The 55,535-nt window shown below is 41.3% G+C and overlaps 2 protein-coding genes across 3 annotated transcripts; both read right to left on the reverse strand.

Annotated features, from left to right (window-relative positions):
- Positions 1–16,940: 16,940 nt before the first annotated feature.
- arrdc2 (arrestin domain containing 2) lies at positions 16,941–24,293 on the reverse strand. Of its 2 annotated transcripts, XM_072660660.1 has the most exons (9): positions 24,275–24,293; positions 23,581–23,841; positions 20,222–20,291; positions 19,940–20,087; positions 19,726–19,828; positions 19,333–19,589; positions 18,899–19,061; positions 18,638–18,789; positions 16,941–18,356 (listed from the first exon to the last, which is right to left on the reverse strand). In XM_072660660.1, the coding sequence occupies exons 2-9, from the start codon at positions 23,837–23,839 to the stop codon at positions 18,303–18,305; spliced, it is 1,206 nt and encodes a 401-aa protein (XP_072516761.1). In that variant the 5' UTR covers positions 23,840–23,841; positions 24,275–24,293; the 3' UTR covers positions 16,941–18,302. The 2 variants fall into 2 exon arrangements, with proteins under 2 accessions (XP_072516761.1, XP_072516760.1); XM_072660659.1 differs by lacking the exons at positions 23,581–23,841; positions 24,275–24,293 and adding an exon at positions 20,715–22,388.
- A 13,442-nt stretch (positions 24,294–37,735) lies between these two features.
- On the reverse strand, positions 37,736–55,260 carry homer3b (homer scaffold protein 3b). The gene is made up of 11 exons (XM_072660718.1): positions 54,790–55,260; positions 54,503–54,625; positions 50,621–50,777; positions 50,196–50,327; positions 48,827–48,934; positions 47,094–47,102; positions 43,651–43,790; positions 41,697–41,853; positions 39,203–39,313; positions 38,686–38,766; positions 37,736–38,049 (listed from the first exon to the last, which is right to left on the reverse strand). Coding segments are annotated over exons 2-11 (1,098 nt in total). The 5' UTR covers positions 54,505–54,625; positions 54,790–55,260; the 3' UTR covers positions 37,736–37,848.
- Between the last annotated feature and the right edge of the window lie 275 nt (positions 55,261–55,535).

A 55,535-nucleotide genomic window follows, 5' to 3' on the forward strand; every position in this document is an offset into this window, starting at 1 on the left:
TAACTCATCTCATGGGCATTAGAAAAGTTACTGCTGTAAACAGAGCATTTACACTCTCTTTATAGGCAGAAGTTGTGTGTTATTGACACGGAGCTGCATGACACTAAACTGAACAGAGAATGAGAGCGGTCGACTGTAAATCCCGCCCACAGAGAACAACTGTGGTCGACTGAGCAAAACAAGAGTCACAGAATTCTGATTTCCAGGATATTGTATGTAATTTGTGGGCATCAGGGAGCCATTCTCAACATGCAGGAAATCCCACGAGTTGCTGGAGAGGTGGGAAGTCTGCTAACTACGCCTTCCAACCTGTTTTTTTTTTTTTAAGAAAAGTGACCCAAACCAGCCTATATAAAACAAGGGTAAAATTAAACTCCTGAGCTTCCGAGGGATGTACATGCGCTGGTGGGCCTTTGCACACGTTAACTTGTCATTAGTTGTGTTTAAATTCTTGTACTCTCTAACAACTTCAACAAAAGAAAGAATTGGGACCAAATTCATCCACCATGTGACCATGGTCATTAGACACGAATGGAAGTAACAGTAACAGTAGTCTGAACTACAGCTGACACAGACGACACAATGTGAATTTCTCTGGAAGGCTTCAGCACGTTAAGCACGTTGCATAAGCACATCTAGGAACGTCTGTGTGAAACGAGCAGAGTCTACCTGGAAATCACAAGTCTGTTGGGTGTGGACGTAGAGGGGGAATTGTGGGAAAGTCCTGTGTGTATGTGTGTGAGTGGTGATACTGCATGGTGCAACAGTGTTGTAATCCTGCAAGTCTGCGGCTAAACGAGGTGAATGCTGACAGCACTGTAGGTAGGCACACTGCCAGGAGGAAACATCACATGGTCCACACAAAGGCCAACATCAGCCGTGCGGCTCCAAGATGTTGCAATTGTCTCACTGCTAAAGCACAAAAACACACCAGCGAAAACATGGTGACTAAACATGGTGGTTTTCTTTCTTTTCTTTCTTTAAACACAAAACGACCAGTGGTTTTCTTGCTTGTTGTACAGAGGATGACTAATTGCTCTGTACACAGTTTCACAACACAGTTGAAATTGGATCATTTTAAACCTGCAGATTCCTCCTTTTAGATGTGATTTTGGTGAACCTTAGCTGTAATTCTATGATTCGCTTCAGTTTGGCCTTCATACAATGGTACACTTTTCTGTGTGGCCACTACAAAGTGTTAAATCACTGATTATCAGATAAAAAATCAATACTTTCTAGCTTTTGACGGAATAATGCAAAAAAATAAAAAATAAAAAAATTTCTGGCCACTGTGTCTCCACTTTGAGGAGGGCTTTACCAACTAGCACATCGACCCTTCTCCTAATGCAGTGTAACAGCAAGCTTGGCTCGATTGGCTCAATTTGCTGAATGGCAAGACCTTATCTGTAAACAGAAGCCATGATGAGCATTACTTTAACTTTTGATACTTTTCTGAATTTGATACTTTTTGAACAGTTCTGTGGTTCTAGCCGTACCACAAAAGTTGAGCCTTATAGTATTTGTAGTTACCTCCACTTCATAGGTCTTGGTGTTATGCAATTGCTACTGTTGCATAGCCAATAAACTTTTTTTTTTTGCCATAATTCCGGGCTTCTTTGACTTCACCACACTGCTTCTCCTGATCTATTGCTGCAATATAGTGTTGCTCCTCACTGGTAAACCTTGATGGTAACTTCAGTTAAGCATTTACCATCACTTACAGCTTTCTGTAAGCCAAGACCCTCTTGCAAGGTGTGGACACCATCAAAACCTTCCTCTGGACCCTGTGGACACAAAAACATCAGAGGTTTCGGGTTCTCAGCGCAGGCGACGAAGACAAACATGGCACAGGAAAAATATGGCCAAGCCCAGGGAGCTCTGGAAGGCCACGGCGCTCAAGGAAACAACACTGAGGTTCTGTTTGGTGACCTCTGCCAGGCTTTCGCAGAAGTGGCAGTTTGCTGTGAGAGCAGCTAGCTAGGGTTGATGTCCTGTCTCCAGTGCTCCAGGAAGCAGCACAGGATCACATGCTCACTCTACATTCGCTGCTGCTTCGCAGCTGAAGGGTGGCTCTGTTATTCATTTCAAACGTGACCTTTTCACCTCAGAAAAGCTCAGACTGAAGGGAGGTGAAATCAGTGCCGCCCCCACCACAGCTACATTTGAAGACGAAAACAAAGGAGCTTAGCAGACACATCATGGATGTGTTATGCTATACAGGATGTATTCTGATCTTTTGAAATAGGGTGTCATTCTGAAGCAGACCAAGTGCAAGAATTAGCACAGAAGTTCAAGTTTGAGGGTGTTGCTCCCATTTTCTAGTAGAACGTGGCAGCTTAACTGTGAGATGTTTGACCTCTTTAAAATAAAGGTGCAGAAAAAAAAGAGTTATCTGCAGTGGGTGCTCTCTAGTTTCGTCAGTATGTCCATCACAAGCTCCTCAGCTATCTGTAGCTGGGAGTCCAAGACAGCGTGTTTGGCCTCTCTACGATGGCCCTCCTTCTTGAAGCTGGCCAGTGCATATGACTGTTAGCTGACATATACATTCTTCTATAAGCATGTTGAGATGTCTAATGATGTTGCTTGCTTCTAAATGATACAATAATGGTTTGTGTGACTTGGAGGAAGCATGGTAGCATTGTGTAATGGGGAGACCTAACTAGCAGGTGGATTTGGCCAACACTGAATTGTGAAAAAAAAATGGGCGTGTAAGGGTAGAAATACATCAGGGGTTGCATAGACTATTTGACTAGTAAATACACTGGTTGGTTCCCTGCTTCAGACTAAACTCAGGAGCAGAAAACAGGATAATATGAATGCTTTTTGGGACCGTATTTCTTAAAAGGTGCATTTTGTTTACAAAATTTACAAAAATGCTTCAGTTTTTACTCTGAAAATATTCTTAGCTAGTTGGTATCGGCTAGGATCCAAAAGATTCCTCCAAGCTTAGAAACTACTAAACACAAAAGTCAGTATGGAGACCACAATACCTGGACGCTTGTCTTTCGTGGATCTTAAAGGATAGCGCTTCAAGCCGAACCGTACTTAAAGCTCGAAGGGCTCTTGGTACCAATCAGGTTTTGACCAGCGCCATCAGGTATGGAGGGACTGGTCCGTTCCAAGCCTTGTAGGCCAACATCAGACCTACAAAGATGACCATTACTAGCCTTTAGCTTAATAAACGATTATTTGTTTTTCTAATAAAAAGTGATGCACAGGTGTATGGATAGCCAGAGCCAGTTTACATTTTCAGTGACAAGCAAGATTCTGAGAGCATTTTCTTGACAGCTGTAGTGCAGTGTACTTCCCACCTCAAACCACAGCGTCTGCCACTACTAACAGTAAACCTTTCACTGACGTCAGTGTTTTTACTGAAGTTGTGCAATTGTGATCCTGTGAACAGCAAGATTAAAAAAAGCAAGATTAGCTTGAGTCTGGAGAAGAAAAGAAAAGGTTCATGATCTGAAGCAATACCATATCATCTGTCAAACATGGTGGAGGTACTGTAATGACATGGGTATGTATGGCTGCCAGAGGAACTGGGTCACTAGTGTTTATTGATAGATGTAGGAGGATGAATTCTGAAGTGTATGGAGATATACTTTCATAATCATTTAAATGCTGCAAAACCGATAAGGTGACTCTTCACAGTACAGATGGATAATAACCCAATACAAATCGTGAAAGCAACCTAACCTAAGAGTCAAAAACTCATTTAGGAACTTTTCTTTGCTTGGTGCAAAGGTAGGAAATAAAGACTATGCATCAAACGTGCTGCCTCCCCAGCTGTTTTCCCACATGACTCAGATCTGGACACCAGAATTCGAGCAAGTCAGCAAAAGTGGACATAATCAAGCAGTCAGCAACTTGTGACACTTGATGTCATAAATCTGTCTGGTAGATCACATGATTCACAAAAACCACACTTCACTGTCAATTACTGACAATGACCTTTTTACATTGACCACGAATGCATGATTAGGGTGTGCTCGTTCAACTGCGGGAACATAGATTCAGAAAAACCTGCATTAAGAAATTGTGGGAAAGTGAGTGTCGAGAGCTTGGCTTGTCTTGAATGGTTCTTCAGGAGTTGTCTTAGAGCAGAGCGCTGAACTGAGATCAGTTTTTGTCCTTATAATTGGCAGAAGCAAGGTCAAAATCTGGCTCTAAATCAGTGTTCTTCTGAGACGCTTTGTGAACACTGGCCTTGGCAGCTGGCCCTCTCAGTCTTTTCTGAATGAAGGGAGGCCCCTCACCCCTTACCACTGGCCAAGTCCTCGCTGTGCACTGTCCCACAGTTCCTCCTCATCTTCTCATGACCATTCATCGAAAAACAAATGGACCAATGTTCTGTTTTCCAGTGTCTTTCACTGGGCATTCACTTTTAACCACATCATTTCCTTGAGTGTGGTTAAGGAGTGGACCGTAAGCAACAACTTTATGTGGACAATGGGTCAATCAAACATTCTGTTTTCCAAGAAAAGCTAACAAAGACGACGGCCTAAAGCTTTGCTAAGAAAAGATGTCCCTTTCAGCAGCCATGTCCTGAAGAAGGAAACAAACAAAAGTGCTATTCTTCTTATCAACGGAAGATCTCAGACTAAGCATGAACATTATGTTCCAAAAGAAGTGCTCTATATAACAATTTTCATGTCTTGTTATGGAGGTCTGTTTATAGCTTACTTCTTCAGAAATGCTGTTTTTCGGTCACAAATTTCACAACATAACTTACAATGGCTATCAATTTTCCCTATGAACACAATGACTGAGTCAGCAACAGCTTAACAGCTTTTCGTACCTTGCCCCTTTAAGGTCTGAGGACACAGACTTTTCTGTTGCCCATCTGAATCTCTGCATACTTTATTAGCCTCCTTTCACCCTGTTCTTCAATGGTCAGGACCCCACAGGACCACCACAGAGCAGGTATTTCTAGTCCTTCATCAGTGGTCACAGGATGCTGCACACAGGATGCTGTTTGCTGGATATTTCTGGTTGGTGGACTATTCTCAGTCCAGCAGTGACTCTGAGGTGTTTAAAAACTCCAGCAGCACTGCTGTGTGTGATCCACTCATACCACCAGCACGACACATACTAACACAGCCACACCACCAAGTCAGTGGCAGTGCAGTGATGGGAACGACCCACCACCCAAATAATACCTGCCCTGTGTTGGTTTTATGGGGTGCTGGCCATTACTATGAAGAGATATAAAGTGCTCCTATATAGTAAGCTGTGTAGATTGCTTAGATGTGCAAATTTCACTGATTTGTCCACATTTCTACGTGATTTGTTCTTGAATCGGGTTTGATTGTGATTTGTTCCACTCAGTGAATTTTATTTTTTTCACAGCAGTGATGATAAGAAACAGATGTATGAAGGGAGTAGTGCCTAGTAAGGCTACATCACAGTAGGTTGTTCAATTAAATGGTTATGAAAATGCTGCCTGATGCTTGAGACAGTATTTTGTGGTAATTTTGTGATTAAAAATGGCCTAATAAAATAATATAATAATTTTATGTTGAGAGGTACTAGAACAGTGTTGTAAGGCAAAAAAATACATAAACATGTTCTCACCTTGATTAGCATTACATACAAAAAGCTTGTGTAGGTTGAGTATGTTGGTTTTGGATAGTCCATAGGCATATTTTTGTTGGCCTTATCACAACCCATGGTTCCTATTATCACCATTGTAAACAAATTGCAGTTGCTATGTTTCTCTATAATTAAACACTTCCCACAAACCCATTATTAATGACTTTATTAACATATAATGACTACAAATTTACAGAGAAATAAAAAAAAACTGGTGGAACTCCACATTTCAAAATCGCTGCAAATGTCAACAAAACCCATGCACCATTTGTTAGTACATTTCAAATTTCAGATTTCAACAGAACACAAGGTGTCCCTGAACCTTTCATTGGGATATTCTAAGCCTAAATCTCAGTACACTGCCCAGAAGGCTGTGACTTTCATGGGTTGTAACTATGTTGTTTACCATTCACTAGAATCAGTTTCCTTATTAATTTTGGGTCAATGTATAAAATGCTCTGGCCTGTGTGTGCATAGCCTGTGCTAGTGTGAACATGTTGTGGTCGTTTCACTTTAACCTACATAAGGAGGGGTCCAGACGGGCCTGTAAATTCTGTTTACAGCCTGGACGGAATACTGCTGCTTGTTTTCAAGCTGCTAGAGGTGAAGAGTGCGAGCAGGAGGGCATTGCTTTTCTGTTTTGCATGGTTAAGACTGGAGTTGGATATACAAGAGCCTGCAGTTACAGCACAATGGCCATAATTTGCTCCATGTACCAACATGTAGGACTAAGTGAAGCCAGGTCTCCTCATATGGCCTCATCTCCTAAGGTGTTTTTAACACAGCCAAGGCAAGTCAGCTAAAAAAATACGTCAGAGCAGAGTGGGATGTGTCCTGTCGGCCGTGTCACGTTTTCAGCATTTCTTTGCAAATGCTTGAAATGTTTTAAATATGTCATTTTTGCCACCTATCATATGCTAATTAGTCACTGAAAGCCGAAGCTGCGTCTAGTTCCTGCCATCCTATCAGAAGTCTGTCAGCTGATAAGAAAAAGGTCACAGGCTTGGCTGTCGCATGCTCTGCACTGACTGACCCAGATACATACACACACTCACGCACACACACACACACATACACACACACACACTATGATTCCAAGCCCTTCTGAAGGATCAGACCACACACATGCCAGCTGAGCGCACGGCCAAAAACCATGGTCAAAATTTCTGCTACTGTGAAAAGCTGAGTGAGTAGCAATGAAAAAGGGAAAGGAGTGCCATGCAAAAGTTTGGAGACCCCAAGCAATTTAACCTCAGATAACCTTTACTACAGTCTCGGACCTTAATTAGCTTGTTAGGGCTTTTTCACAATCATTGTTAGGAAAGGCCGGGTGAGGCAACTTTTTAAAGCTCCTCAAACCCTGCCCCAACAGTCAGCAGCTGTGGGTTCATCTCTGAAAATTATAATAATCGATGCCCACAAAGCATGAGAAATAGCAAAGCATTTTCAAGTAGCTGTTTCCTCAGTTCGTAATGTTAAAATTAAGAAATGGCAGCTAACAAGAACGGCAGAGGTTAAGTTGAGGTTGGGAAGACTTTTAAGAAAGAGCCGGGTTGTTAGGCAAATCATAACTCGGGTTGCTTGCCAATGTACCTTCAGGAAGATTGAGCAGACTCTGGAGTGGTGGTTAGCGCAGTGGTTAGCACAGATTGATGATGAACAGCTTAGAAGTTGGTATTACCTCGAAGTAAGAGTGGGTGAAAGCGTTAAATTAGGGAGCTGAAAATGACTTGAGTGCATGTAAAAGTTATCCTAACCCAGCCAACATGCTCATGTGGGGTTCACATGGGTGGAACGTGGGCTAGATGGGTTCCAAGTGGGCATGGGATCTGAACCTGGTGGGCATCCATATGTGGGGCCAATGTGGAATCTGAGAACAAAGCTTTCAGGGAAGCATTCACAGCTTTCTTCTATCAACTACTGGAAGTTTTTTCAATTTTGCCAGCACGGCTAGTCTTCAACCTCCTAGTGCTGAGGGCATGACTAGTGATGACTAGGGGGAGTTCACATGAACTGAGATTGGGTAATTGGCCTTCCAAATTGCGTCGAAACTGTGGTAAAATGATTTTACAAAATTGTGCTCTTCCTCACTTCCTCTGCTGGAAATGACTCCAGTAAAATTGCAATTGTAATTCTTTGTCATTTTTTTTCTTTGTAACTATTCAGCATTAACTATGAAGCCTCTCTGTTAGATCTCTATATGACATATAGGAAACTATCAATACTTTTATTTTGCTTATGTCTTTTTCTGTGTTTATGTAAAGCACTTTGAACTGAATAGAACTTATTGGCCACGATGAGTAAAGATGTGTTTAAAGAAAGTGCATTGTGAATTAAGTAAAAGGCTGTATTACAAGTATTAATCCCTGGTAATTCCACATCTATTGGTTGCTGGGAGTCCAAACAGCATCTATCTGGGTTGGTAGGATGGCCCTCCATCTCCCCCATCACTCAGCATGCTAAAGGCCTGCACAGGCATGTTTTACCTGATGTAACAGCACTGGCAGTTTCTCCTCCACACACATCCAGCAGTCTAATGATGTTCCTTCAATCGTTTGAAGCGGTTGATGTGGTTGATGCGGTTGATGCGGTTGGCTGGCTTCAGCCTTGGAATAAGCACATGCTAGCTGTCACTCTCTTGAGGTGTTGGTAGCATCATGTGCGTGGGAATTGGGAATCACTAAATTGGGAAGAAAATTGGGAAGCATTACTAAGATTCTTTGAAAGGTGCTAAGCAGTGAGCAGTGACATGCATGAGCAACAAAAGCGAACAATCAACCTGACCTTTTATTAATGACCTAATAAAAACAACAGTCAGCGCTCTGCAAGAATGTCCAGGGCCCAGCTCTTTCTCCTTCCCACCGAGCTCTCCTTCATACTTCTCCTGTGCTCTCATCAACATTCTTAATCTTATTGACAGTCGCTACATGATTGTTTACATCTGCTGCATCTCTCTGTTTGTCTCTGTTTACTTGTACATACAGTCTGACGTCAGAAGGTCAGAGAGCGTTTTTTCCCCTAAGGGCATCATGAAATGATAAAAGGAGCAGGAGGGGAACATTCCCAGCCCCCTCTGTCTTCTTTTATGGCCATTTTGTTCCCTTTCTCACTGGGCCAGTTATGCAATTTGTACCACAAAGGAAACAAACAGCAATCTGGGGGAAGGTTATTGATTTGAGATGGGAAATCAGGAAACAGACATAAGTAAACACACACCAAGAAAGGCACTGCCAGAGATTTTGGGCCCTATAAAAAGATACACAACTTTAACAATTCTGCCCAAATACTCAGTTAATACATTTTTAGGGCCCCCGTTATTCACTGACTTAGAATAGTCATAATCCCCCCCATGTGATGCCCCTGTAGGCAATAACACAGCCAATCATCTTTAAAAATGGGCTTTTCAAGGGTTCTTCAGCAAAGGCAATAGTTCTAATAGTTCTCAAAGAACCATTTGGAAGCTGAAGTAATTTTTCACATTGGTGGAAATTCTTTTGTAGATGCTCCTACACACTGTAGATAGTATGTCTAAAATGGTTCTAGATAGCAAAAAGGTGTTCCAAGTAAAATACTTTTCAGTACAATATACAACCATTTTTGCTTAGAATGTTTTTTAAGGTGTACCCATTGCCCTCCCAGTGGCGTCAGCATTGGGCTGTGGAACTGTGTTCTCTGAAGTGAGGTGTTCTCTGAAGTGGTGTTTGCGCTCCAGAACTGATTACCAACATCAGCACCTCACCTCACTCATGTTCTCATGAATGAATGCCATCAAAACCTTTGAGCAACGTTCCAAAATCTAGAAGATAAAAGCTGCAGCTTATGTTAGCTTATGTTACTGCAGCAAAGGTGGGACGACTCTTTGCTAATACCCTTGATGTTGGAGGGACAGATGTAAACAGCAGATATGAGGCAACCAAGGTGCAGGTTTAGTCTCTTGTCATCTCAAGGCTTATCTACTGCAACTTTCTCCGTGCTGGTCTTCCTATGCATGCCATCAGGATACAGGATACACAAAGGCAGTTCAAAGGGAATGCTAGACTATTACTGGCCAGAAAGCAGGTATACCCCTTGAACAGGGGGCTAGTTCATTGAAAGGTACTACACCCACACCCATACTTTGGGGCAATTTGGTGTTTTGGAGCGTTGGGAAGAAGAACCCACACAGACACAGAGAGAACACACCAAAACCCTCACAGATACCAGAGACCAGAGCGAGGGTCAAACCCACAACCTCATGCCCCTGGAGCTGTGCGGCGCGCACACTACCCTATGTGCCACCATAGTACAATCCCACATTATTGCCAAAGACCTTGCAGCATAAAGTAGCATGTGTTGGCATAGTAACAAGCATTTTGGAACAGTGATCATCTTGTGACAAATTTATTGCGGAACCAAAACTGATGACACTAATGTACGTGTGCCTTGGTTCAGACTTTAGAATAGCAGCACTTCACAGCTTGACAGCTTGCAAATCACCATCTCTCATCTCATTCAATGGTCCGCTACAATGGGATCAATGCAGAGCTTTGGCACGGCCTAGGTGCTGAATGACTTTTGTTTAGAGAGATCTGTTACACAATGGTCAGATTACAGTTTTGAATTAATAAATAACAAACCAATCAATTCCCAGCTCACCCCATTTCATAAATAATGACCAAAGACGGGAGATCTTTGTGCTGGCTTATTCCTTAGACCATATCAATTTGCAGTTACTTATGAATCTACAAATGGAATGAGACATGCTGAGGTTTAATAAAAGGGCTGCCCAGCCTTGTTCCTGAACATATACACAACCTGTAGAGTGGAGTTCCAGATAACATCTAACACACCTAACCCAGTTTAACCTAACCCAAACACGGCAGGAACACTGGAAAATTGCGAGAGTGGAGTTAAGTGGTTAAGTTGGATTGGAACAGAACTGCCAGTGGACGAAAGTGCTGCCACTATGACCCGAGGGTCACTGGTTTAAATTCTGGGTCATGCTGCTTGCCATCAGCAGCCAGAATCCGAGAGAGCACTACTGACCTTGCTGCCTTAGGAGTGGGTTGTTGCACTTTCTCCCCACGTCACTCCTAGCGTGATGTTGGTCAGCACAGGCTTCTGATCTAGCATAGCTGCATCAGCAGGGGGCATTGTTAGTGATTGGTGGAGTTCACATGAACAGGGATTGGGTTATTGGCCCTCCGAATTGGAAAATAATAGGGTTAAATTATTACAAATACAAAATTGGTAGCAGGGTTGTTTTTTTTTTGAAGAAAGCAGTCTGCTTTTAAACATCTTGCACATGATGCACTCTGCCACTGAAAATAGACTGAATGAGGAACATAGTGGACACATGAAACAGAAAAACCTGAGTGGACCAAAATAGGCAGGAATGTACCGAATTCACGTGTGAACCTTTGTTTTGGTAGCCACATTAGCCCGAGGCTTCATTCACAACATTAACAATGTCTGGAAAAGTTTCCTAGAGGGCAAGAGTGAGCGTGAGTCTTGAAAACAACATCATCTCAAAACATCATTTTTTTTTTCATTCCTTGAGGTACAATCTGTCCTTCCTTTTGCTGCTAAAGCAATTGTGCAACTCTATCTCCAACCAGCCCAGCACTATTGGGTGCTATGCGCTAATCTTCCACTCCTCTGAGGTAAACACATTCCTCTGCAGGCCCTTCACACTTTCGCCACAATATTTAGACTTCACATGGCGAGCTGCCAAGACAAGCAAAATAACCAACCACGTGCTGTGAGAGTGGGCGGGTGGGCAGGGCTTATGCACACATTGTAAGCATTTAAAGAAGCAGTTTGGCCGGACTGGGACAAACCAGCCCCCATCCCCCCTCCATATGACCTCCTCATATAATCTTAAAGGTGGGAGGAACTTATACTACTAAAAATGTATACTACTTTGGATGATCATAAATCATATGATCATTTTAGCCTATTAGCTATCTTACATCCCAGCTGTCGATACTTCCAAGCTTCACACTGAAGACATAAGACAGACACAACAACAACACAGCAGAGCTTTTGTTGACCCATGATGGTTCTTTATCAGTAGTGAACCATGACTAATACACTTAGGCCTACAATTTAGGCCACACATGTCAAAACCCTGTTAAAACAAAAGGAAAGGGGCACCTGTAAGGGGCAGTGGTGGCTCAGCGGTTAGAGCTCCGGGCTATTGATGACAGGGCTGTGGGTTCAATACCTGAGCTCAGCAAGCTGCCACTGTTGGACCTTTGACCCTTGGATCTTCACCCTCTCTGCTCCGCCCGGGCATGTGTGCTCACTGTCCACCGTGTGTGTTTCACTGGTGTGAATGTGTGTGTTCACTGCACGGATGGGATAAAAGCAGAGGCCAAATTACGTCTGTGTCCGTCACAAATGGTGAATATGGTTGTCTTGTCTTGTAAGACAATGCTAATTTCTGTTAACCCTTCTATGGGATTCTAGTAGCCAGGACTGGGTTTCCCGAAAGCATCTTAGCACAGGTGATTCTTAAATGGTCTTGAATGGTGAACACACTCTTAATCAGTTAAGATGATCTGGGCCCGGTTCACAAAGCTGCTGTTGTCACTTTTTAGTGCAACTCTTTTTATCACTTGAGCAGAAGCCACGGTAACATACTGCCGCTTAATTCAGAAGCTCAACGACCTTATGTCTCAGCATTCAGTTGATTCGGTAGGCTAATGAATTCAATTAGCCTACATAGGTAATGGAATATCATGAAATTTGCCTTGGCATGCTTCGGCATGGTGCATAATGCCTGCCTGTAGACTTCACATCTGTGATAAACGTCTGACATAATCCATTTGGCAACGGGTGAAGTATTCAGATCAGAATAGTTTTGTAGGGGAGAACAATGAGGAGAGCTGTCCTCTGAGAACAAAGCAGACAAGCATTTGGAAAAGGCAGTGAAACACTGTGACTTATAAGGTCTTCAGTTCAGCTAATGGCTCCCATCAAAACAGGTTTAGCATCAGAGGTCACGTTGGTATTAACCAAATGAAGACATTCCAGGCTGTTACTTTTTTTTTTTTTTTTTTGCTGGGGGGTGTTGTGGGGAGTTCTAGAATATGCCTTGGCTGTTATTGGAGCCTCTCATTTCCCTTGCTGCTCCCTCGGTTTCCATGAATCTGTTACTGAGGCTGAACGTGCCGCAAGCTAATCCTTCCCCAGCACTGCAGTCAACAGCCTACAGCCACATGCACAGCATTCAAGGAAACCTTGCTTAGAATGGAAAAGGTTAGCATAAATCACTGATCATTAGCTTTTGCACATGGTGCAGTAACTTTGTTTCAATCTGCCTTAGAAAAGTCTTCAAGTCAGACTGATTTTTTCACTAAACAGCATGTATTACATCATTTCAGTTGAAAGCAATTTTTTTAAAGAATATTCCAACAAAATATATATTTTTTCTCCACTTCTAAAATGTCTTCTGATTTGTTTACATCACCAGGCACCAGCACCTAGTCCTCACCAATGACTAAGCAAAAATGCTCAGCTATCCCAGAGACCCCTCCCTAGTACTGTGTATTATAATATCAAGCTAACTTTAATGCAAAGTACTGTATTTTGAAACACAGGTGTGTCCGTTTTACATGACTGCATCCAAAATCACATTACTTCACAAATTAGTACTAAAATTGTAGGCAGCATTATTTTTGACTGATATGATTTTTAGCCAATTTTCCTCCCCAGTTTTAGATTAGCCAATTACCCAACCCACTCACTAATCACACCCTCCCCCAGTCACATGTAATGCTCCAGACATTGGGAGGTTGAGGACTGGCACATGCCTCATCAGACAAATGTGCAACCAGTCACCGCCTCTTGTCAAACAGCCGCCGTTGCAGCATCACCAGGCAACCAACACACTGGGAGGAAAGCGCAGGGTACCTAGCTCTGACGCACTGGTTAGCAGTTGCCTGTGCCAGGCAGCATCCCACTAGAGCGATGTGGAGAGAGAGAGAGAGAGTGCCATCTACCCTTCCGGAGAGAGCAAGGCCAATTGTGCTCCCCTGGATTCCGGCTGCTGATGGCAGGCAGAATGACTTAGGATTCGAACCAGCGATTCTTGGGTCACAGTGGCAGCACCTATTTCGAAGTCCTTTGAAATAAAAACAATTTAAACACACAAGAAAACTGATTGGCACAAAAATATTTGTAAGAATCATCTGGCCTTGTAAATAAGTACTAATATTAATATTCAATTTCAGCAATACTCAAGTAACTGCACAGCTGAAACAGCTGTACTATGGTGTATGGTGTGGTAGTATTTGGTATTCAAACATAGCCCTGGTTCTACAAATTGAGTTTGATTATACTGAATGTGGTTGCATAAACTGATGTAAGAGCTTGTATGTTTAGCAACCTAAATAACGTCACATGGGTCAGTTTGTTGTTCACTTGTATACCAGCAAACCGGGCATAACATCCCTGAAGGTCTATGGCAGGCCTAGGCCGTTTACACATTGTTAGAGAGCCCGATTCAGAGAGCATGTTCTCAGCCACCCCCAGCTTCATGATACCTCAGCCTGCACGAATACCTTAAAACTAGCCCTCCGAGTCACATTTTCTCCTACTATAAGAAGTAATTCATTCATCTGAGAGGTGGCTTCCCTTTATGCTCCCTATATGCACTGCTAAATTAGTCAGTTGGATGACTTTCCATGTATCAGGAACTGAATGAGCAATGTAATGTATATAGTCAAACACTTAATAGGTCTACTCTAACGTCATATTACTGTCCACCTGTGGATTTTGTGATTGCAGCCATTATTTGAAAGGAAATGGCCTGTGTGAAGTCTGCCTCTGAAGGCTGGCCTTTAGTAAATGATGTTTGCACGCTTTGTCATTCCAATCTGGCCAAGAAGAAAAAGTGGTTGGTCCTGTTTTGCATTGGAGCGTCCCGTGTGGTGCCACATTTAAATTGTTAGAACAGCATGAACCACTTCCTTTAGTGTGACGTGTACACACACACCGCTGTCAGTGAGCACACTAAGCTAGGCACGTAGGTGTACTGCTCCTTTTTTCTTATTTCGACTGTTTTTCACATTCTTAAATATAAAAATACTTCAAATGGGTCTCAGATGACACTGTAGAAGAACCTTTTTTGGTTCCACAAAGAACCATGTTTGTAATTAGGACATGGTGTGAGTGTGAAGAATCTTTTTTTTAAAGGCCTGAGGAACCTTCAGTTGAATTTTTGCAGTTTTTCCACTTTTTGACAGAATGTAAATCTGGCAGCTGTTCTTTACCTTGTGTCAAAATTAGACCAAAACAAATGGACCAATAGAAATGCTCCAAAATGATGGATTCAAAATTTACACTGACAAATTAAAAGTTAAGAAGGTTTTTTCTGTCTCCTGTAAAGTTGCCATTTTGGAGCTATTCAGTTTTTGTGGAGAGTAACAGTAAGACTTAACAAGGCACATACGCTATATGGCCAAAAGTACTGGGACACCTGCTCATTCTCTGTTTCTTCCGAAATTAAGGGTATTCATCCTGCTTTTGTGGGAGTAACTGTCTCTACTGTCCAGGGAAATCTTTCTACTAGGTTTTGGTGCATTACACACCCCACCAGCACCAACTCTCCAACCCATGTCAAAATAGTTGGATGGAGCACCATCCATCATTCCAGAGAACACAGTTCCACTGCTCAATGCTGGGGGGCTGTATACCCTTTGAGTCCAGCCTAGCATTAGAAATGGTGTCTATAGGTTCATGTTTATCTGCTCCAGAGAGTCCTATTCTATTGGCAATACTTCTCTACTGGGACTATACAAGCTAAAGGTGTGTATTTGCATGTGTGCATAAGCAAAGGGTGCAAATCAAAGTAGCTGCATGCACTTATTAGAATGGGTGTCCACAAATATTTGGACATATGAGTTCAATGGCTTATACAGTATATAAATAAGTTTAAATGATTATACACAGATTTGCTTTGCTTTGGCTCAGATAATGAGCTGATCTAAAAACATCTTGAAAGGCTAGATGCCTTCGTACCTTCTGTGAGAAGAGTAAATCTTGGGACTTTCTGTTACGTATTTGCTTTAGGAGTAAGCTGACGAATCTCATTTTCCTGTTTAGTTTAAAAACTGTTCACATCAACTGACAAAGCGCAGGCCCCTCCACTGACATGTGCGAATCACCTTCAGTAACGGCCTGTGCCTGACTGGTCAAAATAATCCCAGTCCTCCAAACACCTGTGTTGCAACAGTTTGGCACGCTCAAACAAAAACCGCTTCACTGGGGAACAAAAAGTTCCCCTCTCTGTTTTCTCTTTCGCTTTCGCACCTCTTTAAAGCACAGTTCAGCAAATGAAAGAACACAGAGAGATTAAGCTGAAAAAGCATGGTCATTAAGCTCTGTAAAGCGGGTATGCTGTGTTCTTAACCAACTTTGGACACTGCACTGTGCTTCTGAACATCTCTGAGCTAGTTATGTGAGATCACTTCATCACTGTGGCAAGAAATAATCAAAAAGGCAGACTTTTCAGTGTATGATGCTGCTTAATAATGGGGAATGTTTGTATTTGTATAAGATCCAGTCTCTCTACAAGAGTTTGTCCATTTATCTAATATTAACAGCAAGTTGCCAACAAATACACCTCAACTTCAAGCTAGAGAGAGGCAGGAACACTTCAAATGATCAGTACTGCGACAATACTGTAGTACAGACCTGTACTTAATTTTGGATTGGACACATTTTTTAGGCATACTCTACAAGAAACCCTACTTTGTAAGGGTTCGCCTGTAGGGTCACCAAATTGTTTCATTCCTTCACCCCACACATACCCTTATAAATAATCTAGTTGGCATTAAAAAAAAAAAAAAAAAAAAAAAAAAAAAAAAAGGGAGCATTTCTATAGGTCCATTTATAAGGAAATTCTGACAGTATAGTGGAGGCCAAGTCAGTGTGTATTTACTGTACCATCACCTGCTGCCTCATGGCTTCTATGCGACTAAAGGTTCATCTTTATCTTCCATGAGAGAGACAGATTTACAGTAAGTGCCATAAAACGGTGACACTTTACTGCCTGAAGCGCTGCCTGAGTTTGTAGGAAACTCACTGAAACACTTCAAAGCTCTCTTGGTGTAAAACCATACTTCCAAAAACACAGCCAGAAAGAAAAACCTGTGTTCTTTGGAATGGCTTTTAAGCGGTCAGCCAGTCATGCTGACAGCAAGAGTAAACCTAGATTTCCCTGGACTTCACAGCAGACTTCAAAGCCATAACAAAGTGGTGTAGTAGCTCACAAATCCATCTCCTGGTCATGTTTCATGACTGAAAATGTTCTGCCATTCGCAGTCGGTTGTATTGAGTGGTGAGGTAATAACAAGCAATGCTTTTTTATTATTATTTTTACTTTTATTATAAAATGATTACCAAAATATATTTGACATGAATAAAAAGGCTAGAAAATACATTCATGTTTACACGAGTGCCATGAACTTTACATTCAATGTGTTCCAACCTGAAGTTATTTGGAAATTAGGAAATTCCTACCCATTTTTTGGAATGTTAAGTACACTTCAGAGTGGCATAACAAGTTCAAAGCTTAATGCAATGTTGTGCATAATCCCTGTACTCATATTGATTGCTGTTGAAACAAAAGAAAAGGCACCTTGGACAAACATGGCTCGTCATCCTCCTCACATTTCTAGAGCTAACCGTTTGTGCCTGCCACAGCTTTGTACTGTGGTGTAATAATCATATTTCCTAAAACCACTGGCAAAAACAAAGATGCACAACAGCCAATCTTTGAAACTCTCAAAGAACGATCATTCCCAGTAACATTGGTATATGTAGCTTTGCAATCAATTCCTTATACATTAAGACACTGAAACACTGATTGGCAGCTACAGGCCATCAGAGCAATCTCTCTTCTCTCAAGCCTGAGGAGTTCCTAACAAACTTCAAAAGCAAGAGGGTGGGTTTTTCTGCTCAGTAAAAAAAAAAAAAAACCCCACACAAAGTTTCTGCCTTCTCGATTCTCATGCAATATCTGACAAATCTCACAGCTCACAAGCTTAACTTTTATGCCCAGTATCACCTGTGCATATCGTAGCAGATCTGGACCTGAACATTAGACCCTTTAGCCAAGTCCACATGAGAGCTTAGATCAACATTATTTCCTTGATGGTAGAAACATAATGGGGAAAGCAATGCACTTTGGAAGCATTTTGGCTACCACCGACAGGTCGTCAGCTCACACATCATTGTGCCAACTAGCAGGTGGTTATTACAGGATAAACCAAAAAGGGTCACTTTAAATAAAATACAGGAACCCACATGGTTTGACACCATTTCTAAAAGGCTTCTTGGTTTACCCTCCTCCACAACACGAACAGTCCACCGATTCCAGCAATTACAAGCTTCGTAGGTTGACTATCATTAGCAGGGACTGACCAGAGTCTGCTCACAGACAGATTAAGGACGCATAAATGACCGAAAAAAATCCATCCAACTTGCACCTTTTTCCGCCCTTTTGAAAAGATGTGGAGGATTCCATCCGGCCACTTAGTCCAATCAATCAACTCCTTCTCGGCCCCCTCCTCTTGGTTGGCACTGCAGAACCTTGGGTGATGAGGCAACTCCCAAGGGATGAGTACCAGTCTCAGAGATCCAGGGCATCCAGGAAGAAAGCAAATCTCTGCTTCTTTGTTTCAATCAGGACATCACCACATGATGCTCAGATGCAATGGTGTTCAACATGTCATGCAGCGGGGTCTCATGTTGATGGGCTGAGGATTCGGGTCCACCTGAGAATGGAAAGAAAGATGCTTTAGGTCAAGAAGAGGTTCATCCAAGTATAGTTATGCACATAACCAACAATAATTTGGCCCTCAACTGACTGGCCGGTGCTTACTGGACTGGATGTGCTTTTACTAAGCTCAATTTTCTTTTTTCTTTTTTTTTTTAATAGACACAACATTAATATAAATAACCATTTAAAGTACAAAATGGGTAGCAGGGAATATGTTTACGGCTCTGGAATGTCAATACATTCTGCAACATCAGTGTGTTTGACGTGGTTGCTTACCTCACTGTACACAGGAGGTGGCCTGAATCGGAATTCCTGCACATAGGCCATGAAAGGCCGCTCCAGCACCCCACTGAGGTCCTCCTCCTGCCGGGCTGCAGAATTCTGCACGGCCTCCTCCTCAGTCACAACGGAGCTGTATTCAGGAGGGGCTGTGGAAAAGAAGGCAACAAACTTGTTAGGGACTTGAAAGGAAGACTCGTGTAATACGACTGAGAAGTCAAAAAGAGGAGTGAGATGGACAATGGTGGAGATACTCACGCTCAGGTTGCTCAGGGATGGCCATGCGAATCCACTCCAGGTTCAGACTGTACTGGCTGCTGACGCTGGAGGTGCGACTGCCAAAAGGATGGAGAGGGATGGTCCCCATAACCAGTGGAAGCTCAAGACACAGCTTGGAGGTACCAGGAACATTTACACAGACCTGGCAAATTGACAAATAGGGGAACATTGAACATCTGAAGACCTGCAGCAATTCTTGGTGAACATGCAAACCCAACTTCAGTTCTAGAGTATGAGGAGCATCTCCACCATACACTAAACCTGCACAACTTCTGCTTCCCCTGCTTGAACATACCCAAATTAACTTAAGAAGGGGGTGATGGATGTACACCTCCAGAACCGGAGTTGGGAAACACTGACAAACTGTCTAAAATCAGAGAAACAGGTGTAGCTATAGAAACATCAGAACTCACCCTGAGCATGTATTCCACTTTAATGATGCGACACTGGAGGATAGAGGGGCCTACAGGGGGGATTTTGATGGCTCGGCCGTGCCATGTCTCTCTACGCTTAGCTCCCACTACATCCCCGCACAGTGTGGCGACGACAGAGCGCTTCTGCTTCATGGTGCCCCTTGCGATAAACGTCTGCGTCTGAGTGATGTAAGCCTTGGGCACCACCGATCTCGAAGTAGAGTTATCAAACTCCGCAAAGACTGGGATCACTTCACCTAAAGAGCGAGGATGAAGCATTAGCGTCTTTGGTTTCAATTTAAAGAATTTCGTTTACTTCAATGCTTTTGAGCTCTCCAAACAAAAAAAAAAAAAACAAAAAAAAAAAAAAAAAAAAAAGACGTTCGCCCTCACCTGGTGTATAGCCTTTGCGGTCGATCTTTGCAGTGATGGAAACCTGCCCAAAGTTTCTGTACCAGGCGCGAGCCATCTTCTCTTTGGTTCCAGCTTGAGGTGCCTGCGTATAAGATTCAAATTTAGCATGGCTTTGCTCCTTTTCAAATACAGCACCATGTTAAAAGCTTGCAGGATAAGAAAGTTAGTTAGTTAGTTAATTAGTCAAACTTACAAGTAGGGACGGTGTATTGATGTCAATGGGCTCAATAACTGTAAACTCCTTCTTGATCTTCTTCACTGTGCACCAGGGTCGATGCAGCTTCACCTTGACCCAGTAGCGAATGCTGCCGTGCTTGCCTTCAAAGGAAGTCACCAGTGTCCTGAAGAAGTAAACACACACACATGCTTATTTTTGCACATCTCCACTGGCTTTGAAATAAATATATATTTTTAAGTCACTAGATATTTAAAATGTCATTCAATGCAAGAGCAATCAGAAAAAAGGCAAACTCACTCCTCTGGCAGCTGGAAACTGAAGGGGTATTCATGTCTTCCAGCAGGAAGGGTGGTCAGTTCCCCATTATCTGTGGGAAACAGATTAGCACACTACAGTTAAAAACCTCCAGTAAAAAAAAAAACTTAAAAACCTTAAAAAATACAGCCTGAAAGCAGGGTTTGTGTGCTGAAAAAAGCACAACCCTCACAAACAACAACAACAACAACAACAACAACCACCAGCATCACCACTGACGCGCTGCACCACCATAACAAAGCCTGGACAAAAACATTTCAGGCAGCAGCTCTTTCTTTCAGGTACGAGTTGTTAAGTGCAGATTAAGACTATTTATCTGAACCGATACTGCCATGATCAAAGCAGTTTCCTATATGCATGATGAATTGCCTGCCAGCCATCTTTCACACTCTCTAAAAGTGCTTGGCCCCCTTGCAGGAAAACAAGATCAAGCGACATGCACGCTCAAGCTCCCCATTCAGCCTGAATGACTGACCTGCCTGCAGAAGCACCTCTCTTCGGTTGAGATACTCCACTTCGTCGCTGTAGTTCTGGGTGTAAGCCGTGCTAGAGCCAGCACTGCGAGACTCCGTCCAGTGAACTTTTGCAAAGCCTTCTGCGTGCAGTTTCAGCGATTCCACGCTGCTCTCTGCAGCCAGCTCGAGCACCACTCTCCCGGACACCACGTCTCCGCTGCTGAACACCGGAGGAGAGTCGATCTCGGGCGAGTCGAAAACGATGGAGAACTTTTTCAGCTTGTCGAAAATCATCGCGGCTCCTCGCAAGTTCTCAAAAAGCACAAATCGAAGGTTCAACGTCGCGCGTGTAAAAGTTTTAACGCGTTTGGGAGTGGCCTCCGTCTCATCAGGTTCAAAACAAAACTGAAGGGCTTCATGGCTCTAGACTACCTTTAACTGTGCAAAATAAGGGGCGGGGCCTCGCACGCTAATTATGTAAGGATCTAGGCAACCAGCGCAGCGAGCTAATCAGCGGCTTAGCCTGGGTGAGGATGACGGGGGGAGTGGGCGGAGCGCTGTCTGATGATTGATGGCTCCAGGTTCTTAGTCGAAAACAAGCTGACTGAGCATGCCCAAAGCCACCGGGACACACAGCGGTTCAAAACACAACACTGCTGGAAGCGGTTCGGCCTTTTTTAGGTATGTTTTGCCTGGACAAGTCCGGTCTAAGCATATGCAAATACGTTCCTACAACAATTGCAACAAACATTAAAAACATTTTCATTCATTATTAGAAATATAGCTGCTACGACTTCAGGACATCTATGCAAAGTGAATTTCCTTGTTTGTTTTTTTATTTATTTATTTCCTTTTCTTTTTTATTGAGAAAACGAAAATGCTAATAATATCTGCACATATAGATCACGATAGGTGACCCAAAGCCAGGCTGACATAGTATTTAGCAAGGCGAAGAAACTAACTGCAGAACAAGCAAGTAAACAAAAAAACAGCAAAGCAAAACAAAGGGAGGAAGAGTTAAAAAAAAAAAATCACATCGCCACCCTGTGGAAAGCGAGTCACCTTTCTTAGGCCCTCAACGTAACGGAAGAACGTCTGGACTGGTTGGCTTTCCACGTAACTGTGGCTCCCTCTAGTGCTTATAACCCCAAACTACAGAAAGGCCCAGCACTACCCTGAAGCAGCTGTTCCACACACACACATTTGGCATTTGCTTGAACAGCAAAAAAGTAAGTATCCTTAAAGGATTCTCACTGGTACTATAAATCACTCAGTATGTAACTATAATAAAAAAAAAAATGCATGAAAGCTGTGAAACAAATGGAAGTGCAGCCATGTAGGCCGACACTGCCATATGAATCATTAGCGTTCTATCATTAGGGGTCACAGAGAGGGTCACATGAACTTTTCTAATGCTAAACTGCAGGGATGGTCAAATACAGACGCTCTGAGTGAAAGTAGGTGCAGCTTGAATTAATGTACAAGTGCTCTATCTATACTACTACTGTAGTAAACGTATGAAAGTACTCGTGTATGACTGTACATGGCTGCCGACGTGTCTCCTTAATGGAACTTTCTCAATAAAACAATATACAAAATCTGTAATAACTTCAAGTGGAAATCTAGAAAGAATACTTTAGAGTACTTTAGTACATCTGCGTTTACTTTAGTACACAAGTATTGTACCCCTGGTAAATTGCATTGTATACTTTTCCACTGCAGCAGCAGACCTCCCAAAGACCCCTCTACAGGTCAGTAAATGTATGATGTTCATGTGCAGATAGCTGAAGATGATATATATTATAAGATTATATATTATATGTGTATATGTATATATATATATATATATATATATCCCTGCACCCCAACACTCTTTTCTAGGTTAGTCCATGTTATTTAAACCAGCCCAACAAAAGCACAGAAAGCAATAGCCTAGTTCAATAGATCCACTTTGCTCACACGTGCAAGTAAGCAACGTAATAAATCAATTAATAAACGATCAGAGTACAAGCAAACGCTTGCACCATCACATATTACTGCACAAGACAGGTTCAAGTCTTTATCACGCCTGTCTAAGCTGTTACACAATTTTACAACAGTGCAATCCATTTTACGTGCTGCCGGCATCACGTTTAATGGCACTAAGATAAGGGGAAAAAATGGGGTATGTGTTTTCCCCACATGAATTGATAGCTGCTTGCAGTCACACTTCTCCAATTGTACCGGCTCATAAAGGTTAAAGGGCAGCATACGGCAAGCTCCTAATAGCATACAGGGTTGTTTGTTGCTGCTTCTGACCTCAAAAGATTAATGATCAGCCAGATGAGTGTCTAAGCGCAGCTCTTTTGGACCAGGAGGACCAACAGGAGGGCCTACAGGAGTGGTGTAAACAGTCTAAAGATAAGTGCACCTACCAACATCTTCTAACAGGCATGTGGCACAACTGCTTTCCTACTTGCCTGCCTGCTCCATCATTAACGTTAAGGAAAAATACACTGATACACTGTTGTGATCTTGGCGGGACGGGGAACGTCTTTCTGATTTGACATCAGATCATTTGGGGGGTTGTGTGATGGGTTATCATCATTACATTGTTCATTACTGACAGTAGGCTTTACAGCTGTTGATCCCTATACTGAACATGCATTAAGGTATTAATTATTATATAGTTTTTGTTTGCAATTTTGTTAAAAATCAAGTCATGTGACTAAAACACTGAAGCTCACCTTACCAATAAATCTAGAAGATCAGATCTGTGCCCAGGTGAGCTCAGAGAACATATGGCTCAAAACGAGTGGGAGACTCATTAATCTTGAGGTCCGAGGGGGTTAAAGGTGTATAACGGCGACTTTATATATAGAAATAAGTCAACTTTATACCACACACCTCGAATGAGCCGCTGTTTCTTGCGGAAGTAGGTGATTTTGGAGGTGTAGTCGCTGTAGGCTGTGTTCACTCCGGCGCTGCGGTTCTCCAGCCAGTGGGCTGTAGCGGCTCCCCGGCCAACCACCTCCAGCGCGGTTACCCTCACCTCCCGCCGGAGCTCCACCACCACCTTCCCGCTCACCAGCTCCCCGCTGGTGTACACGGCATCGTCGGGGCCGTCCAGGTCAAGTGCAAAGAGCTCGATACTTTTGAAAGTCATAGCTAAAGGCAAGGTAGAGAGAGCTACCTTAAATCAACACGGCTCAGTCAGGTTTATAGTATTACTGTACGACTACTGGAGTGCTGTTTTACTTCTACAGTAAACTTTAAACTGGTTATTTACAACCCCTTGTGATACGCCTGCACTGTCTAATATAACTTTATTATACTTGTGTATAATGTAGTAAACTATTAGCTAGTTTGACTGCCCGGATGTAGCTGCCACAAGAGTTTTACAGGAAAGTCTTGTTGTATTATTGTACATCATTTTTCTGTTGCTTAAATGTTTTTTTTTATTTCTTTCTTTGTTTGTTTGTTTGTTTATTTATTAACAACACTCAGAAGCAGGCTGCAGTCTCTTTATAAAAAAAGCCTAAAAATAAAATATTAAAAATATGTATATATATATATATATATATATATATTAATAACGTACCTCTAAGTGTGCAGTCAGTAGTGTCCACATCACCCACAATAACACAGCCAGGGAAATTTAAGTCCACTGCTGGTTTGGTCTCCGCCCTCTGCCAAACGCTCCAATACGATAAGACACGTTAGACCACGCCCTCTTCGTTTCGCAGCCTGAAGCTGCCTTCGCTTCCACAGCAGTACCCTCCTGCTCCCTACACACCGATCACTGTGTGTGTGTGTGTTCGTGCGTGCAGCTGATTAAATCCAGGCAATCCTAATGTCCTGCAACGTCATCATCCAGCACAAAGCAATTCCTCTCTCTCTGTAGACATAATTGCAAGGAACATTGTTTTAATGGTGTCTCCTGGGTTTTAAACAGTACAACTTTGGACTTAAAGCAGCAGTCCTTAAGATTTTCTCTTTTTCTTTTCAACCGAACGCAGGAGTAGCAGTAGTCTTGTGGGAAGGGGCAAAATATTGTAAGAATTGTCAGTATCATTGTGCTGTGCGACAATCCCTGCAACGCCTAATATACTCATTCTAAAAACACAGTGGTCTGGTAGGTTTCGTGGAAGCTTTCCTGGCCATGTCACGTCTTTATGTATTTACGTCACATGCACAGCCTCTGAAAGAGGAGCTAGCACCTTTTGCTGGTTACCTGAGAAACCGCTGCGCTGCTAATGGCGCCGATACAGACAGAGCAGCTACTGCGAGAGTACACTTCTCCGGTCAGAATGGCATGTGGCTGATATGTTGTCTGGGAGGGTACATACATTTATCATCCTGGCGAGGGTCACTTTGGGTGCAGTGCCTACCCACTGGAATACCCTCTGAACAGGGCGGCAGTCCTTTGTATGGTACCACACATACCCTAACACCTAGAGGCAGTTTAACATGGCCAATTCACCCACCATGTGCATTTTTGGGAGGTGGGAGGAAACCCAAACGAACATGGGGAGAACACACCAAGCTCAACTTGCAGTATTATTTATTGTCTTAACGTATGCAGTTTTATTTCTATGCTATAGCAGTTTTTAAACATGTCATCATTTACCTTTTGCCATTCGTCTAAAATAAGGCAGGGGAAAAACAGCCTAGACCTAAAACCATCTACCAACTACAGCTGGTCCAAGTACAGTACAAATAATGCCTACAGTATCAAAGTACAGTTTCTCAAGTGTATTTACCACCACTGATGGTTTGTGCTCATGTACACACAACTATTTATATAGCCCTCACTTGCAGGGAGTGTACCTCCAACAAAGAGAAGTGTCATTAGCCTACATGAAAACAGCCAACTATCACAGATCTGATTCCCCATGTTTTGCCACATCATATTAGGCTACAGATTATGTTTTGTATGAAATCAACTAAAGAGATGAACTGCCATAGCAGTTATCTGTACCTGTGATAGCTGTACATATTCTCACTGACTGTTTGATAACAATAAACAAGTGCTTTCAGGCTAATTTTAGGGAGGCTAACCACTGGTTAAACCGGCATACAGCTTTGCACCACATGCTTTTGGTCTCTTGAGTTGGTTTAAGGGTATATCATTAAATCTTGCCCACGTGACCACAAGCGAAGTAAAAAAAAATAAATCCCATTTGGCCACAGAGGTGAGGTTAGGCTAAACCCTGCTACTGCTGTTTTAGTCAACACTGAAGGCCTCCAAAACAAATGCTATCCAAGTTCAAGGTTACTCAGCTGTCACAGGAGCGAGCGTTTCTGTTTGTTTAGAGAAAAATCAACAAGAAAGGCAAAGTGTGAGGGCTTTAATAGCACCGTAGCGCTTTATCATTGTCGAACGAGTTGTCGCAGATAAGATACTCTACCAAATATATTCCTGTCTCTGCACAGAACTGACCACAGCACATTGGAAAGCCACAGGCCGAGCTACAGGTTTAACCAGGCCTAAATTTTAACACTCTGATGCAGTATTTAGCACATAGCATGCCCGCATGCCTCAGCTTGCCTAGTTCATGCAGAATACATTTGTCTGTTATTGCTGAATGCATTAGCCCAGAAACCCATATTAACAGTAACTGTTGTTACTTGCACCAGTCCTGTCATCATCTAGCCCTGATCTCCCCCGTATACACAACTTCATGTCGGACATGTGGAGATTTCACAGCAGGCCACAAACAGTTGTTTTGTTCTGATAAGACATTTGCCAGCAAGTACAAAAGCAGTGGTGTGTCACAGCAAAGAAAGTTTCAATGAGGTTTATTTGAGAACAGAATCCAGACTTCACATTTATTGAGGTAGTTAACTTTCCCTTCATAAGGTATTGTAGAAAAGCCACCACGCTGCTGTTAGCACCACTTAGCGCACTTCTCCGGTCAGAATGGCATGTGGCTGATATGTTGCCTGTGAGGGTAGTCCAAAGATGCCTTGGAGATGAGCTTAGGCTCAAAAGCTTCTTTGTGGGTTGTTGTGAAGTAATGTTCACTGCAAGGAGGCCTGATGTGACTGGCTTTAATCTAGGTAGGAGAAAACAAGACCAGAAATCTCAGAAAATGCACAAATCACAAATCCTCTTACACTTGCAAAAAAAAAAAAAAAAAAAACAGATTTGGGAGTCAATTGGACCCATCAATATGAATTTTTACTAGTTTTAAAACACTGTTCTGTTCCTTTTATATTGTCATTTTAGTGTGTTTTTGTATGTATTATCATGTATCCTAGAGATGCTATAATGGTTTGCTGATCCTGCTTTTTTTTAATGGACATCACACTCTTGTACATTTTTGCATAATTTCACACAGTGAAATGGTGTAAATTAAAAAAAAAAAACACTAGGCCTTAATAAAGTCCTAGATATGTCACTGACTGTAAACTGTAGTAGTTGAAGTAGGTTTCTGTTGGTAAAAATGGAGAACAGTGGCAAGTCTATGTCAGAGCCAGTTACTTAAAAGAGTCACTGCCAAACTGCTAAATATTAGGTACAATATATGACAATGTTTGTTACAAGCTTACAATTAAACATATAGAATGTCTTTTACAAGCATCAGATGTCCAAATTTAATTGTAACGACCAAAAATGAATGCATTAATGCAAACCAGAGTGAGCTTAGCAATAACATATGAAAAGATATTAGAATTTCTATTGGAGCGCTAGCATCTCCTATTAGAGAAGTTAGCATTCATAGAGGTTGGAGTATTTTGTGGGTGGATTTTGTTTCGCAGTGTTACAGAAATTAAAGAAAAGATGAACGGTCAGTTTTTCAACCTTTACATAAATAAGAGGCTACAAAAGTGAAAGCTCAGGGACAATGCAGCACCAAACGGTTCACCTGATGTAGCTGCTCAGGCCTTAAGTCTTGCCGTCTGCCATTTGGTGGAGTGTAATCACTCTGCATGGTACTAACAGCTGGACCAGTCTCTAAAGATGTTGAGCAGAAAAGAGAAAGACAGGGAAATAATCAGGAAAGGGGATAGGAACCCTCATTCTCTGAGTATATGGTTATACTATGACTAATACTGTTCGATTTTGTAAGATTTCTGACTTTTATAAATGCCTTCCTTTAAGCAACTCTTCATGATTTATCAGATGATTATATTGAAATGCTCAGATTCTGTCAACCTGTCATCATTTGTTATTAAGCAGTGTTCATTTATGATTAATAATAGTGATAATACATATGTACATAACTTATGCATGGACCCCATGTTATGCAACTGATATAAAAGGCTACACCAGGCAACACTAGACCTAGAACACTAGTACTGCACCTACAGCAGCAGTCTTGAGAGAAGTATCTCCAATAGAATAGGATTCTCTGTAGAAGATAAACATGAACTTATTGGCACCATGTCTAATGCTAATAAAGCCCCCAGCAAGAGCTGTAGAGCAGTGGAACTGTGTTATCTGTGTTATCTGTAATGACTGTGCCAATCCAATACTTCTTGGATGAGTTGAGGATAAGGTGGGTGGTGATCATCCAAAATCCTGACCTAACTAATGCTCTTGTCTGAATTGTTTGACTGAATGCCATCAAATCCTCACAGCAATGCTCCAAACTCCAAAGCCTTCCCTGGATGGTATTAACAGCAGGATAGACTCTTTTTTTTAATACTCTTGAATTGTTACGTCAGAAAATTAAAAAAGCATCAGCTGTCGCAGCATCACCTTGATGTGCCAGGACTCGTCCCGGGGGACAGTGCTGCGGCTGGACTGGAGTCGGCTGTTTTTGTGGATAGTTCTCCTGAGTTGTTGTGCTGTAAAACGTCCCACCCAAACTGGGCTGTCCTAACTGAACATTACTCTTGGTCCTGGCACTTGGTCCATCCACATGAACTGGGAACTGGAAACTGTGTGCCTGTGCCAGAAATAGGACTAGGCCTCAGTGAAACAGCTTTGATAGTTTGGAATATATTAGTGTTATCATTTAGATCAGTGGTCACCAATTGTCCTCTTGGTGACCATGGAGATCTTATTTGCTTCTTATTTTGAATTCAACCCCAACATGAATCTAACAAAACCTGATCCAGGCCAGATCATTTGTACTATCTGGGAAAGGTCTTGTGTCCAGACCGGCTGCATCTGATGAAGCAGATTTAGGGTACAGGATTGGTGACCACTGATAGGCTAGAATCCACCTCTGGGAAGAAGAAGCGGTTAGTGGTGGCCGTCATTCTCTCTTGGTTGCGCGTCTTGTCTGTATCTCCACGAGGAACAGAGCTGAGGTTTCTGTTCATCTGCTGAACCTGAAGTCGGCCTAGTGGAGGCCAAAGAAACAGAGTAGATCAAAAACCTTCCTTGATGTTTTCATTGTGCAGCTGAATGACGTCTGTGTTTAATGACTGCACACACACTCCCACGTGATTGCTAAATGTAAATATGGGGTAGATAACAGTGTTGTGGAGTAGAAGATTTGGAGCATAGCATTAAGGGGGCTTGAATTGCTCTATTACTGAAATGCCTCCATCTGCTGGCCAAATCTTGCTACTTTTGTTAGCATGAACGTCTGTTCTGGAATACCTGGGGGTGTGCTTCAGAAAGCAGGATCTCTCAATTAAAGACATAACAAGCCAAAAGTCAAGCTAACTTGACTTTGGATGCAAGTTACCCAGTTTTACTGAGCAGTTCTGCTTGGTGAAACACCCTTCTGCTCTGTAAAGATCTTTACACTGTGAAACATCATGTACATGCAAGTATGTTTGGTTCAGAGCATTAATAATAATAATAATAATAAGAAGAAGAAGAATAACAATAATAATAATAATAAAATACATGTAATATGTATTTATAGGCCTTGGCTTCTCTGTGCTTAAAAGTCAATGCTACAAGTCCGCCTTGACTATGTAGTCTGCATCGTTTTCAGATTTTCTGAGGCTTCTGGGGATCTACACTATGTTCTCAGAGATAGACAGTGCAGAGCATAACACACACCTGGCTTCATCTCAGTAAATGTGTCAGACGTTGTTGTTGTCCACTTGCGATCTCGATCATCCCCAAGATTGACACATAGACGTTCCTTTACTGTAACAGGGCTGTGGTAATGAGAAAGACATATTAGGACAAAACTTTATCATAAAACTGTTGTACAAATGTCTTAAAAACATTCATAATCATTTCATGGCCCAAATTCACAAAGGCTTTTCTATGAAGAAATGTATGAAGAAAATTAAGAAAAACATTAAGCAGTTCATAAGAATGTTCTCAATTGTAATTTAAAAAAATTATAGATATTCATAAATATATCATAAACAATACAACCAACACTTCATTTCTTAGAATTCAGTTAAATTTGTGTGAAATGGAGAAAACAATGAATCTAAACATTTCAGTAATCAAGAAATAGTAGTGACAGAGGAAATAGCCAACAATTCTTTTTTAATATCAGTTTCTTGGAAAATATAAGAACTGTGGTCTGAAATCAGAAGAATCTGCGCTTTTCAAGCACATCATGAATCTGACAGACTTTAAATCAGAACATTTAAGAACAATCGTAGGAAGCTTTTGCTGAATAATAATTATAATAATTAATTCTTTTTTTGAAAAATATCAATTATTCTTAAACTTTTTAAGTTAAGTTAAGAAAAAAAATCTAATCACATAAATAATTTTACATCTTACCAATGCTGAATATTTGATAAATTAATAGCGCTCCCTTTTCAAGCCAGATACATTGTGCCTATTGACCAGAAACACTAATACAGTAACCACTGCACCATGAGCACGAAGCAACGCTTCCCTAATACAGGGGAGAACGTACCTGCAGGCACCTGTGTGGCTGAACGAGGCTGTTTGAGTCGTTTCAGTTTCTGCTATTTTCCCTTTGTCTCCCACTGCCAAGGATGAGTGGAATTGCTGCACCAAAGAAAATAAGTACAGGAATATGGGACAGTATTGTAAAGTCATGGGATCTGCAGAATTAAGAGCTTTCTGTAGGCCTATTAGATATAAACTAAACATTATTTCCTTACTACTATAAAGGGTAAAGTGTAAGTGATATAGGTACGCTACGTTTAATGTCAGTTTATTAGGTACACACTACATTAATTGAGCTTTTTATTTTTAGAAAACCTACAATATGGGTTTGCTTAGGTTTACAGTTACTGGCTGCATCTCATCTGTTGCTGGCCGTCAGAGAACCTCCACTGTCGAGGTATTATTTGGGTAGTGTGTGTTGTGCTACAGCAATGCTGGTGGGGGTTTTGTACACTGTGTACACTTACCAGACACTTTATGACATACACTATATTGACAAAAGTAATGGGACACTTGCTCATTTATGGTTTCCTCTGAAAGCAAGGCTATTAAAAAGTGTTTTTTGTGTAGTTTGGATGTATCCTGCTTTTGTTGGAGTAACTGTCTCTACTGTACAGGGAAGGCTTTCTACTAGATCTTAAAGCATTGCTGTGAGGATTTGATTGCAATTCGACAAGATCATTAGAAAGGTCAGGATGTTGGATGATCACCACCCCACCTCATCCCCAACTGCCCCAAATCATCTCAAAAGTATTAAACAGAGCACCAGCATCATTCCAGTGAAACGTAAACTATTTACTGTACGTCTGAATTGATAAATTGGCATTAATTGTAATTAAAGATAGCATGGTCTAGAAACCGTACCTTCTCAGTGGATTTTGGAGGAGGGCACCATCTGTACTGGAAGTCATCATTATAACTGGAGTTGAGCAAAGAGTACTTTCTGTCCCCCGTGATTGCTGGTGGTCCACCTTTTCCACAATTAACAAACAGTAATCTATGTAGTACTGACCCCACATTCACTCCAGGAGAGGACTTGAACTGAAGAACGATAAAAGGACCTCACTTACCTAGATGCTTCACCTTTGCTTTAATGACCGGTGAGACTTTGTGTGGGACATACGATGACTTCTGAGTGGTGTCAGAAAGCTTGTCCTGTGGCCAGCCCACCTGAACAGCCACAACAGGACGAACAGCCCTGCGTCTGGTGGATGGTGTGGTCAGATGTTGGAAACTCTCAGACTGAGTGGTGTGGAAGTCTAGGCATCGCTTGTCTGAGTGCATCTTCAAGTTGCTGCCAAACTTGGTCCATGCTGGGACACGAATGATTGGCACTGGACGGTAGGAAGAGAAGGCCCTCACCGCCTCCGTCTCAAACTCCTTGATATGCTGAAGGTCCCTGTGCTCCACTTGTGCCAGGACAGGTCGGGGGGCAGCAGCTCTTTTTGGCAAGGAGGCTAACAATTTAAAGTCTCTCTGGGATGTCGTCTCATAGGTCTTCTCGGGCTCATCTTTCCAGCACCCGCCCCAAAATGGGACATTGGATAACCTTGAGAGGTTCTCTCGTGAAGTAGGTTGAAGTACTGCACCAGCAGCCATACTGATAGCCATTTAAAAACAAAGGCCTCAGGGCAGGTCTGCCTACCTCTTTGGCTGTAAAGTTTAATGACTGTGGCACCGGTCAACCTCTCGCTTGAAGACGGTCCATCTCTGTTGCAGAAGTATGCTGATGTCAGATAGAACTCTGATGGAACAAACAGTTTAGAATATCACAGAGACCATCACAATAGGATGCAGGCACAATGAGGTGATCTAGTTCCAGGAATGCCTTGCCCAGACATGTTTAGACTCATGCACAGAAAAAAAGAGCCTAAATGTCTGTAGTTTTGGCCATTTGTATAGACGACAGTCTGCCATACAGTGCCAGAGACTACACAAGCAAGTCCTTCCAGGATTGCTTAACAGTGTAACACAGTTTACGGCAAGCGTAACATGATTTAGGTATGCATGTTGCTGATCTGTAACATTTGGGGTAAGGGGAAAATTTTCTGCAGAGAACCAATCATACATTCGTCAGACACATTCTGATACTGCCCAACATTCTCTGCCCTCCATAAAATTCCTCTCAGAACTCTCTCTTTTTACCTTCTCCGAGTAAATGGCCACCCAGCCCGACCTGCTGGAAGATTGCCTGCTGAGGTCCCCTCTACCTGCGTCAAACCAGCTGCCACCTACCAATCCGACCATCCGGCCCCCCACCCACCACCACCCATAGCAGACCAGCGGCTCACCCGCCTACCACTGCTACCTGTTTAGTGACCATGTTAAAACCTAAGAAAATGGACTCGTAACTATCTGCCACTAATAATATCACCACTATTAACTTTCTGTTGTATCTGGTTTAGTCATTTTTATCATTATTGTTTAAATAGTTCAGACCAGAGGAGGATGGGTCGGGTCCCCCTTGTGAGTCTTAGTTCCTCCCAAGGTTTCTTCCTCCAGCTCTGAGGAAGTTTTTTGTCTTGCCACTGTCGCCGTTGGCTTGCTCACTGGGGGTCTTGGATCCATCATGTCTTACGTTATTTCTTCTTTCTTTGTCTCTGTCTTTTATTAATTACTAATTATGTAAAGCTGCTTTGTGACAGCTCAGGAACACTTTACCTATATTTGTCAGGCACCCACCATTAACAGCTTTTAAAAACACATATTTAGATTTAGAAATGGCTCATTTATTTAAGATATATTTTGGTTCATTTATAATACACTATAAAGACAAAAGTATTGGGACACCTGCCTATTCATTGTTTCCTATGTAATCAAGGGTTTTAAAACAGATCTGGCTTTTGTAGGGGTAATCTGTCTCTACTGTCCAGAGAAGAAGGCCTCTACAAGCTACTACATTTTGGATTTGATTGCATTCAGCCAAAAGAGCATTAGTGAGGACAAGATATTGGATAATCACTGCTCCACCTCATCCCCAACACATTCTAAAAGTATTGAATGGGTCACCAACCATCATTCCAGTGATTAAAAAGCATTTATTTTGTGTAGTTTAGTGAAGCTGCTTTTGTTAGAGTAACTGCCTACTGTCCAGGGAAGGCTTTCTACTAGATTTGGAAGCATTACTGTGAGGATTTGTTTGCATTCAGCCACAAGAGCATTAGAAAGGTCAGGATGTTGGATGATCACCACCCACTTCCTCCCCAACTCTCCCAAATCATCTCAAAAGTATTAAACAGAGCACCAGCATCATTCCAGAGAACACAGTTCCACTGCTCCACAGCTCAATGCTGGGGGGCTTTATACGCCTCTAGCCCGCACCTGGCATTAGGCATGCTGCCAATATGTATGTATAAATGTTTATTCGCTCTAGAGAATCCTATTCTATTGGCAATACTTTTCTAAGGGGACAAGACAAGCTGTGTGTGCATTTGCACACCTGTGTCAGCAATGGGTGCAACTTAAAGTAGCTGAATGCATTCGTTAGAGGGGTGTCCACAAGTATTTGGACGTAAAGTGTAGTTCCAAGAAAACCTTGCCCAGACATGTTTAGTGTCTAAAAGTGGCTTCTTTGCTTTTATGAGTCTAACATGGCTGGCAAGTAATGGAACATTGTGCCCAGTCATTAGCACAAATCATTGTACAGCTAACATCTGAAATGTCTGTAGTTTTGACCATTTGACAGTTTATCATACAGTGCCAGAAACTACACACTAAAGCAAGTATTTCTGGGGTTTCTTAACCCCTTAAACAGCCCATGGCCCTTCAGTGGGCCAAAAGTGTTATTACAAACTTATCAAACTGTTATCAAAGAACAGCCCAATCAGTTTGTACAGAAGTCCCTGTAGTTACTGAGTAATACGCCTTAGTGTGTAATAAGCCATGGCTTGTTTAGGGGTTAACAACAGAATACAGTTTAAGGCAAGTGTGATATGGTTTAGGTACATAGTTTTGCTGATTATCTACATTTAAGCAAGGGTAAAATTGTCTGATGGATTTACTTTTTGATCATTTTTATTTTTAATTTCCGTGCAGAGGCACACTTTATCTCTAAGTCTAAATATTAATTAGCACACAAAGGTTGTTATTAAAAAAAATAATAAAAATGTTCATTAATCTAAATCATATTCCCTTCATATTTTGATGTCATTACATATAGATATAAATAAAATGGAAAATACTTACTTTCTAGAGCTCCAACCACCTAGAGCTCCAACTGCCCTGTGTTGGGGGGATTTAATTATTAATGGTTTCCCTGGACAACCATAACAAAATCTCTCCTTACTCTCCTTAATCACTTCTGACCTGCATTTTCTACAATAAACAGTTCCTGTCTCAGTCAGACATGGTGTTATTATTGTCAGAGGCCATATTATTAGTTTGTCATTTTTAATTTTTCCAATGTCAACAAAACTCTAGGTGGCAGCAGGGCCTGATGGAAAAAGCCCTGACGGAATTGCGTGCATTCAGCTAGACACTTCCACAATGCACCCTCTAGCCACTGGTGTGTTGTGTGTCCTCTCTTTTTCTGAAAGCTCTATGTGGGGGAAGGGGTGTGTCATAGGAGGGCCATTGGATTTCAGGAGGGAGGCCTGGTGGCACTTAAGGATGATGAAGCTGAGAAGCTTCTGAATCCTTGTGTTCCGCTTGGGGTCTCTGAGGATCTTCAGGTGAGATTGGTGGACCCCTTCCCAGCTCCCATTCACTCACTTTACCTTTGTACACTACTTTCACATGGGGTAAGTGCAACATAGACATTAGCCTAAGCTCACTAGCTAGTCAAGCTGTTCATCTTTTAAGTTGTGGGAGCTGCTAAAGTGGACCCCCTCACATTCATCAGAACTGGACAATAAGGCTGTCTAGTGTTTAATAACCAGTATTAAGTTTTAATGACCAATTGTAGATACCTTCAAATGTAATATAACAGCTGAGGTCAGGTTTTTGATCCTTTTGATATACATATAATTTAGATAGAGGGTAGATTTCAAAAGAAACAATGAATGAGCACTTTTGTCCATATAGTGTACATGCACACAGTCATTTCTATGTCCATTAATTATAAACTCACTGCCATCAATGCATTTATCACTCATCAAAATAAGTCATGGAATATGATTAAGGATGCAACTAAATCTTTACTGTTGTCTTCTTTTGATGGGCCGCAGCGAATGATGGTTAAGCTGCAAGACATCATGGTGCATTCTGCCCTTTACTTCTAACAAAGCATCACCAATCCATCTTCCAGACAGCTGGCTCAGGCAGTGGTGAGGAACTCTCCAGCACAAAGTAGCCCAAGACTATGTGCAACAATGCAAGAACGCAAGACAGAGAGGTTTAGCCATGTACATATAAATGTTGGTAGAGGTAGAAAATCTTTTCTGCCTTGGGCAGTGAAGTACAGTGTTGCACAACACTGCACAAGCAATGCAAAGCTAAAACAGCTGAGACCTGTAAAGGTCTCCATTGGATTAATCAGTGCACCTTTGTATAGTCAGCATTTAAATGTGTTTTTTTTACCTTTTCCTCAGTTAACTAAGGCTACATTTACACAGCAGGTAAAAGTGGCCCAAATCTGATCTTTTTCAGATGTGCTCTGTCAATGAACAGCAAACACGCTGAATCTGACATTTTCCGTTATGGACCCACAGGAACCGTAATACTGTGGAGTAAATATACATGCATGGTTCATCTGTATCAGAATAATCTTTAATTAAAGCAAACATGGACACACATTTTTCCACAGGAGAAGGTAAAGCAGTAACTTTTATTGTGAATTAGTACAAAAATTACAATAACCTGCATGTTAGAAAAATAGCATTTATGCAAAAGCCTTGTAGAGGCCGAAGAGAAACACTGTTTAGGAAGGAATGATCGTTTGTATTATAAACAGTATCCAAGCTTGCGTAGCTGAGGTTTGTCCAGCAAGAATGACTGGACAATATTAATGCTTAAATTGCTCTGCTTAGATTGAAACATCAATGATGACATTTTTAGTTTAACAATAGCACCTCATTTACCCTGTTAAACGAAAGCTCCATTTGGGTAGCAAAATTGCTAAATTGGCAATACAGGCAATATAACGATAGCTGCTTATTAACTGTAGTGGTCAGTAAATTATAGCATACTGTGGCTGCTAAGAGATAGCATAATCCACTCGATAGTGTCGTACCTAAATGCTGTTGCGATTAGCAGTACCATTGTAAAGTGGCCAGAGTCAGAAATAATCAGACAATAATACTAAAACTAGCCAGTCCAGTTTACAGGAACACTGTGCTTTCACTCTGAATTGTTTACTGGATTCATTTTACAGACAGCTCTTATAGAGTCATATTCTAATAAAGATCCATCCTCATACAATATAGCAGCTTCAAATATAATAATGATTAACAGTGATTATATAAATAATTAGTAATGGTAAAAAAAAAAAGATAAGGTCAACAAATGGTTTGGTGTTTTTATGTCTAGGGTTAGTGTCGTTGCAATACTTCCACAGTAGTTACCTTCATTTCTACTAACTTAATGGCCCTGAATTCCATAAAGAGCCTATAGTTTTCATGTACTTCATTAGATTACTAAATGGCAAATTCTTCATTTATCTCTCCTAACAGAATCATGCTAGTGTCACCTAGGTTTATAAGGATTTATGGCGTTTAATATTAGTGATGTATATTTTACTAGTCAATGAGATCTTAACTCTCCAGTTCTAATCTAGATTTAATAACTGTGCTTTCAGAGAAAAAAACTACCTAAGTGGACATACGTCAAACCACAAATACATATACAAAAACAAAACACTAGTTCACAACACCCACAATCTGATCAAAGAAGTAAAGCAGTTCAAGGCTATGCTAGTCTCATCTCTCGTACCTGTCAAGACAATACTTGTTGCATATTGATCTGTTCCTTTCCTTCCTGTCACTGCAATCTTCAGTCCGTTTTTGCATGTGCTCAGGCGCTGTTATAAAGAATATCTCGCTGCTTTGCCGTCAGGGTGCTGATGACTGAAGACGCACAGCAAAAAGACAAGCAATGATGGAGAAAAGAAAAACAAAATAAAAAAAAAAAAAACCTCTGCCCTTGTTCTGAGATGCATATGGTAATACCAAATCTAGAAGGCCAATGTCACCTACCATTAGCTCTGCTTTGGTACATCAAGTACAGGTTATTTGCCTTTTATTAGGTTATTTGTGAGAGTTTACATCATTTTCTCATAAGCCTAACCTCACATGATTACAATTCTTGCCAAACAAGTTGCACATACAGCCCCCCCCCCCCCCCATATAAGTTGATGCCTGGTGAAGAGGAATTTAGCAGAGCGTAGGATTGCTCCTCCAAGTGCTGTTCTTGCAAAGATGATATTCAGCTGTTTCATCCTTTAGCAGTCATGCCTTTGTGGGCTGTTTATCTAAAAGTTTGGTCAGGCTCTGTCGCAAGTCATTCAGGTCAAAAATCTTTAGGTCAAGCACTTCAATGACTTTCCGCACTTCACTCTCTGCTTGCTGCCGTGCATCCAGGGAGGATGCCAAAGTCTGCTCTGCTTTCTGGACCTGTCGCTCCAGCTCAGCGTTTTTCTCCTCCAGCTCCTAACAACAAAGCAAAAATGGTTGCACTGCTGGTTGAACCATGAGAATGCACATTATAGCCATGGCGAATAAAATAAATTAACAAACAAACAAATAAATAATAAAAAAAATTAAAATGTACTATCTCAGTGAATCAATCATCAATAGGCAAGTACTAGGCAATTAGACAATTAACACTAAGAAGATGCATTTTACATAGTTGTTCTCATCTCACTTATAGGAGGAGACAGAGCATAACTGATACGTATTGACTGAGTATTGAACAGCTGGAGTTATAAGGCTGCAAATGCGGCTCGAGGTATTAATTTCTGCCTCTTGCCGTGCCTAAAAGGTGAATTTGTGTGTCCGTCACCTGCCTCTCATTTGTTTTTGATAGATTCATGGGCGAATTATACATTAATTGTGTGTTTATTTGCCATATAGTGTTTTGATATTTTTAAATGTCTTGTTCCTCTTGTCCTGGGAAATCATTCTTTATTAGTTTTATAAGTCCATTTGAATTGTTTGGCTGTTTTTAAAACTCGATTACTTGATTAATAATCAAAATAATCCAAACAATACAAACAATAATCCAAACAATAATATTTGTTAGAGAAAGAATTTACAAAGCATAAGAGGTTTCCAGCTCAAGCTTACCTGCATTCTTTTATTTACCTCCTCCCTTTCTTTCTCCATCTCCCCAAAATCAGATTTCTTGCACTGTAGAGTGTTAATTTCCTGCAATCATATAGGTGTGGTAATATTAATATATATTAATATAGGTGTGAGTCTCTGTAATCAGAGTTTTGTCCTCATAATCAAGAATACATTTAATACACGGAACTGCTTTATAGGTCAGAAACCTGGACATGCCTGGGGCTACCTGGTTCAAATGCAAGTTTTATGCTAATAATGTCAGAGGTGTAAAGTAATTGAGGACATCTGAAGTGTACTTAGGTACAGCATCTGTCCATTTCACTAGTTATTATTCAGTCATTTAAAATAATTTACACTTTTTTCAGTCTTAAATTTATACACTTTAAGAATGCACTGACTTGGTCATCCATGGCACTGAAATGAAGCAAATCACTAGAGTAGAGTGATCGTCATCATCAACAACAACAACAACAACATTACAGGTGTTAAGTACATAAGTGAGGCACTTGCTTCTTACTTCATCTTTAGCCTTGATTAGGGCCTCCATCTCTTCTACAGAGTGGGAGATCTCTTCTTTCTGCTTCTCAGAAGAAGCAGGATGACCACTCTGAGCCTCCAGCTCTGCCACCTGAAAGTCAGAAACATGCAAGATCAAATTATCCACCTCCCAGAACTTTCTTTTGCCCTGCTCTAGATCAATATTGCTCAACCCTTTTGAGCCGCCACTCCACAAGAATGTCGGGAGTTCCCAACTCTCTCCATCTCGACTTCCCTGAAACACAACAGCAACCTTCCGTTTATCTTCCCAAACTCACTACGGCACAGAATCATGTAGCTTCAAACAAAGCTGTAAGTAAAAAGCACTGGTTCTTTAAGCACGCATGCGAACATTACTGTTCGCTACCTAGCTAAAACCCCTTTTCCCTACTAATTTATCTGCTTCAGTGCACTACATAGAAATTCTACTTGTGACTTCATGCAACCAGCTGATTCTGGTCTTATCACAGGCCTACTCTAGAAATGGATATTATGTGTAGCAGCTACACAAAACGTATGCTTATACACACACAATGTCACACAAAATATTATGAATGTAAAAGCATTTGTATTCCTAGCAAACTATCACAGTACATGGGGTCACGTCTCCCTGGCTCTCTAATCACATAAGCTTGTTTTTAATCCCTCTTTATTCATGTATTTATCTCTTACTGTTCTCACCTTTAAACTGAAAAACAGGCATTTTGCAGATTTAACATCATATTCTGACTCATGAAATCATGGTGGATTGGATGGGGATGATGTGTGCATTTGCCCCCCCCCCGCTATAATTGAACTTGTACCATACTTTGAGGTTCAAAACACGGTATGAACTGAACTGGGACTTTTGTGTAATGTTACACCCATAAAAAATAAACCTATTAAGGTCAGAGATTTTGCTACAAGTGCCTAGTCACTCACAGAGTCTCTCACTGCGTTTACTTATGATGACTCAAATCATTCACTGGTGTGAAGATACAACAATCCTGCAGCCCACCCCCACCCTCATTCTCATTCTGCAGGACGATATTTGTCAAAGTGGCAGCAGATGCATCATCCTCTTCTCTGACAGTCGAATCTTTGGGAACAGTCGGAGAGATCACAGCTCTGAAAGACAAACAGCACATTTGCCTGCCCGACTGCGGCTGCCCTCACTAATGCGTTTCTGTCCTTCTAGACGGCTGACGCAGTAATCTTGCTGTGACTCGCACACACATTTTCAAAAGCACATGGTAAGAGTATGCCATGATTCAGAGGCAACAAATCTCTTCCCTTTGCAAAAACTTGTTTACCCTTGAGGCAAGGCGAAACAGGGCCATGACACTGCTCTTTTTCAGCGTGCTAAAAATTTAGAACGCCACTCATATTTCAGTTTGCGCTGGAAGAAACTTTCAGCAGAAAAATACCCTTGGTCTTTTGTCTTCTCTCCATATTAGGGCCATGGCTATACATTATTCCACGCTAAAAATACCATTCCTCTCATGCTCCCATGAGACCTGCACTACTTTCCTGCACCTTGTTGTTTTTACCCCCCTTATAAAGAATATTAACTTTACAGGACTTCTTTTCTGTGATATGTCAAATGTTCCCACCACATTGCTCAAATAGGTTTTCCATATAAAGTATGCACTAACATAAAGGCCAAACCACACAAGTGCTATCCCCTCATTATGATGCCAGCATTCAACAGCACTCAACACTTTCAGGAGTTTTAAACCAGCTGTCAAATAATTATTTAGACAAAACATGCTCACTGAAGAGTGTTGTGAAGAGTTTGGTACTTGTATGACGTGCCATAAACCTCAAACACTGCTGTGTCTTCAGTGAAAAGAAATTCTGGCATTACCTTAACAGAGCTGGAAAACAGCACAATAACAAAACCCCAAGACTGTGATGTAACAGATCTAAATACTATATTTACAAACTCCCAGTCCACTAGTGAAAGCCATTCAACACCTAAAGCTGCTACGTAACAAAATGCAACAGCCAAATGGTGTTGTTGAGATTTGCAGACAGTTTTCTGAGACAATCTATCGTCAGCATGCACATCACCGCCAGAGGCTAAAGCTGGGGAAGCGAGCAGGTGCTTGTCTCAAAGCTAATCATAGCCTTCAGGGGAAGCACTACTTGGGAAAGGCCTGCCATGGAAAGTGCCCCCTCGTTGAAGTGCTGACAGACAGGGAAAGTGCTTTCGGGGAGGCATCATGATCATTGGCTAAAAGCTAAATCCTAGCCGACCGGGTCATCTCGATCTGGTAAGACTTGGGAATAATTCCAAAAATAATTACAATGTCCTTTTTACAGTGCTAAAAACATTTCAAAGATGCATTTCGAGCATTCTGTAGATTCAGTTTTTGCCATTGTTCAGAATAAGCCGTCTACTGTTGGCCAAAATGAACATGACCTTCAGCCTAAGTAAAAATCCCAAGCAAGCAGAATGAAGAGAACAGAGCAGGCAGTATGATACACAGTACCTGCTCTCTCAGCCTCTCTGTCTCTTCCTGGTACTCAGCCAGCTGTTTCTTCCACTGCTCAATGCTGCTGTTGGCTTCATGGAGCGCCGCAACCAGCTTAGCATTGCTTTCTTGTAGAGTCAACAGCTCTGTTTCCATGTTTACTTCACAGATTGATCTACAAAAACAAACAAACAATCAAACAAACAAAAAAGATAAACATACAGAAGGCTCACATATGGCAAGAATACAGTAGTCAAAATGTTTTTCAAAAACAAGGCAACGCTTTGTAAAATATATTTCCTAATATTCTGTTTTCTGATTCAGAATCATAAAAAAAATAGAATTAACACAGAAACGTGTCTGAAGAAACACTGTACATTCACCAAGCATTTCCTGATTTTGTAGCAGTCATACAAAAACCATATATCTACATTTGGAAGTCAATGGCTGCAATGTAAAGAAAAATATTTAAAATTTTGGGAGCATATTGGTTTATTCTTTAACAACTGCCTGATATACTCTTAAAATTGAATAATTTGGTATTGAATATTGTTACATACATGTTATGTGCATTGTAATGATGCACATGTATCTCTAATTCTAATTTAATGCTGTTGCCTTTTTAACCAAGTGTCAGACTGTAGTTTTGTCAATACAACTACAGAATGTGTACAATAAAAATGATGTGTGCACTACATTCAATCACTTTAGTGCTGTCACATACATGAAATCAGTAATGAATTATGCTCCTTTTTGAAGTAAAGCAATCATGCATAATCATGTAACGTCACTGGCAGACAGCTAAATGAACGCTGCTCGCTTTAGGCCTCAACTAATACAACCTTCTAAAAAAAGACTGAACAGCAGGCGCTGACAACGTGCATCGCAGTGTGTGTAATGGTCTTAAGCCCGGAACGTTATTGACATTTAGCTCCCCGTCCACTGCCCTAGAAAACTACTGATGAGGAAGATGTCTGCCAGTTAGAGATGATTTTGTACAAATGAGCAACCTCAGGACTGCAGTAATTCAACAAACAGACAATGACACTACAATATCAAACATACCACAAACATGGATCTTTTTTTTTATCAGATCCAAAGTGTAGAACCAAAGGGTGCACAGAAGCTCCTAATGGCAAATCAAATTAACCAAGCAAAAAGCACAGCTAATCCAAAACAGAAATCTGAAAGTCATCCAATGAACTGTACTCAAACCAGGCGTTGGCGGAATATTTTTAGATATTAAGGCAGTGATTCCTGAATACACAGTCCTAAATGTATTCAGTGACATATTCTGTTACAAGCCAAACAAATCAACTCATTCAACAAAACATTAAGGCAATGAATTTATGAACCAGCACATAAATATTTAATGAGGCTCATTAGGCTGAATAAATGTTAATCATGAACAGAGCTGGCTTAATATTTTTAAAGCAATGGTGTAAAAGAATGGTGTTCTTCAGCATTGTTTACAATAAATCTTGTACATTTGACTGAAGTGGGTAGCTTAGTGATTTATTAGTAAAACAAGTGTAAGACCATGTGTGAAACTGTCTTTAGTATCTGTCTAAAGATGATACACACTATGTGATGACTTAAATCATTTTGAAATAGTTTAAATAGATACACTGCAGCTGCCACCACAGAACAGCCTGCTGAGGGATGTGCAGGAATATTTAGGAATGCAAGGACCTGCGAGACTGAAGTTCCTGAAGAACTGTTAGACACGTCCCTGAGCTTGACCTTCCCAAACCATGCCTCTGATACCACAGCATGGCTAAAGGCGGCACCACAATCACCGGCACCTTGCCTGGACTTCTTTGCCGTTTGGGGGTTGTGGCACCAGTCCTTCACATTGGCTTGGGCCTTCAAGATGTGGGAATGTGTGGGGCACAATTTTGAATTTCTGTATGCTGTGAAAAACCGTATAGAATATGCATAACGTGAACTGCACTGGAAGAGTGTACATTACCCTTCAGAGAGCATCTTCTTAACATGCTCCTTCTCAGAGGCCAGCTCAATATCCGCACTCTTGCTGCGGAACAGCTTGTCTTCCCCAGGGCCATTAACACACAGAAGTGGTGGTGGAGAGTGACGGTCTTCAGAAAGCCCCTGCATGAAAAAGAAAAAAAGACCCAACAAGGTAAAAAGTTTAAAAACAAATACATTAAGACATGGTCACTTTTTCTAGCTAGACAGGCTAAAATGCAGCCTCCAAATGGTGGTTTGTTTTTTGTTTGTTTTTTTAACACCATGTTAAAAGATAAAACTAAGCTTCATCAAATAAATTTGACAGAAGTTCATTTAACATTTACAAATTTATACGAAATGTCATCTGGTGAGGTCTAATGCACTACTACTATGGCCCTAGGGTCGCAAATTCGACCATCAAAGTCCGGAGCCCTAAAGAGGACAACTGACCATGCTTTCTGGCTGTTTAGAGAGACACTAACAGCCAGAAACAATTCCTTGTGTGTGTGAACATACTTGGCCAATAAGTCTGATTCTGAATCACAAAATCATATAATAATAATAATAATAATAATAATAATAATATAATAATAATAATACTTTAAATGTCATAAATAAAGTACATTTACTTTTTACTGACAAACCTAACTGAGTGTGTTAGACAGAGCCTTTTGTTTACAACTCATGCATTTATTCTTAGGTGTTTTAGGTGAAAAACATGCTTGGTTTAAACAGACTGAATTAGAGCAATTTTTGAACAGTTTTCACACAGCACTGGCAACTATTAGTGGAGGCTTCTGAAACTTTCTTGGTGACCTTTATCTAGTTATGCTAAAACCTCAGCCTCAAGGCCCACAAGGACACAATGTAAAAAATGTGTTGCCTCATCATGGCAAATCCATTTGCCATGATGAGGTCCATGAATTTAGTTTTAAAATATGAAATGAATATTTGCTAATTTTTCTAAAAATGTCATTTAAACTATTGCATATAGCATCAATAGCCATTATGTAGAAGCAGAAGCAGGGTCCCTTATTAAACAAATTAATACAAAACTTTCCTACCCTGTGTACTGGCAATGCACAATAGAAAATATCTTGAGCACAACTGGTTGAAGTGACTTATGATTTGGACTGCAGGAAACAAGAGTGTGTCTCCTAGAGCCAGTCTGTGCACTTCACCATAGAAGACCCCAACCTTATCTTCCAATCACATGTGTTGTAGTGCAGCTCTGGAGCCCTGTGTCCTTGCACTCAGAAAAGGCTTGTATTATTAATCCATCTCAAACTCTGCCTCCCCCCAACGGAACTAGCTCTGTTTCTAAGGCACAGTACCAACGATTGGTGTTATTTCTCTACAGTAGGACCTAGGGACAGAGGAGAGCTCGGGAGGCCTGCTCTCACTGTATGCTGAATATACTTAAAGAGAAAGAGTTGATAATCAAAGAGAAGACAAGGCAGTGCTGGCTAAAGAAGGAATTCATTAATTATACATCCAGAAGGTCATGCAAAAGTAATGAGGGATCGCGCATTCCAACATATTTCTCCCCTACAACACATAAAGCAATGCTAGCTTTTTAGTGCTGTTACACACATCTATTGTGATATTTAAAGACAATTAACTAAAATCCCAAAACTGGAGATTTTGTATTAAATTTGCATCATAAGAGGCCGGTCTATGCAACAGTAGATTTCATAATCAGTCACTATTATTACGCATCCAACAAATTATCGAAAACTAATCTGTAATAACCCCTTAGAGATCCAAATTCCATTCTAAACATGTGTACGCAAAAATAAAGAAAGAAAGCCATTGTTGACCAAATTTACTATGGCCATTGTAGACCAGACGTCTACACGACTATGGACTATAATGTGGCAAGAGAGATTGGGAGAGAGCGTGAGAGACAGAAGGGCAGAAAGAGAAGGATAGACGAGAGACAGACAAGGAAACATGACAACACTAAGAGAGATAAAGACAGGGAGCGCGAGATCATGCATGTGAGAGGCAGGAGAGACCATGCTGAGCAGCACCATAAAAATCCAACTCGACTACATTTAGAAAATCATTTTGTTGAAAACAAACCTAAGCCCAACACAAGTCTGATGATGTAACTGAAAACCCTAAACTTGGCCTGGAACTGGATATCTTATCAGGCTCTAAAAGGAAACTGGGAAGTCACAGACAGGTGTATACTGACAAAACCTAAATTAGTAGGACACTGTTGAGTTCAGTGAAAAAACGCAGGCTACTCATCCTGTGAGGATGGAGAAGACAAAGACATGGTCAATCTGGACATAAATATCCGGGGGGTGGGGGTGTATCACAGACTAGCTGTGAGCTAGAGAGAATTGTCACCTCATGTAAATTTGATCCTAAATCTCTAAAAACCTATTTGGACAGGACTGAATATAGCTGGGGTCCAGGGGCAATTCTTTCCTTCATAGGGGCTTCTCTGTGAGTTTAGTCCTATCCAGATTCACATCTCTGTTTTTCAATGGGTCTGAAAATAATGGCTTTGGCCCCTGCTGCGAGCGCACATATCAGAGCTCCTCTGGTGGATATTAAGCACTTTTTGGAACACTACACAAAAACGCTCTGAAACGACAACAGACTCAAACTGTTGTTAAGACCAGCGTCTCTCTGACCATTTAAACACAGCTGCAGTTCATGTGATCATGTGGCAACATGAATCAAATATATTATATTGCTTTCTGGATGCAAATTACTGCCAACAAAACATTCAACACTAGAGGTCTTATCAGGATATATGGAGGAGAAACAGCTTCTCTCAATTCTACATACTGACTAAAATCCACAGCATTAGAAGATCAAAATCATTCAAACCAAACTAGGCTAAAACTACACAGCATAACATAACCTTAGCATTAGACAGGACTTAGGCCCCTGGCTGTCCTGGGATTTAAAAGCTGCCTCAATCAGCAGGATAGCTTGGATGTAGGGGGTGAGCAATATGATATGCTACTCTTCTCATCATAAATAAAACACATCCTTTTCTGAGAATATCATAACTGACAAACTGCATGTTTTATTCAATATGACCAATTTAGACTCTCTGTAAAGAGCCTGGAATTTACATTGTAACCCACATAGCAACAATAGCCAATTGGATGTTATTGTATTTTAATTTGGTATAACTGTATTCTATAAAATTTTACCTAATGTTAGATTTTGTTGCCCTTCCACTTCTTTAAGCAGCAGTATGCAAGAATTTGTATTTGTTGCTCCTGGGCATGACCAGCAGTAAGTAAGAGGAATTTGTGCTTTCAGCCATCACTAAAGGACACGCTTTACACATGCATTTAACAAGCTGTGAGATGCAGATCCAGCATCCGAAGTGAAAAAAGCATGGACAGATGCAGTAGAGTAACAGCAGTAAGCAAATACAAGATGCAGTGGAAGACTCCTGTTGTAAAGACTCACCTGGGACAGCTTGAAGACATTTTCCCCAACCAGATGAAAGTAGAGATCCAAAAGACAAAAGAAAACAGAAAAGAAGGGTACAGTTCATTTCTCAAGCTTCATGGATTTGAATAATCTTTAATAAAACTCAGGGCAGAATACAGCAAACTACAATATTGACACTGTGGTGGAAAAATGCATGAATAAGTTGTGTAAGCTTTACAGAGCACTGTAAATAGTTTAACACTGCAGATAGCAGGGGGTGCCACACTGCAAGACTGTGAGGAAAGTTTATATGCTATGTAGGACTAAAATTTTTGTGGCTCATGCCCAGATAGTAAAGATAGTAGTAGAAACAGATGGTAGACACAGGAATTTGGAATCTCCTGTACTACAGCTACAACGCCGTGGTTAGAGAACATCTCAGCTACTTATTTATTCATATGTTTTTCCATGTTTCTTTGCTTTCATGTTTTCATGCACTCTTGGTTGCACATGGCTCCCCAAAATGCCTTTATTAATTGATAAGAGGAGCATTTACACCAGCCATCTTAGACGCACATTGTTGCCTTGGAGCATTCATATACTCAGGTCTGATTAAAAATGAATAACTCCAATTCAGCAGCAGACGCATATGGCCATTCCATATGGCTTAAGAAAAGCAAACTGGATGCACTACGAACTTCCTCAGAGAGAGCAGACGTGCATCGGCAGCACAGCAGCTGGATGATATGCTATTGGCTGTAATCTCAACATATTAAAAATAGGAAACAGTAGCTGTTGAAAGTAGCTGTTAATCAGTTTGTATTTATAGCACTTTTAACCTGTTATCATCATGCTCTGGCATTTCTGTTGTATTAACATCCCCAAGGTGAAGTGAAAGATGCCTAGGCACTGCTACCTCGTGTATCAGGCATGATATGGAAATTAGGGACGAGCGCTGTCCAGATGGAGAATGAAAAAGGTCAGTCAGCTGCAAAGTAAAAGGCACTGTGGCACTGAATCGCCCTGCTGAGTCCATGGAGCTGTTCAATTCCACAGGGGCTACAATCAGTGTCTTTCACTGGTCTGCTGCCATATGAGGCTGTGTTTAACGAATCTGTGTGTGCAAGAATGCGGTGTACACAAATTCAGCCAAAAATAGTTCAAATGCTTGTTATTGCTAAAAAGTCTGTTCCTGCACTGGAAAAAGGTAGTGCAAAAAGTACTTAATTTATATAACATCAACACAGTCACTGCCAAAATGAATAAAAGAAGACAAAACTGTGTTGATATCATTAACGTCTTTAATGTGGAAATGTTGCACAAGTTTAAATGAATCTATTTCAATGCATCACTTTCTCTGCATTCCAAATTGGGATCAGGAGGATCACCGTGTGAGGGATGTCATATTGATATACTGAAGTATGACGAGATCATGTTTTATAATGCTGTGTTTATTCTCAAAAACACCAGTTCTCATTTTTTATTAATAGTTTACATGCAAAGATTGGTGGCAATCTAGACTGCTAGACGGCAGTACTGTACTCTGTCTCCAGACCGCGCTGTTGCATAAATTATATTGTAGCGCCTGTATTGTGATACGTATCATATCGTCAGATTCTGGCCAATACACCGCCCTGATTAGAGTTCACGTCTTAATACGTAAAATTACTAAATAAAACTGATCAGGAACAGCAATTATTAAATTTTATTATTTAGAAGTCACTGAGTTGTTGATGTGAAAATGTATCACTGTAGTGTGTGGTTAGAACCTGTGGGGCAGCGATGTTCAGACCAGTGTTGATCAACTCAAACTTCTCCTGGGACTTCTCCCGGACGAGCCGCGCTGCTTCTTTAAGTTCTTTGAACTGGTCTGAGAACTGTACATATTAAATAGGAGAGAGAAACCAGCAACATCATCTGCACTGTTACATGACAGGGCTACACAATAAATCAAGTGTTAGAATTTTTGGTTTTGTGTGAGCATCCTGACCATTCAGCTCCAGACGAGTGTTTATTAGAGTGGGTGTTTTTGATCCAAGAAGGTTCATGTAATTTAACAAAAGCCACATTATTTTTTGATAAAATATCTGCAGTCCCATCTTTAATCAGGTCACATTGCTGAGACACTAATGTGGTAGTCCAATGTGTATCACTGGTATAATAGGTAGTGTTTACATGTAGGAGAGTGTGGATACTCAAACTAACACATTGTTATACTCAATAATACAATGTAACTGTATTTTGTTTGAGCCAAATGAGTTCTCTCAACCCATCTATATATCACTGCTGTCCAGTAAAAACAAAATATGGATCTACATTTTTCTGAACATTATTTCCCCAATTTTAGTGTTTCCCATGGTTTGAACAATGTAGCTGCTCTGTACACTTTGCAAATAATTCTGGACAAATTGGATGACCAATACAAAAGCTCCAAATTCAACTTATTCAAAGTTGCTGTTTTGAATTTTATATATATATATATATATATATATATATATATATATATATATATATATATATATATATATATATATATATATATATACACATATACACACATACATACACACACACATACATACATATGGATGGATGGATGGATGATTAAAATTACACAAATTATGTGGTTTATATACACACAACAAATAAAAACATCAATTATGATTTATAACGATACAAAAACGGTGTTCAGTGTGAATCTTAAAAATATCTGTCTGAATATTGTCTATATTCATATGAAAATATGTGAATTCTACTTAAACTCTACCCTGTTGCAATTATAATTGCAAATGAATACTAATGAAAACTGCTTGCTGTACAACAGTGGGCAACTACATCGCCTTCCCTGGGCCAAATTAGGATTCAATTCCTGGGTGGACAAGCCCACCTCACAATTACACTTTATCCAAGACTCCAAACACTATGTTTTCCTAAGTCGCTCTGGATAAGAGCATCAACCAAACAGCATAAATGTAATCCAATTTTGTTCATGCTGTGAAAACCTGTTGTAGGACATACGTGACTATATTGCACACTGCATGATTCCGATATAGTTATATACAACACAGTTTCACCATTACAGGCAGACAAGCACTGTGTGATAGTTACTACACTGCCAAAACGTGAAAATCTACGTACCTGCTGAAGCTGCTGCTCTGTGGCAAAGCCTAAGCCATAGACTGTGTTGGCCCTGCTGTCCGCCCACTGGCCGAATTTCTGTGATGTTTTGGTGAAGGTCATGTTAGGTGTAATAGTGCTGTTTATGATCGCCTGTGTGAAAGTGCAAAAGGAAAACGAGGCACCTTTAATAGAGGCCAAGATAATTTTTTGATACACACACAGAGAGAGAGAGAGAGAGAGAGAGAGAGAGAGAGAGAGAGAGAGAGAGAGAGAGAGAGACCTATTCTATTGCCAATACTTCTCTACAGGGACAAGCTGTGTGTGTGCATTTGTCCATCAGTGTCAGCAATAGGTGCAACTTAAAGTAGCTGAATGCATTCAAAGAAGGGGTGTCCACAAACATTTGGGCATATAGTGTACATCTAGTGGTCTGGATCTTTTACCTTGGTGCCTCCAACACTGATAATGCGATATACACTCCTGCTGGCATCGTAGAAGAATGAGACAGTGACAGCATGCTTGCTGGCCGGGATCCAGTTTCTCTTAGTGGCTGGATCAATCTGGAACACGTGCGCCTTTGCGCTGAAGAGTGGCTGCTCCCTGTGGTACACAACATTTTCGTTACACAAATGTAAATGTGTAAAGATTAGTTTCAGTTTGGATGTAATTCACTGATGAATATGATTTTCTGAGCGTACTGGCAAATATTATTATATTAGTTTTCACATTTCTTGAACTCAAACAGCAGGAACATACAGTCTAAGTCTAACTAATATAAACATAAAACATAACATTAAGCATAAAAATAAGTACATTTAAAAAATACCTGAAATGTTCTACACAAAAGCAGCTCACGCCATTGACTTAAAGGGTTTTTGTTTGCTTTTTTAAATTGTGTATAATAAAATATATTCTTTTATAACATATTTCTACATTATCTAATATGTAGCTAATACAATAAACCGTCACTAGTTTTATCAGCCAAACAATCTACTTGAGGCTGATGTGGAAGGACACAAAGAAGTGAACCAGAGCGAGACACTCATGCTAAGTTGCCTGGCTGCTACAGTTAGACACTCCTGAAGAACTGCACTGCCCCATTTTAGATAAGTACAGGACTGAGGAAGGATGGAGAAAGTTTGTGTGTCCTCTCAGCTGCCACTCTCAACTATAAAACTAGGTCTGACTAACTATAGGCCCCTCAACCTTTAAATATTCCACTCAGCAAACACATACAGACCGCCAGCAGATATTTTTAAGAGAAATCAGATGCATGATAATTTAAAGGGATAGTCAATAAAAAATAATAAGTGAGAGTAACAGGAGTTTCCAAACCTGGAGTTAAAAAAATGATTAATATACAGTCATGCCCGAAAGTATTCATACCCCTGTCAAAGTTTGACTTAAATTTACTTTTATTTAACCAGAAATTATATTTTTGCCTGGAAATGACACAGGCATCTCCCAGGAGATAACACGATGATGTACAAGAGGCATCATTGTGGGAAAAAATATTTCTCAGCTTTTATACACATTTGAACAAAAAGTGGCATGTCCAAAATTATTCATACCCTTCTCAATAATTAATAGAAAAGCCTTTATTGGCTATTACAGCAATCAAACGCTTCCTGTAATTGCTGACCAGCTTTTTGCATGTCTCCACTGGTATTTTTGCCCATTCATCTTTAGTGATGAGCTCCAACTCTTTGAGGTTCGAGGGTCTCCTTGCCATTACCCTGATCTTTAGCTCCCTCCACAGATTCTCAATTGGATTCAAGTCAGGACTCTGGCTGGGCCATTGCAAAACATTAATGTTTTTGTCTGCTAACCATTTCTTCACCACTTTGGCTGTGTGTTTTGGGTCGTTGTCGTGCTGAAATGTCCACCGGTTCCCAAGGCCAAGTTTCTCTGCAGACTGCCTGATGTTGTTGTTGAGAATCTTGATGTATTGCTCTTTTTTCATGGTGCCATTTACTGCGATCAAGTTCCCTGGTCCATTGGCTGAAAAACACCCCCAAAACATTAGGTTCCCACCACCATGTTTGACAGTGGGGATGGTGTTCTTAGGGTTGAAGGCTTCTCCTTTTTTACACCAAATGGTGCACACATCATTGTGGCCAAACAATTCAATTTTTGTTTCATCTGACCATAAAACAGAACACCAGAAGTCTTCTTCTTTGTCCAGATGAGCATTTGCAAAGGTCAAGCGGGCTTTTGTGTGCCTTTTCTGGAGAAGTGGTGTCCTCCTTGGCCTGCGTCCGTGGAACCCAGCAGTGTGCAGTGTCCGTTGAACTGTCTGCCTTGAGATGTCGCCACCAGCAGAGTCCAGATTCACCAGGATGGCCTTGGTGGTGATCCTTGGATTTTTCTTCACCTCTCTCACTATTCTCCTGGCCAGCACAGGTGTCACTTTTGGCTTCCGACCACATCTTCTGAGATTTTCCACAGTGCGGAACTTCTTGTATTTTTTAATAATACTTTGCACTGTAGCCACTGGAACTTGAAAACATTTTGATATGGCTTTATAGCCCTTTCCTGACTTGTGAGCGGCCACAATGCACAGCCGCAGGTCCTTAGTGAGCTCCTTTGTCTTAGCCATGATTGTCCACAAACCAACTGCAGAGAGCTGCTGTTTTTCTCCTGTTGAGTTGATTAAAACAGCTGTTCCCAATGAATCAGGGTAATTAGGATGCTTTAAAACAGCTTGGACTATTTGGAATGGTATAGAACTTTGGATTTTCCCATATACTGTGACAGTTTTCAAAGGGTATGAATAATTTTGGACATGCCACTTTTTGTTCAAATGTGTATAAAAGCTGAGAAATACTTTTTCCCACAATGATGCCTCTTGTACATCATCGTGTTATCTCCTGGGAGATGCCTGTGTCGTTTCAAGGCAAAAATATAACTTCTGGTTAAATAAAAGTAAATTTAAGTCAAACTTTGCCAGGGGTATGAATACTTTCGGGCATGACTGTATATACAGAGAACATGGGACTCCCAACGACAGAGCAAGACCTGGCAGACCACCAAAACTGCTGCCATCTGATTAACACTGCTTAAAGCTTTTAACTTCATGACAAATGGCAATAACAAGATCCACCCTCACTTCAGATTTGATAAGAAGAAAAATCCAGACCTTTACGTCACTGAAAGTCCTTGGGATTATTTGTACTGGAAGAAGCAGGAATAGGCTAAAGGATGGTCCCTGACTTTTGCAGCTGTTTTAGAGTTTAGAGATGCAGGCTTTAGACCAGAAGGTCGCCGGTTTGATTCCCCAGACCGGCATCCACAGCTGAGGTGCCCTTGAGCAAGCCAACTGACTCCCAATTGCTTCCAGTGGTCTGAGGTGTGTTTTCACAGCCCTACTCACTAGTGGGGGGTGGGGGTGTTCTCTGCCGCAGATGGGCTGAAAGCAGAGTTTGAGTTTCATTCAGCTGTTGTGCAATGGCTATAAAAGGTGGTGCTTAAACAATTTGCTACTGCTCATCAGCCATACTACCAATCCCATGAGCTGCCACGATGGTGGGCGTTCTGGACAGCCTCAACCATCTTTATCAGAAACACACCATGGGGGGGGGGGCCTTCTTTGCTAAAGGCTGTCTGCCAATGTCCCCTCTGGTGTCTACTATGGTTAACTGATGTCTGGAGTACTACAAGTCCCCAAGAACTGCAACCAGGGGAAGTGCAGAAACACTTAACTGACCACATGATCACTTTCTCTTCCTTGCCAGCACCATTCATTTGGATAACAGGGTCTTTCCATGAGTCTTTTATGGGGCCCCTGCAAGAAATCCCACCATCTGACTGACTAATCATGAGACCCAACTGTCACAGCAGCTCTGCTGGCAGCTATTCTGCAGGCTGGCTTCAGGAGAGGGTTTGTTTGGGAACAGTCTATCTCAGTCCCCTTTGCTCACGCATAGGCTACTGTAAATGAGGATGTGAATCCATGCCAGTGTGGCTAAAAAAAAAGAAAGAAAGGGGGAGGGGGGGGGGTCCAAGGGGTTTCAGATGTACTGAGTCAATTGAACAGTCCATCTAATGCCATGTAATCCACTATTTTTAAGTGTTAAGTAAAATACATGAATGCATGACCATGACCCCTCCATTGGATCATGCTATTAGCCTAAATAACACACATTATTGTTATCAGGATGACTAGCTACAGTTAAGGCCGGAGAAAAGCTCCTGGATCATCCCCAAAAATTGTTTCCAAGGTTAGGAAACTGATTTCTCTCCCAAATGAATCCATTTTGCTCTCAATAAATGACATGCACTGATCGACTCAACTCCAGCTACTCACAACAGCTCAGATTACTCACATTACAGCCCGGATTGCTGCAGACCTGAGGAGGAAACCGATCCTGCCACGTTTAAAAGGAAACAGTGCAAACAGACGGGACAGCCCGGGTCACTGCGCTATTCACACTGCCAGAGCGAATGGCCTATTAAAGGACACAAAGAGAAAGAAACACGAAGGGAAACGAAGAAGTTAGTTTGACACGACCAGTAAGACCATCTCGTGTGGTCGGTTTCAACGGTTAAACAACCGGTGGACACGAAAAGCAGTAAAATGTAGCTATAGCTGCTAAGTATGGCAGAAACTCACCCCATTTTCCACGACACTGTGCCCTGACGGACACGGACACACACAGACAGACAGACACCCACAGACACACGAATGTGTCTGAAAGTGTTTCTCACAGGGTTCAAGTTCAGTCCAAACAGTCCGTCAACTTCTTTTCTAGCCTTTTCCTTTAAGCTACTTGGGTGACAAACAGTCGTCCTGAGCCGCTAAAGGCGGTTGTGGGGTTTGCTCTTCAGCGTTTTGTCCGTTAGGTTCTCTTTGAGGGCAGCGGGTCTCTCCTTTGTTTGTAGTAGTGTCTCCGTTGAGTCTCGTTCTCCTTCATACATATTCCGGCTGTTCAGCCCAGTGTGAATGGCAGGCCGGGGTTGTGAGGTTGCAAGCGGAGAAATATGGTCCTTTCGGATAAATTCCGCGGAGTCTTGATCTGGAAATCCTTTAAAACTAGTCCGCACCGCTGAAGCGGCGTTCACTCACAGTGGAACCGCGCTGCGTGGATTCTGGCAACTTGTGAACGTGTCCCTCCTCCGCCGCCTGCTGGCCGCATCGGGCAGCACACTACAGTCCGGCGGACGGCTGTGGGCTAAAAGCTCGTTAGCTAAAGGCTGGGTTGAGGTGGGTAAACTATGCTCAGGGGAGCATAGTATAGTATAATTGGTAATAACCCCAGTACAAATAAAACATAGCATTAAAAGACTTGAATATGCATAAAAAGTATTTAAAAAACGCCTAATTATTTATTTGGAACAATCTATCTTTTAGCATATATT

The sequence above is a fragment of the Salminus brasiliensis genome, chromosome 17 (assembly GCF_030463535.1).
Source record: "Salminus brasiliensis chromosome 17, fSalBra1.hap2, whole genome shotgun sequence".
Classification (NCBI taxonomy): domain Eukaryota; kingdom Metazoa; phylum Chordata; class Actinopteri; order Characiformes; family Bryconidae; genus Salminus; species Salminus brasiliensis.

Coding starts and splice junctions, on each gene's coding strand:
- homer3b (XM_072660718.1), bottom strand. Junction 50,328..50,620: donor TCAGTGTTGGAGGCACCAAG/GTAAAAGATCCA, acceptor ACTTTCACACAG/GCGATCATAAACAGCACTAT. Junction 38,767..39,202: donor TAATCAAGGCTAAAGATGAA/GTAAGAAGCAAG, acceptor ATATGATTGCAG/GAAATTAACACTCTACAGTG.
- arrdc2 (XM_072660659.1), bottom strand. CDS start 20,988: ATGATTTTCGACAAGCTGAAAAAGTTCTCCATCGTTTTCGACTCGCCC. Junction 19,590..19,725: donor CCGCAAAGGCTATACACCAG/GTGAGGGCGAAC, acceptor CTCGCTCTTTAG/GTGAAGTGATCCCAGTCTTT. Junction 19,062..19,332: donor AAGTGGAATACATGCTCAGG/GTGAGTTCTGAT, acceptor TCAATTTGCCAG/GTCTGTGTAAATGTTCCTGG.